The sequence below is a fragment of the Triturus cristatus genome, chromosome 2_1 (genome assembly GCF_964204655.1).
Source record: "Triturus cristatus chromosome 2_1, aTriCri1.1, whole genome shotgun sequence".
Taxonomy (NCBI): domain Eukaryota; kingdom Metazoa; phylum Chordata; class Amphibia; order Caudata; family Salamandridae; genus Triturus; species Triturus cristatus.
Window position 1 is genome coordinate 662,730,238 of NC_140581.1, and position 72,089 is coordinate 662,802,326.

The window sequence follows — 72,089 nt, forward strand, 5'->3', positions numbered from 1 at the left end:
TCCTCCTCCTCCTCCTCCTCACTTGCCTCATGACCAAGGCCTTCATCTTCCACGGGTGGATGTTCCTGCTCATCGGGATCCAGGATGAGTGGCACAGCTTTCTCCACTGCCATTTTGTGCAGCATGCAGCACAAGAGGAAAATTTTGCAGACCTTCACCGGTGCATATGGGAGGGACCTGCCTGTCTTGTGGAGGCACCGGAATCGGCTCTTCAGGAGGCCAAATGTCCTCTCAATCACTCGCCTGGTCTGCCCCTGGGCGTTGTTGTAACGGTGATCTGCAGCTGTTCTGGGGTTGCGGAGAGGCGTCATCAGTCATGGCATGTTGGGATAGCCAGAGTCCCCTACATGGAAACATCATGTAAAGAAGTGGGTCAGGAGATGCCGTAACATACAAAGATACCGCTAAATACAGGACAGACAGAGTATACCCACCAACAAGACATGCTCGTTCGTTGTGCAGCAGCAGCATAATTTCTGGCATCCTGCTACGCCTCATGATGTAGGCATCGTGTGCTGACCCTGGAAAACGTGCACAGACATGGGAAATCAGCATGTTAGGTAGACACACCACAAGGGCATTAATGGAGTGATGATGTTTTCGGTTTCGATAGGCTACCTCCTGTGCCTGTGGTGGTACCAAAGCCACATGTGTCCCATCAATGGACCCAATTACATGGGGCATCCCTCCCAGGGCATAGAACTCACCCTTGATACCTGTCAACTGCTCACGAGTTGGAAAATGGATGAATTCATCCAGGTGCTCCAACATGGCTTCTAAAACATCATGCAGGACACGGCTGAACATGGTCTGGGACATGCCACCCACATCAGCTATGGTGAATTGAAACGTACCGTGGCAAAAAAATGTAGGGCTGCCATCACCTTCATCTTGGGGGTCAGCGCAGTAGGATAACTGTGTCACGGTTGGAGGTGTGGTGCCAGCCTGTTTGTCAGGTCCTCAATTAACTGTTGGGTAAATCTGTAACGGCGTATGCAGTCACGTTCCCTCATGGCACCCAAGTCTGGCATTGGTCGGGGGAGAGGCGGTGCCCTGCAGAAATTTGGAAGGAATAACGAAGATTGAGTACATTACAACACCAATGTCAATGAACTGAGCACATGTTCAACAGCTAATACAAATCTGCTAAATACAGAGTCTGGTCTGTGCAATACATCCAGGACATGTATGCCAGCCAGGTGATACTCCTACGAAGAGCCAGCTACAAACGTTGATTGTCAAGGTCTACATGACATGCCATGAAACTAGCTGTGGCCCAGTGTAAGTGAACAGCCAGACACATTACAGGAGTGACATACATCCACATATCTGCATTAGAAGGATGTTATATCATTCAGACAGCTTGCGGCAAGCTAGACGCACAGGTCACATGTCATTTAAAAAGTACAGATCACACACATTGCCATGAAGGGGTACATGTCAAAACTGATAACACAGACATTGAGACAACGCAGATATGTCCTCAGGTCGAAATACCATGTTCGATGCATACAGACACATGTTACGTGGGATTCCACATGTGGCATGGTGTGCGTAATTGTGTGCCATGCCCGTCTACACACACACACATGTTGGACATAGTCACATCGTGGCACGAGGGTAGTTAGATGTCAGGTGTAATTATCCGTGTACCTGGCATCAGGGGACAGTTGCGGGTTTTGGGGACTGTGCCATAGCAGTGATGCAGTGTTTGACACGTTTGTACTACATGCAGACATGTGCAAAGTGTGAAGAGGAAGTGTGCAACATAGTGCCCCATCACACATGACATGTGTACACAGGTCACCACACATCTATTGTGCTAAAACATGAGGAGACATGTGCCACATCACTGCCTGACACACCTAGGCCCTGCACATGAAGGACTGCACTGACAATGACTTGATGTACAGCCTTGTGCAAGTCTGACACCTCCATTCCTTTCGTGTGCGCCTCCTATCACCAGTGTATCACTATATTGGGTTTGGGTAGGAGTACGCGTGTGTGTACGGACCGTATACTTGTACGTGTACGACCAGTGTGTACACATACGTGTACTACAGTAATACACGTACGTGTACGACCAGTGTGTACACCTAGGTGTACACACTGGTCGTACACGTACGTGTACACAATGGTCCTTATCCCATAGTAGTGTTTCCGTAGGTGTACGCCATAGTGATACAGCCCGTACACGCGTGTGTACGGGTCGCATCACTATGGCGTACACCTACGGCAACACTACTATAGGGATACGACCCGTACACGCGCGTGTACGGGTCGTATCACTATGGCGTACACCTACGCCAACACTACTATAGGGATACGACCCGTACACGCGCGTGTACGGGCCGTATCACTATGGCGTACATCTACGCCAACACTACTATAGGAATACGACCCGTACACGAGCGTGTACGGGCCGTATCACTATGGCGTACACCTACGCCAACACTACTATAGGGATACGACCCGTACACGCGCGTGTACGGGTCGTATCACTATGGCGTACACCTACGGCAACACTACTATAGGGATACGACCCCTACACACGCGTGTACGGGCCGTATCACTATAGTAGTGGTGCCCTAGGGGTACGTGTGAAACGCACCGTATCTGTGTGGGGATTTGAAAATTACAATGGGGACACATAAGGGACAAGTATTAGGGTCTAAATGCATGCTGGTTGTCATGGATACCGAGTTTCAAGATCAACATTTTCCATCATGTGGGCTGGAAAAAGCAGTTGGCCACATTATACATTGTTGCAAAGTGGTTGTTGACTTGACATCATGCTGCAAATTTGAAAGATGCTAATGCTGTCACTGGTGTATGTTTAAAGGGATTGGAGGAAACATAGGATGCAAATGAGTCTGACCAATCACTCTGTACTTCTGTAAATGAAATAGGCCAGCAAGGCAGATATAAGTCAGGCAGAACCCATGAGAGGGCACTTGCCTGCACAACATGTCAGTCGACGCCACTGCTGCTGTCTTGTCTTCCTCTGGCACCATGTCAAGGTCTGTGGAGAGGGCCCAGCCATTCACACAGGAAGAGAATGAGGCGTTGCTGGACGTCATCCTCCCACAGTACCCAAGCCTGTATGGTAGACCAGGGGAGCAGGTGAGTGCTGACTCCACTACCTTTGACTGTGCCCCTTTTTTGTGACTGTCACTTCTGGCATTGTGTCCAGGTGTGACAGACATGCAATGTTGTTTAGAGTGGGTCCCAGCGAGGGGGAATGGCTTATGTCTCTCATGCAGAGCATGATGTGGTTCATGTGTGCACTCCTCACTTGCATTGTGCTTACTGTGACATTCACTGCATGGTGCATGGCACATTCAGCATGGCTAATCCTCTTGGGCATTCTTGTTCTATAGTCCTGAGGTGAATCAGTGGTCCCCCCGGTGTGACAGGTGACTGTACCCACAGATGTGTGTGAGTTGAGTGGAGCTGTGGTGAGAGTGTCCAAATGATGTGTACGCCCCCTGGACTTTGATGTGTGTGAATGTTCCTTGTCATGTGGGTGAGTGTCTATGTGGAGTGTTGCACCACAGCTGCATGGAGGAGGCAACTGCTCTACCCATCTGATGTGAGAAGTAAGCCGTGCTGTGTGTCTGACTTGCTGGGCTAGCCCCACGCCTGTGACACCCCACAGGAAAGTGGCACATGTGAAGAGTGAGGTTTGTATCCGCCGTTGCCAATGGCAGGTGAAAGATCTGTGCCTGTGTGTGTCTATGTACTCTGCTGAGGCTGCGTCAGTGGCCTGGGGCATGTGACTGCTTGGAGGTGCTGTCCATCAGTCTTGTGGTGCTTGTGATGCACAGTGTGTGCCATGATCAGGGAGTGTGTCGAACCCCTCATGCCACCTGTGTACTTTCAATGCCATGTAGTGCATTGGCGCTTACACATAGGCGAATGGCCCTATGACAAAGGTGCTATTAGTTGGCAGCATACTATGCCCTGTTCAACAAATCAAATGTGTTAAAATGTGTGTCTCTGTGACATGGAGCAGGTGTAGTGATGTAGTCTCACTTTGTCATCCTCACAGGTAACCGCCTACCAGAAGGGGAGAATTTGGAAGAGGGCCGTCAGGGCCGTGAATACGGTGGAGGGTCGCAGTCGGTGCCTGCCCCAAGTGAGGAAACGCTGGCAGGACATCCGGTGCTGGACCAGGAGGATCGCCCGGGTCCTGCTGGGGGACTCACCACCATGCCCCCACGGCGGGCGCCGGCGCCTGACCCACCAAATGAAGCGTGTCCTGGCGGTGGTCTTCCCTGAGATGGATAGGTGGTTACAGGAGAGACAGCAGCAAGAAGGGGGTAGGTACATGTGTGTTTGTTGTGTGTCACCAGCTTTTGGAAGTGCTCAGTCGCCTGGATACACTGCCAGGGTTTATATGTGCAGTGCATATCCTGTTCCCCCAAGTCAACCGGTGCTGTTCTTCCTCCCTTCCCCTCCTTGACATGTGTTCCCTGGTCTGTGTGTAATCACTATTGCACATGGTCATCTAGGCTGCAAGTTAATCAAGGTGCACACTGTTTTCAGCATCATGGGTGGGGGTGGTCTGTGACATGTGTTGGTACCTTGCCTGTGCCCTGTCCTGTTCACTCATTTGGGGTCCATAATTGTTGGTACTGTCCTGAGTCTCAACATAGGAGTGTGAGGTTTCAAATAAACAGACTTGCAGCATGCATGACCAATGTAGTGGCCTCAGACAGGATGTGCATGAGTGGGAGATATGCATAGTGCCGTGACGGTTGCTCCTGTTACAGTCAGATCATTCCAGGACCATGGAGCAGTGTGCCCACTACAGTCCCCTGAGACACCTTTTCCTAGGAATCATGTGTGGCATCAAACACTGTGCCCATTCACTGTATGTTCAGCATAGGTTGGCCTCTGTGGCATTGTTCCATGGCCTCATTTGTATTTACGTAAAGTGTGCTACATGTCTCCACTGTCCATGGTGACCCCATTAGGCTTGTGCATCCTCACACTGGGCAGTGCCTGTGTGTCTATGTACAACTATCTGTTGATGGTTGTTTGTCACAAATATGTGTGGCCAGCCTCACGAGGTGATGTTGAGTACATTTAGGAGTTCTTGATGCACATTTTAGTAATCCCTGATTAAGAGGTGTAGCTACTTGCTCTGTCTCAATCACATTGTCTCAGGTAGGGGGGCGTTTGTGCAGACAAGGCCTACATGTCCAAACCTTATGTCTCCTTGCCAGGTCTGACCTGTGTGTGATAATTGTCTGGACATACACTCAACGTGCAGTGACCCAGACATGTTGTGCAGGGGGTAATGTTTGTGCTTTGCAGCATGTGGCAAAAGTTAAAAGACATGTTTCCTGCTCATCCATTTTTGGCACCGGTGCGTGCTCCAGATGCTACGTAGTTTGGTCTGTGTGTCCTGACATCTGTGTGGACATTCTTGGTTCCCATGAGGGTGTCTCCTCAGTGCAGGTGCTCCTTATTCCGACACAATTGCAGGGTTATTAGCTAATGCATTGTCCTGTGTCTGGACATGTGTGCCACTCCACATGACAGGTAGTGGGTCAGATGTGTTGCCAACTGTGTCATCATGGTACGGATGGCCATGTGACAGGTGGCATGATTCAAGTTGTTAGTCAAGATGTCTTGTACCTTCGCACTGACTACACTTGTCAACATGTCCCAATAGTTTATATGCTTGACTTTGATTTTTTGTTGTGAAGGACAATAATGTGCCTGCATGACAGATGTCTCCCAAGGAAGTGCACAAGAAACCACCTTTACACTTTTAGGGGACACGCTGGCACATTTAAAACAAAGGCACAGTTCTGTAATGAAATTGATTAGAGATTATACATATACATGTTCCCACAGTGTGGTTGCATTTGGGTTAGTCCTCGGTTATTGCTGATACCAACTTACGGGTGTCAAGTCATCCAGACCACCGTGGTGCCATGTATATGTACTTCCTGATACCACATTTCTTCTTAACAGTGGCTTATTTGCATTAGGCTGGCAGCTCATACAATGACTGTGTAAAAGTAGCTTTGTGTGCACCTCCTTGTGTGACTTCTGTTATCCAGGCACATGTGTGTTCTGTTCCAAAAGTGGCACATTCACACATTCTAAACATGTCGATTGTGTAAAGTGTTGTGATTCCCAAGGGATCACAATGTATTTCTTTAGGGTTTACAAAGTACTCACAGGTCTCAGAGTGTGGGGACACCTTCAGCATTGGCGTCTGTTATTTGGCCTTGGGTGCACCAATACTGTTTCTTTCACAGTGAACAAGAGGTGGCATGCCTTCATAGTCTGGCTGTGCTCCACTGTTCACAGACACTAGCTTCTCAGTATAATTGGATATCGAGTTATTTGCTGTTGTGTCCTGATGTTCATTTTTTCAGGTGGCATGGTGGGTGAACCAACTGGGGAGTGCATGGCTTACATATGTGCGGAGTATTCTAGATGTTACTCATGATGCATTTCCTGATATGCACTGTGACCTATTTTGTTTGGACTCATGTGTCAGATGTATACAGGTGACTGATTATTTCATGTCTCTTCACCTTGCACACAGCATCATCGGGGGACACCGAGGGAGACACCTGCACGGACCAGGAGGAGGGATCGAGCACCGGTGCCACCACTGCTGGGGAGTCAGCAGAATCAAGTGGCACGGAGGGCGAGGGGAGTCAGGCGGAGGACCTGTCTAGTGCCAACACCGACTACGGCGCTGACGGGTCCGAGGCTGAGCTCCCTGAGGGGGCGGAGGCTGCTCCAACAGCTGCCAGCCGCCAGGGGCGGCTGGTGACATTTGAAAATGGCAGGGCGTAAAAGTGCCCCGTAACAAAGTCGCGTCAAAACGCACTCTCAAACTAGGACCAAAACACGGGAACAATGCCTGGGAGCGCTCCCTTCCAGCCCCGCGTGGCTGGGTGCAGCTTCCTGACAAGCAGGTACAAAGGGCACGGGATTGACTCTGTCACTCACGGCGCCCGATGAAGATGGCATCATTACTTAACAAAACTGATTAGCAAAAAATTCATTTCACCCCAAGATGCTTTCCGGCATTCTCGCTGATTAGTAAGACCCGTAGGCAGCTGGGGAAACCGTCTTATCCGCCATGTACAAACAAGAAAATATAACCTGAAAAAGAAATATTCCAACTCTGTATGGTTTTGTTGTTTAATGTGTTTATCTCGCAGCTTAGGGGTTCTCGATGCCTCCTCCCCGTCAGACCTATTTTATCATTTCCAACATTAACGCATAAACCTTACGACGCTTTTATGCCACTCTTGTCCATTGTGGAAAACTCAAATTAAGTATTATTCCCAGGCACAGGCAGAATTAAACAGCAAGGGCCGAAAGCAATGATTTACTGCAAGCACAGAGAACAATCTATGCAGGGTGCAGAGCTTGGCAGAGGGAGATAGATATATTGTATTTTGAGGTAACTCTGAGGCCAGCCGATTGATTAAACACACTGAACAAACATTTTCAAGAAAATAAACTATACCCAGAGGCCACCCGGCATCTCATGGTCAGAGAAAAATATTCACTAATATTGAAAAAGGATTCGAGCAGAAAAAAGAGTAAAAGCTGCACTTCATGTATTATTAAAAATTAAAAAACACTTACCTGACCGCCTCTTCTCCTGGTCCGCGTTGGCGCCTCTCTGCCCCTTCAAACGGTCCGGAACACCACATCCACGTGACGCAAGTGACTGCAACCCGGCCCTCAGCCAATCCTGGCGCTGCAGCAGCGCCAGGATTGGCTGACGGCACCGCCTACTCCTCGCCCGCCGCCTGCCCATTAGGAGACCGAGGGGCTCCTAATGGGCATGCGCAAGGCAGCAAAAACACAAGTACGCATGACTGGGCACAGAGTAAAAATTAAGCTCCATGCCCACTCATGCCCACTCATCCGCCCACGGTCCGACGTCATGCTGACTGCCATTCACAGAGGAGGTAGCTAGGAGGGAGCCGCGGGCGCGGGCGGGGGGGCTACGCCCCCACGCCCCAATGGACGCACCGCACCTGCCAGCCGCACTACAACTGTCACCGCCCCCTCCATTCCCATCACCGCCCTCCCACTTGCTCGGGTCCCTTCTGTCCGTGTAGGGCAACAACGTGTCTCCTCCGTGCCAGGCACCGCACCCCCTGCCCCTGTCTCCCCTGCTGCCCTCACTGCCGAGTCTGTGGACATTCAGCGGCAGTTGCAGGTTGGGCAGACATCGATCCTGACTGTCCTCCATGGCCACACCAGACTGCTGACACAGATGGTGTCGTACATGGAGGACATGTCATCAGCGATGTCTGACCAACGGATGTTGCTGAGGTCCATGGACTCGTCACTGACGGCAGCAGTGAGTCTCCTGCAGCGCTTCGTCCCCCCTACCCCTGCACCATCCACACTTCCCACTCCCATGCCTGTCCCACGCACACACAGACATTCCCAGCCACGCACCCCACCAGACACAGGCAGCACACCAACAGGGAAGGGCAAGCGCACACCTCCTGTCACCCACACTCAGGGGGAAGAAGGCACACCCACTGGGTCTAGAGCACACAGGCAGACACACAGCCACAGTCCAAGTCCGCATGCCTCACTCCCCAGTCCCTCCAATGTCACTCCCCTCGGCTTCCCTGCCCCACAGTCTGAGAAGGAGACATACTTGGCTGTGCTGGGCCTCAGCCCCACTGGTTCACCATCACGCAAACGGGCAAGGCACTCCACGGGTAGGGGAGTTGAGTCCCCCCCCTGTCCACCACCTGCCCCAGTAGCGCTGCAACCCATCCCTCCGCCCCCCCCTCCTTGGGGCCTGTGGTTCCTTCGGGTGCAGGGGAGATGCTGGACGAGCTTGCGGACGTGTGCAGCGTCATGGAAACCGCCACCTTTGGCGCTGCCCCACCCCCTGTGGTGGAGTTGTCCGTCCCTGCACCCACAACACCTACCCTTCCCCCTCCTGTCCCTGCGGTGCCTGGTCCTTCCCCACATGATGCCCCCCCAGTCGCTGAACAAGCTCGGGGAGACACGTGGACATGTGTCCCCCCCCCCAGGACTTCGCATCTGCACTGGCCTATGGCCTTTGTAAATATTGTCCTTTTATACCTTTTAATTTAATGCTGAATAAAGCATTTTGTTTTTCCTTTCACCACGATTGGTTTTCAGGTATTGATGTTGGTGCTGATGCTCCATGAGTTGGGGTGGTGATCATGTGTTAGGTGTCTGGGAAATGTTGTAGTCTGCTGCTCATGGGGTGGACCCTGATATCTGCGTGCCATCACAAGGTATCTGAAAAGAATCTTTGGTCGCGTATGCTCTTTGTGTTTGAAGACATTGTCCCACGGAGTGTTCCTTCCTCTGTGGCACCTGACATCTTCCCTGCAGGGAGTTGCACAATTGTTGAGCTGAACCTGTGTCTACATTTCCTTTGTGGGTGACGGATCCCTTCAACTATGGCCATGCCTGCTCATCAATGTCTCCGGCTGCATCGTCTGTGCCATCCTTTGTAGTTACTGTACTTGTGTATAGAGTATGTTGCCATGCCTTCATGTAGAAATTGTCCCTTTTCCGCACTATGCATGTGTGTACTCCCAGCCTGGCACACATATGGTACTTGTTCTGCAGGGTATTTGTTCACCTGACTCACAATTGTGGGCATAGTATCTGTGGGAAGTCCTCCCTATTCCTTACATGGGAGACAACAACTTGGTTGCTGTCCCAGCACCTGTACATTCCTATCAGTCCTGGAATGTGTGTGACAGTGTGTGTTCCCTTTGGCTCTCTTAGTTTAGTAGGCTTTAACATAACTATACAGTCTTGTGACATGATCTCTGTGTGTGTATTGTGCTGCATCCGCCAGGGGTGGGTATGCATGTGTCATTTGTCCTCACACCCACATGTGGTGTGTCATGCAGTGGGGGAAAGACATACATCCTCATGGGAGTGGGACACTGCTGTCAGTGATGTGTTGTTATGGCACTCTCAACATAGTCGCACATTGGGGATGCGTTCATACACCCATGGAGTTGTGGTCATCTGAGGATGATGTACACACCCCCATGTCCCTGTCCACTGCTGGTAGTGCTATGCACCCACTCCTCATATGTATGTCCACTGCTGGGAATACTCTGCACCCACCCCTCCCACGTCTCTGTCCACTGCTGGTAGTGATATGCACCCACTCCTCATATGTCTGGACACTGCTGGGAGTCCTCTGCACCCACCCCTCATATGTCTGTCCACTGCTGGGAGTCCTCCGCAGCCACCCCTCATATGTCTGTCCACTGCTGGGAATACTCTGCACCCACCCCTCCTACGTCTCTGTCCACTGCTGGTAGTGATATGCACCCACTCCTCATATGTCTGGACACTGCTGGGAGTCCTCTGCACCCACCCCTCATATGTCTGGACATTGCTGGGAGTCCTCTGCAGCCACCCATCATATGTCTGTACACTGCTGGGAGTCATATGCACCCACCCCTCATACGTCTCTGTCCACTGCTGGTAGTGATATGCACCCACTCCTCATATGTCTGGACACTGCTGGGAGTCCTCTGCAGCCACCCCTCATATGTCTGTCCACTGCTGGGAATACTCTGCACCCACCCCTCCTACGTCTCTGTCCACTGCTGGTAGTGATATGCACCCACTCCTCATATGTCTGGACACTGCTGGGAGTCCTCTGCACCCACCCCTCATATGTCTGTCCACTGCTGGGAGTCCTCTGCAGCCACCCCTCATATGTCTGTCCACTGCTGGGAATACTCTGCACCCACCCCTCCTACGTCTCTGTCCACTGCTGGTAGTGATATGCACCCACCCCTCATATGTCTGTCCACTGCTGGGAGTCCTCTGCAGCCACCCCTCATATGTCTGTACAGTGCTGGGAGTCCTCTGCAGCCACCCACCCACCCACCCCCTTGGTGCAGTACACTGCTGTCCTGGGCATATACCCCCCCCAAATTTACAGGCCGTAGTCCGACATTTGTGGCGTGTGTACGCCTTGTATCCATAATGTACTGGTGCCGTAGGGGTACGGGTGAGACGGACTGTACCCCTGCATTCATAGGGTGTGTACGGTCGTACCACGGTGCCCCTACATCACCACGACAATGGTGGTACGGACCGTACCCATGCTCTGTGGGGTGTGGGTACGGTCCGTACCACGCGTACCCCTACGTCACCACTACAATGGTGGTACGGACCGTACCCACGCTCTGGGGGGCATGGGTACGGTCCGTACCACGCATACCCCTACGTCACCACTACAATGGTAGTATGGCCCGTACCCACGTCCCCCAGAGCGTGTGTACGGTCCGTACCACCATTGTAGTGGTGACGTAGGGGTACGCGTGGTGCGGCTTGTACCCATGCCCTCAGAGCGTGGGTACGATCCATACCACGCATACCCCTACGTCACCACTACAATGGTGGTACGGCCCGTACCCACGCCCCCAGAGCGTGTGTACGGTCCGTACCACCATTGTAGTGGTGATGTAGGGGTACACGTGGTACGGCCCGTACCCATGCCCTCAGAGCGTGGGTACGGTCTGTACCACGCGTACCCCTACGTCACCACTACAATGGTGGTACGGACCTTACACACGCTCTGGGGGTGTGGGTACGGGCCGTACCACCATTGTAGTGGTGACGGGTACGTGTCCACGTCCACTTCCGTTGTGGCGGTACGTGGGATTGGTGGACACGCCCCCCGAAATGACCAGACCATGGAGGTAATTTATGTGCAGGATATATATGTTTTACATTGGGTGGGGCTTATGTTTCCTGCCCCTCGCCCCCCCCCCTTTGCCCCTGGGTGTTGTTCTGACCTTCTGCGGCATCTGCGTCGGTTTCTGTGCACCAGGTCAAAGGCTAGGAGGTCCAGGATGGGGTCCATGGCTGTCCGTCGCGTACCGGTGCTCCTTCTTCGCGTCGTCCTCAATTTCCCGGGAGTTTTTGGCTGCTGTAAAAAATGAGCGGTGCGGAGTTACATGGGCACAGATCGTACTTGCTGGTCCGTAAAACGCTGCCTGACTCCGTCCGGACGTCACATACGCGATGTCCCGGATCGGAATTGTGGGTATTTTTTAGCCAGTCGGTGTTTTGTACGACTCGTACGGAAATGGTATTTCTGTACGAATCATACTTGCGGGTTTGTAAGGTGGTTTTCCCGGGTACGAGTCGGACGGAGAATACGCTCCGTACGACCATTCGTACCCGGGTTTTACAGGATCGGAATCGGCACCATAGTGTACTTAGTATGCATGGGATGACCTGCTTAAATTCTTGTGAGAGGCAAATTCAAAGATAAAATACATCAATCTGAAGACACCAGGAAAACTCTGCTAATTGGACCCTGCCAATGTTTGCAGATATTTTAACCACCAATTTCAAACCATGATGGCTTTTATCTACAACAAAACGAATCCTCCTTTGGTGAAGTGACTGATTTTTAATAACTCAAAGAGTACCAAGCTAGAGGTGCTCCACATATTCACATGCTGCTATGGGTTAAGGATGCCCCAAAGTTTGGAACAAATACTTATGAGTCTGTTTTGTCTTTCATAGAGCAGTATGTGACTTGCGCAATCCCAGAGGACAGTGGTGACAAGATCTTAAGACAACAAGTTCTACTATTCCAAAATCATAGGTATATAGGAAAATACAGTCGTAGGACATACAGATAGAAAGGGCAATTTTACACGGGATGTCGTTTTGGATTTCCACAACCTGTCATCTCAGAAAAAATAGTGAACAGCTTTTTGTCTGTAGTCAGATATTCCATCACACAGAAATCAATGAAAAATACATACAACCGGAGAAGAACAGAGGCCTCCAAGTACATTAATGACTACAACCCTGTCATTCTGAAGATGTGGAATGCATCTATTGATAAAGAGTTTGATGCAGACAACTCTAGTGCTGTTGCTCGCTACCTCACTTCATATATAACAAAGTCAGAGAAGACAGAGATGAAAGATGTGGGAGGAGATTTCAGCTGATAAAAGTCTTGCAAAGAAAATGAACAGCTTTCGTTTTAAAATGCTTTCCCATAGAGACAAAGGTTCATATGAATGCTCAGACAGGTTAAGCTAAGCTAGTTTAATCTCTAAGGGGCATATGCATCAACATTAGCATTTGCGATTCCTTATTAGCGAAAAATAAGGAATCGCTAATAAGGAATAGCAAAAGGCTATGCATGTAGGAATCGCTATTCAAATAGCGATTCCTTAACATTCCTTATTACCGAATCGGTAATACCGAATCGGTAATAAGGAATACCTACCCATTCATTCCTATGGGCTTGGAGGCCCATAGGAATGAATGTAAAGCCATTCTGTATTAGCGATTCGGTATTACCGAATCGCTAATAGCTGGAGCACTTTCAAGGGTGCCAGGGTGTCAAAAGGACACCCTGTTGCACCCCTGAAAATGATATGTGCACATATGTTGCACACACACATGCTCTAAGGGCATGTGTGTGCGCAACATGACACTTTGAAAAATGCACAAAAGTGCATTTTTCAAAGTTTTTGCAAATTACCATGCAGTTCATCTTCATGGTAATTTGCTCCCCTTATTAGCGAAATCGCTAATTTTTTACCTTTGATGCATTGCATTTAAGGAATCTCACTTTGGGATTCCTTAAATGCAATCGCTATTTAAGGAATCGGTATTTAAGGAATCCCTATTTAAAGAATCGCTATTTAAGGATTCCTTAAATACCGATTTCTGCTTTTGGGTTGATGCATTGGGATTGGGAATTTTTTACTTAATACCGGGAGCTAATAAGGAATCGGTATTTTACCGACTGGATTTTGGGTTGATGCATAAGGCTGTAAGTGAAGAGGAATTGTATGGGTGAGGCTAGGGCTTGCAAACACTTGTAACAGAGTATTTAAAGTCTTTCCCAGAAATACAATATCTTGCTCAATTTGAACCTGAGAGTAGAGACATTCTAAAAACCAACATACAAGATATGCACTACCCAAGAAGAAGTTCACATCTTGAAAATATGGGCCTATATGAAATACTTCAGCACTATACATATAGAAGTAATGCTACTGAAAACATAGACGAAGGAAGATATGCGCTGCTTGGATATGGTGGTTGCTTGATGAGACATAAAAAAGGAAACCTAATCAACCATAGAAAGCTGAGTTTCCAAACACCAGATAAAAAAGAGTTTTTCTACTTGCCACTTTGGTAGTTGTTTAAATCATGGGGTACAGAATCAGAATTACTTGGACAGAATTACTGTTATGAAGATTCTTTCAATGCTGTAAAAGACTATTGAGTGCTCAGTATTTCCAAATGACCTTAAAATGTGGAGAGATGAGGTTCAACAGGAGGAAACAATTGCTGCTGAGATAGCCAGGTAGAGGTCTCAGAGCAGCGAAAGTTCAGCAGCACCAAGTCAAGATCCTCTTGGAGAGCAAATTATTTCAAATGAAGCAGCTATAGCTATGAATGAGGTGTATAATGTAATGCAGCTTGCAAGAGCTGAAACTGAGGACTTTGGACAGTTATTACAGCAATTTAATAATGAACAGAAAGATAGTTGTAACGAAGTAAAAGATAAAATAGAGCATGGATGCCTGCATGAGAAGAAAGAGTGTAATTGTTACTCATTTAAACCAGTTCTACTATATATCAGTGGTCAAGCTGGTACTGGAAAAAGTTTCTTAAATAAAGTACTCACCAGTTATCTACAGCAGACTATAGATTCAATTTTGTCATGCATAGTAACTGCACCAACAGGGTTAGCTGCACATAGCATCAAATAAAGGAATTACTCTTCATCGACTACTATTGCTACCTGTGGAACATGACAACAAACTGGAATATCAAAATTGATCAGGTGACGCCAGTCATGAGGTAGCAAGGGTTTTAAAAAAACTGAAGCTTCTAATTATCGATGACGTGAGCATGGTGTTGAACCTAATGCTTGCCTTCATACATTTAAGAATGCAGGGGAGGAGCCTAGCGCGAGACCAAGATGGCTGCGTGAGCTTTGAGCTCCCGGGACCCTCGCGCCCTCCGTCAACTATCCTGTTCTTCATCCCGTCTTTTCTGCACGGTATCCTGCAGATGAGTCATCGAGGGGGCGATTGACGCTGCCCGGGCCAAAATCGCCCGCCGGGGACCGGAGTTGTGGACGACGGCGGATTGCGGCCTACATCCGAGGGATGCCAGGAGCTCGCGTTGGCAAGATGCCCGGCCTCTAATTGAACAACAGCGGGCCAGTGGGGTGTGAACGGGCGGATGGAGATCGCCGCACTTTCGCTTTCACTTTCTCGCCCTATGTTGGCTCCGGCCTGAGAGCGCTTCCTGAGGCTTCACGGACATCTGGAGGACTTGCGCCCGCCCTGGTCGTTGAGTGACGGTCCGGCCTGTCTCATTTAGCTGGGTGAGGGACGTTTCTCCGTAATTGCCTACATCTAGTCTGCAATGTCGGCCAAAGCAGAGGCTGACAAGCCGAAATTCAAGGCTACCAGGCGGGGAAGCTATACCCAATCCAACAATATGGATCGATATGCCCAGCAGAAGAGGTCCCCTGGTGGATCGGGACAGTCGCTGGAAGTACAGAAAGCTGACTCGTCCCCGGCCCCGGAGCTGTCGTTGCAGGATGTTATGGGGGCTATTGAGGGGATGCAAACATCGATCGGGCGACAGTTTGATGCCCTGGCGCAAAAAGTGGACACTATTTTGGTCGATGTTAACTTGATACGCGCGGATTTGGCCAAAACCAATGAGCGGGTCAAGTCCCTGGACCTCAAGACTACTGGCCTTGCGGATGATGTTTTGGGACTGCAGGCGGAGGTCGAGAAGCTGCGGACTGCTAGTGACCTCTCTGCCCGTCGGCTGGAGGAATTTGAAGGTCGGGCCAGGCGCAACAATGTGCGCATTACTAGAGTCCCGGAATCCTCGGAAGAGCGCTCAGTGGACCTACTCGTTGAAGACTTGGTGGTGAACCATCTTGGGCCTAAGGGCCTTGGAAAGTTTTTTGCCGTAGAACGGGCTCACAGGGTGCCTGGCGGGAGGCCTAAGGCGGGAGCTCCCCCGAGGCCGATCGTCGCCCGGATCTTCCACTTTCGAGATCGGGACGCCATCCTGCAAGCGTCGAGGGAGACGGGCCCGGTTCCTTTTCAGAACGCCTCTGTGAACTTCTATCCTGACTTCACCCAGATGGTGCAGAAGCAAAGGCAGTGTTTCCTGGGGGTTAAGAGACGCCTTAGGGAGATGGATTTGAAGTACGCTATGCTTTTCCCTGCCAGACTACGTGTGGTGTATGAGGATCGGACTTTCTTCTTCGACTCGCCTGAAATGGCCGGAGAGTGGTTGGACGCTCTGCCACGGAGACGGACCAGCGGGGACTGTGGCACGGGAGTGGCCGGTGGCCGGGCTGAGCAGGAGTGATGCCCCGGGTGTTAGGTCATTTTTGTTTTGCCCCGGACAATGACTTGTGGCTAACTGCAGTAATGGGGGGGTGGCGTATGGCTGTTCGGAGCTCGTTCCTCCCTCGGGGTTCTTTTTGTAGATTTGTTTTTGATAGGGCGACAGGCACACTGCAAGTTGGGGGGGCTTTGTAAGCTGACGCAGGGGTGCAGGGAGGGGGGAGGATTTGGGATGTTGGGGTGGGTGTTGGGGGGTTTTTTCTTGCAAGGCGTAGTAATGGTTGTCAGGATGGTTTGGGGGTGGCTTTTCGGGGGGGGTGGAGGTCTCTTGGTGTTTGGGGATGGGGGGTAGGGGCCTAAATATTATTAGCTGGAATGTTAATGGCTTGGGTGATCGTATTAAGCGGGGGATCGTCTTACAATTCCTGAAGCGGGCCTCACCTGATGTTGCCCTATTGCAGGAGACACATCTTATAGGGAATATGTGTTATGCACTTAATAGAAAGGGCTACAAATTCATTGCCCACTCTGGCTTTTCATCGGGCTCCAGGGGGGCGGGCATACTTGTTCGAGCCTCACTGCCACTCGAGGTTGATTCCACCATTGTTGACGATAGGGGGCGGTTCGTAGCTGTGGCGGGGAGATGGGAGGGTAGAAAGTTGGTATTGGTTTCTGTGTACGTTCCTCCGGCCCTGCAGGCCTCCCCATTTGCGGATCTGGGCAGGGCCTTGTTGGAACTCCCTGAGGGACTGCTAGTGGTGGGGGGAGATTTCAATGCTGTTGGTTCTGGGCTGCTCGATAGGCACCCGCCCAGGGATACCGGGGGGGCTAAGAATTGGCTTCCTGATTTCATAAACACTTTTGGCTTGGTGGACTGCTGGACACTCCGGCACCCCACTCAGAGTCAGTATACCTTTCACTCCGGGGCACATGGTAGTCTCTCCCGGATTGATTACGTGCTCACCCTGGCAGCGCATGCCTCGCTAGTTTCTGAGGCTAGGCATATGGCACGTGGCATATCTGACCACTCTCCGGTGTGGGTCCGTTTCGACATTGGCCGGGTGGGAGGGGGTAGGGTGGCTCCCATTAACCTCTGGTACTTCCGTGACCCCAAGACGCGCAGGGCGTTGCTGAAGGCAGTTGATCACTATTTCCAGGACAATCAAGATTCGGTTGATTCAGCGGTGTCTCTGTGGGAGGCGTTTAAGACCGTATTGAGAGGGGAGGCCCTCTCATTGGTGGTGGCCGCCAAGCGACGGAAAGACGCCGAGGTGATGCAGATCGAGGATGAGATCGCGGCTCTAGAGGTGACCCTGGAGGAGGGGGTTACGGCGGACACTCTGCATAATCTGAGTTTGAAGCAATCGGAGTACAGGGATCTGGCGGAGAATGCTGCCAAGACCCTTAGCAGGGAGCAGCAGGGCCGTCTGTATGATGTTGGGGATAAGGCCGGGAAACTGCTAGCTTGGTTGGACAAAAAAGAGCGGGTCAATAGAGTGGTGCCGGAGTTAACGATGGAGGAGGGAGAGGTTGTTACTGACCCCGAAGGTATAGTCCAGTGTTTCTCGGATTATTTCCGCGTAGTGTACACCTCGGTTTCGGACAGGCCGACTGCGGACTCGTGTGACCTTTTGCGTGATATTGCTCTGCCCTGCCTTTCTGACGTAGATAGGGATGATCTAGATGGTGATATAACGGTTGATGAAGTAGCGGGTGCTATTCGGGCGTTGAACTCGGGTAAGGCCTCCGGTCCGAATGGTTTGCCTATCGAATTGTACAAGCTTTGTCCGGATAAGGTCGCTCCTCACCTGCGCGCCATGTTCGTGGAGGCGCGGGTGAATGGGTCTCTGCCGCTTGATCAACGACTGGCAACCATAGTGGTGATACATAAGGACGGTAAGCCTCGGGACAAGTGTAGTTCCTATCGGCCGATATCGCTTCTTAATGCTGAGCCGAAAATCCTCGCTAAGATCCTGGCGAACCGCTTGGTCCGGGTGCTTGAGGATTTGATCCTCCCGGACCAATCGGGCTTCATTCCGCACCGTAACACTGCATTAAACCTTAGGCGTCTCCATGGGGTGATCGCTAGAGCGGGCACGCTGCAGGAGCCGGCTATTGTGGCGTCTCTTGACGCCACAATGGCGTTTGATACGGTGGAGTGGGCATACCTGTGGGCGGTGCTAGCCAAGTTCGGCTTCGGGTCTGGTTTTGTGGACTGGGTGAGGTTGCTTTACAAGGGTCCCCTTGCTAGTGTTGTGGTAAACGGGAGGGCGTCCAAGCCGTTCAAGCTTGGGAGGCGCACCCGGCAGGGTTGCCCCCTGTCGCCTTTGTTGTTCGCCCTTGCTCTTGAACCGCTGGCGGCGTGGATACGATGGCATCCGAGTATACGTGGCCTTCGATGGTCGCCCGACCATGAGGACCGTATCTCACTTTACGCTGACGATATCCTATTATACCTCGCCTCGCCCCAGAAGTCTCTCATAGTGGTTTGCGACATCTTGACTTCTTTTGGTAGGAACTCGGGCCTTGTTATCAATTGGGGAAAGTCATATCTGTATGTTTTGTGTGGCGATGTTCCGCCTGTCCCCCGAAACTGTTCGATCCAGATCGCCCAGCAGGGCTTCCGGTATCTAGGGATTTACATCTCCACTGACCCCATCCTGCGATATGAGAAGAATCTGCTCCCCCCCCTTGCGCGTCTGCGGCGGGATGCAGCGGGCTGGCGGCGGTTGCCGCTCTCCCTCCTCGGGCGCGCCGCGTTGTTTAAAATGATATCTCTTCCCCGTTTCCTCTATGCTTTGCAGAATACCCTTGAATGGGTCCCGACTAGTTACTTTCGAGCGGTCGAAAGCCTCCAGCGTTCGCTATTGTGGGACGGGCGACCGCGCATAGCGATCGCTAAGTTGACGCTCCCGTGGTACGATGGTGGTATTGCGCTTCCGGACATTCGAAGATACTACTGGGCCACCCAGTTGTGCGCGATTAATCATGGCGTCTATGGCTCGGTGTTGAGCCCAGGCTATGCCATGGATCGGTGGTCACTGTGTGGCGGTAATTACCACAGAGCCTTGTACTCGAAGTCGTTGGACTCGTCCCTTACGGGGCCCACTGGGGTGGCGGTGCGGGTGTGGAAGTTGGCGACGGACTCCCTGGGTTGGGGGGGCAGGCTTACCCTCGCTACCCCGCTGTTTGATTCGGATATCCCGGGGAAGCTTTGGCATACAAAAGGGTTCGAGAAATGGGATTTGATCGGTATCTCCAGGGTCGGAGACTTGCTGGCTCAGGGCAGGGTGAAGTCCTTTGAGGAGCTGCAGAAGGAGTATGAGCTGGGGAGCACTGAGTTTTTCCGCTATGCCCAGGTGCGTCACGCCTTGCGGTCGGTCCTTGTAGAAGGTGAGAAGGTGCCTGCGTCCTCTCCGCTGGAGGACCGAATTCTGGATGGCCATATGCCGGAGAGCACGATCTCTCTCATCTATAAGAAGCTGATTAATGTCCGGGCTGACCTTCTTCGTGGGTTGCGGGATCAATGGACTAGGGATGGCCTCGAACTGGATGACGAAAACTGGCAATATGCAGTTTCCTCTCCTAGGGAGGTTGCGATTCCGTCGCGTCTGCGGCTGGTGCAGCTCAAAATACTCCATCGAGTCTACATGACAGGTCCTAGGTTGGTCCGTATGGGTTTCTCTGAGGAGGGTCTATGTAAACGAGGCTGCGGCATGGTGGGTACCTTCTTACATATCATCTGGGAATGCGGCGTGATCGTGGAGTTTTGGAGGTGAGTCCATGCAGTGATGGGGGAGGTGACGGGCATTGTCATGCAACCGGAGGCGCGGTGTTGTCTCTTGAACGTCTGGGGTCCTACCGATCTTGATGACGCACAGACTCAGTGGGTGACCCTGGGGAACATGGTGGCTAAGCGGGATATCGCGCGCCTGTGGGGCTCGGCTGGGCCTCCTACGCTGGCAGCGTGGAAGGAAAATATGGATTGGAGCATGCTCAGGGAAAAGACAGTGTATTGTGCTAGAGGGCGCCCGCGGAAATGGCATGCAGTATGGGGGCGATGGAACCACTACAGGGGGGACATATGTCTTCCCCCTGATCCGGATCCGCCAGAGGAGCAGCTTTCCCCTTGACATTCTTTCCGGCTATGTATTTCTTGTTGATGACTGATTGTCTTTTATGGGTCTCTGCTTTCCCCCTCCCTCCTCTCATTATAGTGTTGTCACTGGTGGACGAAATGGGACTAGCCCCCCCTGATGGGCACCCCTCATGTGCATTCGAAGCTTATCGCCTTGCAAGGGTTTGGTTTGTGTTTGTGTTTATTTAAAACTGAACCTTTTTTGATTCTCCTTTCGGTGCAGTGTGAACGCTTTTCTGTGTTGCTCAACTTAAGCTGCCGAACCTCCGGGTTGTCGGCTGAATAGCTGTGTTCCGGATTTACTGAATAAAGGTTTAAAAAAAAAAAAAAAAAAAAAGAATGCAACAGATATTGAAAACAAACTGTGACGTACTATTTGGTGAAAAACATTTAATTATATTTGGTGACCTACTACAACTAACATATGTAAAAGAACAACATGTTTTCAAGACACTTCTACATGATGAAACAAGAAATTATCTTGGAAGTATTGGGAATGTGAATATTTGGCATTACTTTGGATACAAATAATTAGTCAAAAATATGCACCAAGAAGCAGATGTGGAATATGGAGATATAATAAAGGACATTAGAGTAGGATTTCTAACAAAACAAAGTTATTTCCATCGGATATTACACCAGTGCAACTAATGAATAATTTCATTAAAGAAAACAAGTCTATAGTTTGTTTAATGTCAACCCTACAAGAGTGTGCAAACTTCAATGAACAATTACTCCTTTGGGAGAAAGAAGATATTTTGGAAATTACAGCTATTGATAAAATGGAACACCAGGGAGTAACAATACTACTGACAGATAAAATACAAGCAAAATGCTATTCTTTGGAAAAAGTCTGTATCAAAAACTGCAGGATTAAAGAAGCAGTTGCATTTTACATCGGAATCTAAATGTTGATTGACTTTGATGAGAAAAAAATTAGTGCTGATGCTAACTGTGTAAGAGAGTACAATCGGTTAAGGAGTGTATTTGCTCCTCATTAACCCCTTCAGCGCTGCGCGGATTTCCGCGCGGTGCTGAAGGTTCTGAGCGCGGGCGGGGCCATGACGGAGCGGTTCCGTCATGCGCACAGCGCAACCGACGCTCATGACGGAACCGCTCCGTCATGAGCGTCGAAGGGGTTAAGGCCAGTACCCAGTTTATGAGAAAAAAGTAATCTGTCCAAAGCGAAAGATAACAAACAGAATATAGATGATGAAGAAAAGGCAGTACAGAAGGAAAATTGCCAACAATCAAAGAAAAGGAAACTTCTAAATGATGAAGAAATTGTAGGTTACCTATTCGACAACACTACGGGGTCAACTGCTATGCAAATGTTGTTGTCAATGTAACTGTTTCATTTGCCAGCTGTTGTTACCCATATCGAACAAAAAAGGAGAATTTCGAATGCACTCTATGGTTTGGTGCAACGTTCACACAGTGACAGAACTACAATACATTCTGTTTCAGGAATTAGAGATCTTATATACATGTCTACTGGATCAGTAGTATTTTCTCTCAATATTCAACAAGATGCACAAGAATTTACTATGGTGATGCTAGAAGTATTATAGGAAAAGAAGTAAATATTAATGACTTATTTGGATTAAGTTACAAATGGGAGCATAAGTGTGAAGATTGCCAATTCACCTCCACTACTGTAATCAATTCAGAACTATTCCTATACTTGACATTACCAGATTGTAAAACTGTGCCTTTTCAGCAGCTGACCATAATTGTCAACCAAAATATAGCCTGCTCAAACTGCAGATCAGACCTTATATTTACATTGTTTCTACAGAGAACAGGCCAATACATTATAATAATGTTACAAAGATGCAGACCAGATGGTTCAAAATTAAATGGTGAAATAACAAACGTTTTAGCTGGACAAATATCAATCTCAGGAAGGACTTTTACTACTTTGGCAATCATATTTCATGAAGGAGTACATACAATGTCTTGGCACTATATTGTGTATTTAAGATGCCAATCTGGATGGACAGAATGCATTGACACTAATCTAAATTTTAAACCAAGACTACCTAGGAAATGACCAAACTCTTCTCTGTTATTTCTTCAACTAAAATTCTGAGGATTATTTGTAGATAAAGACTTGTGTACTGTGTTTTTTATTACAGCATTTCTGGTTTATTAGACATTATTCAGACTATTGGGGGTAATGTCTTCAGAATATTGTTGGAAATCCAACAGTCTCTGTGGAGAAATAGGAAAAGTCAACACAATTGAAGGGATAAAGGAAAAAAGCAAATATACATGTAAGAGGGAAAGAAAGCAACAAGGTAACCAAAAGCTAGCGGAGGTAGATAATAGAAAAGGAAGGGAAGAACTAATATCGGGATGGCAATGATAAAGTGCTGAGCTTGGAACGTGGCTGGTCTCAACAGCAAGATTAAGAGGCAGCTAGTGGCGGAGGCTTTAAAAATGTACAACCCTCAGATTGTTATGTTGTCAGAAACACATCTTTCTTATAAAGATAGAGGCTTTTTGAGAAATTTAGGTTTTGAGGTAATAGTTAGCTCAGCACAAGCGGTCTCTATTCGGGGTGTAACTATTTTAAGGAGTAAACGATTTGGAGTGGAAATCTGTAGGACACTGTCCGACAGTGGGGGTAGATGGGCAATCGCTCAAGTGAAAATAGCCGGTAAAAAATATGTTTTTTGTTCACTATACGGCCCCAATGTAGATGATCCTACTATAATAGAAACAGTGACTTTGGAATTATTAAATTGGAAGGGGGAGCGATTGATGATGGGGGATTTTAATTGCATAATGGATTATGGAGTAGATACTACACGGAAGGGCGCTTTTCAAAGGATGCGAAGACACGGGTAGCCATATGGGGGTTGGGACATTTGCAGACTATTAAGGATGTTTGGAGGACTCTCTATCCCAACATAGCAGGTTATACGTACTATTCTGCCCCTCACAAGCTATATTCAAGAATTGATATGGCTTGGGCATCAGATAACATCTTATGGTCATGTAGTATGGAAATATGCCCGAGGGTCACGTCAGACCACAATCCTGTTCTACTTACATTTAAGATCTCCCCTGAATATAAAAAATTCCCGATCTTTCTCCTTTCCCAGATATCTACTTACAGATGAAGTATTTGTGACTCAGACTAGGGCACATCTTAAGGAGTTTTTCTTGAGACAAAATAAAGAGCAGAAGACGAAGATGGAAGCTATTATATTAGCCATACGGAAGATAGAAAATGAGCACATCGAGGCAGTTACTAGAGGTCTTCAAAATGTAGATGAGTTGGGGTACAGCTTAGTGGACCATAGATCAGCGCTGAAAAAAACATTCAGGAAGAGGAGTATAGCGAAATTAAATAAGTATCACCTGGCGCAGTACGAGTCAGGGAAGAAGATAGGTAAGATCGTAGCATTTAGAGTAGCAGATGACAGGGCTAAGACAATTATAAAGAAGATTAAGGGGACTGACAACAAAATATACGAACGTCCAAAGCAGATATTGGAACAATTTGTGGCTTATTATCAAGTACTATATACTCCGGAACACCAACCTAAGCAAGACGAAATATCTAATTACATACAAGATAATTCCTTCTTATGTGTAGAGAATGAAACATCTAATTTTTTAGCTAGTGATATAACAATGGAAGAAATAAAATTAGCAATCACCTCCCTCCCATCGGGTAAAGCAGCGGGAGACAATACCATTCCTTTGGAATTCTATAAGCGGTTTATGGAAGAGCTAGAGTCAGGTTATACGTTTTATTGGTGATGAGGGTAAGGCTCCTGACTCATGGAAAATAACGCAAATTATTTTCTTTCTTAAAAAAGGTAAACCGGCAGAGGAGTGCGGGTCGTATCGGCCGATCTCTCTCATCAATGCCGACGCAAAAATATTTGCAAAGATCCTTGCGAAGCGATTATCTCCTGTGCTACCTAGCTTGGTGTTGCCTTACCAACATGGCTTCATTCAAGGGAGAGACACAACCGCACACGTGAACATGGCTGTCGCTGCTTTTGATGCAGCAAAAACACAATTTACCCCACTCGGGATGATATAGATAGATGTTGAAAAAGCATTTGACCGAGTGGGGTGGGACTTTTTATGGGCCATACTCGTCGCCCTCGGCATTAAAGGTCAATATCTTACGTGGATAAAAGCTCTATATGACAAACCTAGCGCTAAGATAATGTACGCGGGTTTACAATCAACTGCCTTTCCGATCCTTTGGGGCACCAGACAAGGCTGCCCCCTATCACCACTTTTATTTGCTCTTTACATAGAGTCTTTTGTCTCGACCCTTCAAAATCAGCAGCTAATTTGTCCCTGTATGCTTGGGCATAACTCCCTTAAAGTCATAGCATACGCTGATGACATAGCGGTGTTCTCAATGGATCGGGGGGGCCATGCAAGCGATCACAGATGAAGCGCGAGAGTTCGGCTTGATATCTGGGTACAAACTGAATATCAATAAAACTCAGGTTTTGCAGCACTTCCAATACAGGGTGTGTGCTCGACGCCCACATATTTGGGAATCAAGATGGTGGCCCAGATTGAAAGAATAATCCCTTTAAATTGCGAGACCTTACTGAAAAAGACGGCTAAATTACTGAAGAGTTGGCATAGGCTATCTATTGGTATTATAGGGCGTATAAATATTGTAAAAATGAAGGTTCTGCCAAAATGTTTGTATTTGTTTAGATCTATCCCATTGCGATTGACTATGTCTTTTTTTAAACGATTGGATGGGATTTTTGGCAGTTTTATTTGGTGCTATAAAAAAGCGAGAAAAGCCCTGGAACTGTTAAAACTTCCCTTTAAGCACGGAGGCTTAGATTCCCCGGATTTTAGAATTTATTTTTGGACTGCTTTTTTTTGGCGTCTTCGCAGCTTTATTCACACTGAGAAGAGTACTTATTATCATAAATTTATGTTGGCAGTAGAGAGCAATCTGTTCCTGTTCAGAACTAACGACCCAAATTATTACAAAAGGGTCAAATTTAAGAAGATTTGAGATTGCGTAACCATATGGCGTGCTAGTATGGCTTGAGAATGATGAATGACAAACTTCCTCTCTGGGGCAATCCAGGGCTGCCTAGTGGGGAAACGTTGGGCCGATTATGAGGTAATGTGTTTGGGACACCTATACGATCATGGTGGGTTTATGGATTTCAGAAAATTGCAGGTTGTGTATAAGTTGACAGACAACATGCAGTTTATATATGTACAGATTCGTGACTATTTTGTTAATTATCTTAAATTGATGAGCTTATCTCAATCAGATATATGGGACTGTTTATATGATTCTAATGATAAATCTTTGATCAGTATAGCATGCAAAAGCTTGTGTGTTCACAGATCGGAGGATAGCCCCAGAATAGCTGTTCGTTGGACTAGAATTATGGGCGTACCAGTTTCGGCTAAAAGTATATCGCACGCACTTGCTGGGGTAGTTTATTCCTCCAGTCTGCGATTGCAACAGTTTCGCACAATCTGTCTACTATATTATACGCCGGATCGAATCGCAAAATGGTCACTTAATAACCAGGCAAACGATAGGGCAAAATGCCCCAGGTGAGAACTATATGCGGCAGATAGTCAACATATGTATGTTACATGCCCCGAACTTTCGTTATTTTGGCAGAAGGTGGAACATATTCTGTTGCAAAAATTGGGGATTCAAACACCATTAACGGTTATGGAAATATTGCTGGGGGGAAGGGAACTGGGATCTGACAATGAAGATCTTTTAACTATTTTACTTGTCTCCGCAAGACTCACAATCGCACGGGTCTGGATATCGCCAAAAGCTCCCACAGTAATGGATTGGTAGGTATTAGTCAGGCAAATACATGATATGGAGGAAGCATTAGCCAGATTGAGGGGTGTTCAATCCATGCGCAAATTCAATTTGATCTGGGGATCATTGTTTTAAAAAAAACAAGGAAAAGTTATGCAATTATATAATTGACTGCTTTCTGCCTCCTTCCCTCTATTTCTTTTCTTCAATGCAACGTAAAAGATTTGATAATTATGATTATGTTCGTGATTATGATTCAGTTTGTGCAAATTGGCTTTGTACTTAATTTTTGTGTTGACAAAAAATAAAAAAAGGAAATGCAACAGTCTTTTTACGGTCAACAAAGGAGTTTATATGTTATGTTATGTTATCTGCATTTATAACGCGCGCGGCTACTCCGGAGAGTGTCCCGGCGCGGCCCAAGAGGAGACAACATCATAACCAGACCTTAAGAGAAGAGATATGTTTTTAACAGTTTCTTAAAGACTCCAAGGTCATCAGTAAAGCGAAGCGAAAGAGGAAGCGTATTCCAGGCACGCCCAGCGAACACAACCAAGGAGGAGCCACCAAGCCTATGACGCTGAAATCTAGGTATCTTCATCAGCCTTAGCGAAGAGGAGCGTAAGGCTCTCCCCGGCACATAGAACGAAAAGCGTCTCTGCAGGTAACCGGGACCTTGACCATGTAGAGAACGATGGGCCATAGTGAGGGCTTTGAATACCACACGAGCCCCGACCGGTAGCCAATGAAGGGAACGGCGGTAATCATTCACGCTCTGCCTGGGCACCAAGCCCCCCAACAGGCGGACCGCCGCATTCTGGGTCACCTGAAGCTTGTTAAGAGTGTAGGCAGGGATCCCAGCATAAAGAGCGTTGGCATAGTCAAGTCTGGATAGGATCAGAGCCCGAACCACCGCTTCCCTGGCAGCTTGCGGAAGAAGCGGAAGGAATCTTCTCAAGATTCTGAGGAGGCCGAAACAACAGCCAGTCAGACGCTTAACCTGACTAGCAAAGGAGAGGTTACAATCAAAGTAAACCCCTAAGTTCTTTACGGTCTGACTCGTGGAGGCGGGCAGAGGGAAACCAGGAGGCCAGAGCGACTCTCTAAATCCGAGGGGGAAGTCACCAAACAATAGAACGTCGGATTTGTCCTCATTACACTTTAACTGGGCAGCTGCCAGCCACTTGAAAACCGAGGAAAGACACCTCTGCACGAAGTCTACCGAGGCCCCCTGCTTCTCCCACGTAAACAGAAGTTGGGTGTCGTCAGCGTAAGCAATGACCTTAGCCCCCAACCTCTCCGCTAGAGCCACCAGGGGAGTGAGGTAGATATTGAACAAAAGGGGGCTAAGGGAGGAGCCCTGAGGGACCCCTATGCTCACTTGGAAAGATGACGAGGCACAAGGAGGTAACCAGACTTGCTGGAGCCGGCCATCCAAGAAAGATTGAATCCAATCTCAAGCAAGGTTGGACACCCCGATCTCAGACAGTCTTCGCAGCAGCAGTGTGTGGGGGACAGTGTCAAAGGCCGCCGACAGGTCCAGCAGCACAAGGGCTGCCTTCCCACCGGCGTCCAGACACTCCCGAATGGCCTCTGAGACTTCCACCAGAGCACCTTCCGTGCTAAAAGAAGGACGGAAGCCAGATTGGGCTGGGTGAAAAAGACCCGCTCCCTCAACAAAATCCGACAACTGTCTGCTCACAATCTTCTCACATACCTTCGAAAGGCTAGGGAGAAGAGAGATAGGCCTATAGTTCCCGGGAGTTGAGGGGTCAAGACTGGGCTTCTTTAGCAAGGGGAGAACTTTAGCCTGCTTCCAACAAGACGGGACCTTGGCTAGCTGTAGGGAAAGGTTAATGATGTGGTTAACTTCCCCATTCACCGTCTCAGCAACAGAGGCCAAGAGTCTTGCTGCGCACGGGTCGTCCGGCGAGCCGGACTTAAGGCCCTGCAAAATTCTTAGGGTGCAGGACAAGTCCACCGGCGCGAAGTTAGACAAGGAATGCTTAAGAGGCAGGGCGCCGGGAACAATGGGGGGTGAGTCCAGAGGGGCTGTGGGTCCATCTAACACAGCCGGGATAGAGAAGCTACTCTGTATCTTTGAAATCTTATCCCGGAAAAATGTGGAGAGCGATTCGCACCAGTCAACTGTCACCGGAAGAACACTGCTCTGCGCCACAGGGGACATGAAACTCTGGACGATAGAAAAAATCTCCTTAGAATTATTCTGGGCCTGGACAATCCGGCTGGAGAAAAAGGCCTTTTTTGCCAAGACGATGGCTTTATAGTAAATTTTCTGACCCTGTCTGAGATTAGCCTTAGCTACTGGACAGTAGTTACCGACACGCCAGGACCATTTCAATTTCTTACATCCCTGCTTCAGCAGGTAGAGGTCCTCCGTAAACCAAGGTTTGGAAGGTGAGACCCTAGTTTGTCTAGCCGAGGTCGGCATGGCGATTAACGCCAGGGAGTCTTGGAGCCAGTTGGAGAAGGCAGCTAAAGACTTATCCAGATCATGAGGCAGTGATGGCCTATGGGCCTCCAACGTCTTTGCATAAAGAGTAGGATCAACCTTTTTGAACGCTGGTTTGTGGCCAACGGCAGAACTAGTACTGGGAGAAGAAACGACCCAAGAGAAACCAATTAAATAATGGTCTGACCAGGGGACCGGGAGCGGGGTTTTGATGGAAAGGGGGAAATTAGAGAAGATAGGATCGAGAGTGTGACCTCCCAGGTGAGTCCGCTGATCAACCCATTGTGAGAGGAGAGCCGACTGGCAGGTGTCCATGATCTCACATGTGTCCCTTGCGTTTTTCAGGTCGAAATGAATATTAAAATCGCCTAAAAGCAGATAATGAGAAAACTGCAAGGCTCTCGACGAAATCGCCTCCGCACATGCCTGAAGAAATGTGTCAGCCGCACCCGGAGGACGATAGATCAGAGAGCCGCCCAGAAAGAAGTGGGCGGAACAACGGATAGTAAAATCAAGTGCTTCACAGCCACCCCACGAACTGAGGGAGCACTTGTGCAGCTCCCACTTCTCTTTAGAGATGACAGCCAGCCCCCCACCTCGCCCTGTTATCCGGTCTAGCCTGGAGATTTTATAACCCGACGGGATAGCCAGGGATATAAGCGGGTCGGAGGAATTGTCAAGCCAGGTCTCCGTTACAAAAAGAAAGTCCAGTGACTTGTCGTCCAAAAGCTCAAATACATCCGTGTGATGCTTTTTCAAAGAGCGGACGTTGAGCAACGCCGCCGAGAAGACAAAATCATCATTAGTTGCAGAAGTCGCCACAGTAGTACCCAACTGCAGCTGAAAGCCACAGGCACAACATACAAAGTCACGTACCCCTTGGAGATCAGGAAAGATCCGATGATCACAGCAGAGACCACGCAGCTGAAGAAGCTGCTCACTAGAGTATGGAGTGAGACGCGAATCATAGGCACCAAAACGGGCAGCATAACTGGCCCCGGCCCCAGACGTGCCGCTGATGGGCGCAGACGGGCTTGCCTTAGGCGCGCCTTTGGCGCGCCCGCTGCGCGAACGCGCAGCGTGCATTGAAATAGTGCCGGTGGGCTAGAGACTAGAGCGCGTACAAAACAAAATGGCGCCTATCTCTATGCCACCGGAAGTGAGGGGGGACTCTCACTACGAAAATTGGAGAAGTAAAGAGCCCAATTCAATCTGTCATCTGACAGAATGTGCAAATCAGCGCAAATAAGGGTTTGTGCAATTAAACGTACAACAAGTTTCAGGAATTACAGTAGGAGCAGCAAATAGACACGTAAGAACGATCAGATAAAAAAATTGATTTTAAAATGTGCAAATTACGCAACAGCTGCCAAGGACAATCATAAAATCACAATTGTTCACAAAACGCGGGAGAGCCTGCTAAAACACAGGATAAAATAGTGGGTTACAGTGAGTGTCAGCCCTCAAGTTTATATAACATTTAAACACTACATTCTCTTATTACATTTAAATAATGAATACTTATAGTGCAATAACATCAGGCATAAGTCACCACCTAAACCTGTCTTCAAAAATAAAAATAAATCCTTTTGTTTCTCCCAAAGGAACTTCTACACACTACAATGTGATATTTTGTCAGGATGGATCATCACCATTTTCAATATTATTTTATCTACAAGAAAGGATGTTTTCAAAAGTATCTGAAAACCTGAGGTCTGCTTCACAATTATATGTCATATTGTACCAGATATAACAATATAAGAAACATTTAAAACCTACGTTTGTTGAGATTATTGTAGCAATTTCAGAAAAAGCCATTAATTAGTGAATTGTAGTCAGTGTCATGCATATTTTATTTATTTGTAATAATGTACTATGCAGCATTGTTTTTTGTTTTTTTTACAATCCATTGATTTTTTTTCCCCCACTGTTCACTGATGATGCTTTATACAGACCCCTGTTCATGGTGAAGAAGTATGAAAGCTGAGAACGGTAAAAAGGAGGAAATAATATTTTCACTATATTGTATTAAACTAGTACACTATGAGTAATGTATGTTGCTAAAATTTTCTGGTTGTTCAAGACCAGATCCTAACATATATTTTCTTTGTTGTTCCTTTTCCAGAGTGGCTGGAGTTCGGTGAGATTGTACATGTCAAATTAGTTGTGTTATAGACAGATTCTTTAGTCATAAACAAATTAATGCACCGATTCACTCACACATATGAGCACTTATACACCTATTTAGACACCCATTTACATACATATGCAGCCATTTACACATCTATACTGAAGCACTCATGCAATCATACTTGTCCCACTCATGCATTCATTCAATCATCCATGTCCTACTCATGCACTCAATCAATTATCCATACTCCAGTCATCATGCAACTATTCAATCAACCATGCACTACACATGCACTCATTCTAACATCTATGCACCACTCATACACTCATTCTAAAATCCATGCATCACTCATGCACTCATACTAACATCCATGCACTACTCATGTAGTCATTCAATCATCCATGCTCTACTCATACACTAATTTAATCATCCAAACACCACTCACGCACTCATTCAATCACTCATGTACCATACATGTACTCATTCAATGATCCATGCACCACTAATGAATTCATTCAGTCAACCATGCAGTACCCATTTACTCATTATAACATCCATGTACCACTCATGCACTCATTCTAACATGCATGCACCACTAATGTACTCATTCACCCATACATCACTCACATCCTCATTTGATCAACCACACATTACTTATACATCCATTAAACCATCCATGCCCCACTTAGTTACTCATTTTAGCATCCATGTACCACTCATGCACTCATTTAATCATCCATACACCACTCATGCAATCATTCAATCATCCATGCACCACTCATGCACTCATTCAATCATCCATGCACCACTCATGCACTCATTCAGTCACTCATACACACAGTGATGCTGTCATTCAATTAGCGATGTACCACTCGTACACTATATTCAATAATCTATACACCACTGATGCACTCATTAAATTTTCCATGCACCACTCATGCACTCATTCAATCAACCATGCACCTTTCATGCACTCATTCAATCATCTATGCACCACTCATCCACTCATTCTAACATCCATGCACTACTCATGCACTCATACTAACATCCATGGACTACTCATGCACTCATTCTAACATGCACATCCCTCTCATACACTAATTAACTCAACCAAGCATCTCTCATGCACTCATTCTAACAACAATGCACTACTCATGCACTCATTCAAGCGTTCATACACCACTCATGCACTCATGCAATCATCCATGCACCACTCATTCTACCATCCATGCACTACTCATTCACCCATCCAATCATTCATGAACCACTCATGCACTGATTTGATCATCCATACACCACTCATGCAGATATTCAATCATCCATGCACCACTCATGCACTCAGTCAATCGTCCATACCGGGAGATACATTTGAAAAAGTGGTTTCCTTAAAAAATAAATACAAAACCTGAAGTTAAAAGATGATAGTAGTTAACCCATATTCTCAAACATTGTTCACAGTATATGTTTAAATGTGTTTTACACTTTGTAAAAACCACGTAGGCTTTGCGACTAGCAATGTCATCGTGATGTCTGGTGGCGCTGCGATAACGGGAAATACATTTGAAAAGTGGTTTCTGTCAGAAATAAATATAAAAACTGAAGTTAAAAGCTGATAGTAGTTAACCCCTATTCTCCAACATTGTTTACACTATATGTATATTTGTGTATTACACTTTATAAAAAAACACACGATCGTCAAGACTAGGGACATAATAGAGACTTCTGGTGGTGCAGCGATAATAGGAAATACATTTCACAAGTGGATTTCCGAAGAAATAAATACAAAAACTGAAGTTAAAAGATGATACTAGTAAACCCCTATTCTCGAACATTGTCTACACTATGGGGCCGATTTCGATGCAGTTGTAAACGGCTCCAACTGTCGGTTGGAGACGTTCTTACTGCATCCAAATGGCCCGTTTGGATTCCTTTCCGACCGACCCATTTTGATGGGGTCGGTCAGAAAGGAATCCAAAACAAATTTACGAATGGCCTCTGATGGACTCGGAGAGCCTGGCTGCTATTTGGAAATCCTCCACCAATCCCTTAGGCGGCTCTCTCTCCGGCCGAGGGATTATGATGGAAGATTCTCACAGCCTTTCTGTGCGGCCTTTTTGACACAGAAAGGCTGTGAGAATACTACTTTGGGGGACCACCGCAGGGCCCCCATGGTTGCAAGGCCTCTGGATGGTGGCCTTGGGAGCACCTATGGTGCCCCCCCTGTTGCTACCTGCACCCAGTGGCAGGGATATACTGCACCTCTGCTCTTTGCAATGAGAGCATGCATTCTGTTTGGAATGTATTCTCCCATTGTAAAGAATAGGATTACGACGGACCAGGGTTTGGTCGCATCCACCTTGCTATGCTGGAACCGATGACACAAGGTCGTTTGGTTCCAGTTCCCAAATGACTGGAGTCCATCCGACATCCTAAGCGCCCCTAAGTGTATATTGTTGCTTTAGATTTTTAAATAACCACGCTGTCTTCGCGATGACATCGTGACAACCGGCGACGATGCAAACTGAATAGATAGATCGTGGTTACCGTATGGCCAATAAACTACAATAACTAGAAACATTTAAGTTTGAACATTCTGGTGATAAACACCTATTCTCTATCATACCATAGAATATGTGTCAATATGTGTTTTAAACTTTGTAAAAACCACGGGGCCTTCGCAACTACCAACGTTATTGTGATGCCGGGCATGCTGCTATCACGGGAAATACATTTGGAAAAGTGGTTTCCTTAGGAAACAAATACAAAAACTGAAGTTAAAAGATGATAGCAGTTAAGCCCATTCTCAAACATTTTTTACAGTATATGTATAAATGTGTTTTACACTTTGTAAAACCCACGCGGTCTTCGTGACTAGAATCATCATTGTGACTTCCGGCGGTGCCACGATAATGGGAAAGTCATTTGAAAAGTGGTTTTCTTAAGAAATAAATATAAAAAGTGAAGTTAAAAGATGATAGTAGTTAACCCCTGTTCTCAAACATTCTTTACACTATATGTATATATTTGTTTTACACTTTGTAAAAATCATGCAGTCTTCACGACTAGCAACATCATCGTGACTTCTGGTGGTGCCACGATAACTGGAAATACATTTCACAAGTAGTTTTTCGAAGAAAAAAGTACAAAAACTGAAGTTAAAAGCTTATAGTAGTTAACCCCTATTCTCAACCATTGTCTACACTTTGTGTATATTGTTGCCTTAGGTTTTTAAACAACCACGCAGTCTTCACGACAACATCACGATGACAGGCGACACCGCAAATGGAATAAATAGATATAAAAAATGGTGTTCTTTACAAAGAAATTGAAACACAGACTTTTAAACATGATGTTAGTAAACTGTTTTTCCTAAATATTCTTTAAAACACGTGTATATATCATACATCACAATGACGGCAAAATTAATTTTAAAAAATCAAGTTCTACTCATACTAACAAGTCTTAAAAGCAGCATCATACTAACATAGAAAAAATATTGGTTTGTTATAGACCTGTAGTATATAATATGCAATTACAGAATAAAGTTATAAACATCTCAGGAAAAATTTTGAAAAAAATTGAAGAAACTGGGACGATGTAAGTACAAAACACAATTTTAAAACATTAAAAAAAATCACTGAAAAATTCAAAAGTTGTATGGATGTTATAGTTGGAAAGCAGAATTTTCAATAACCTTTTGGATATATTCACTGAAAAAATCAAAGGTTACAGAGACGTTATAGTTAGGCTCACATTTCACTCATATAAAACCATAGAAATTCAGCAGTTATAGTTACCTGAGCTAACTATATCTCATGCCCCTGCAGTGCACTGCTTATGACCTCTGTTAGACTTGGGGGTCTCAAGTTGGCACAGGTATGCCCTTGTGACAAATAGGGACCCTCGCCTCTAGTCAGGGTAAAGGGGTACACTCCTAAAATAACCCCTGCTCACCCCCTTGGTAGCTTGGCACGAGCAGACAGGCTTATCTCAGAGGCAGTGTGTAAAGCATTTGTGAACACATTCAGTAATCAAGTGACAACACTACAGATGGACACCACACCAGTTTTATATAAAAAAAATAGTATTCTTTATATAGATTTACCACAAGACCATAAACGACAAAAATCCACAATACTGTTACTTAAAAAGAGTAGTAGTTAGCTTAAGTCTCTTTAGTTCTTAAATGCGACACTTTAAGTCAATGTACCTTTAGATGCGACACGCATGGCAACAAAAGTGTTGCAACGATGTTGATGCGATGAAAGTTTGGTGCAAAGAAATAAAGACGTGAAGATCTTCCTGATGTGGCCCGCTTCTCCGATGGTGCGAGAAGACTCGACTCGATGCGTCAGCTGCTGCAGTGGCACCCTTGTTCAGTGATGTGACGACAGCGGCTTTGGCGACGACACTCTTCTCCGACGTTGCGAGACGCTACCGCTCGATGCGATAACTGCAGCAGTTCCGACGGCGGCTCGCTTCTCCGTGGATGCGAGGTGCTTTTCTTGCAATGCGACAGCTACAGCGGCGTCATCCAAGATGCGAAGGCAGCGGCTGCGACGGCAACACGCTTCTTCCTCGATGCGAGACTCTTCTCTTGATGTGGTGCAATGCGTCAGCTACGATGGCTGCGATGGCGACATGCTTCTTCGGTGTTGCGGGGTGCTTCTCATGATGCGGTGCAATGCGACAGCTACAGCGTTGACACCCTTCTTCAGTGATGCGACGGAAGCGGCTGCGATGGCGACACGCTTCTTCTCCGTGAGTCGTGCTTCCAGCTCCTTGCGACACGCAGTCCCTCAGAAGGCCCAAAACAGCAGCAGGCACTTCCAAAGAACTCTGGGGAGCTGGTGGTTGAAGTCTGTTGTCCCTGAGACTTCAGCAGCAGGCAAGCTCTTTTCCAAGCCCTTGGAGATCCTTCACAAGTTGAGCAAAAGTACACACAAAGTTCCTTTCTCTTCTCTTTGGCAGTAGGCAACTACTCCAGGCCAATCCCCCAGTTTCAGGGATAGTCTCTCCTCAGTTTCTTCTTGGTTCCTCTCCTCTGCAAAGGTTTCTTCTTGTTTCCCAAAGTGATCTAAAGTTCTTGGGTTGGGGTTCCAATATTTATACTAAGTTTTCCTTTGTTCTCTGAAGGCAGAGAGGCCTTTGCCTAGTCCAAACCAGTTCTGGTCGGTCTTGGAGCACTTTGTTTGCACGACTCTTTCCTTCCTTACAGAGTGCAGGGCAGAGACATCAGACGCACCACAGGAGGTGGAGCCAACATTGTGAAGGGAAGGCACAGCCCTGTTCAGGTCCCAGGTGCAACTCCTCCCTCCCATCTAGATGCAGATCTCTCTATTCATCACTGGGCTACCTCACCCTGTCTCCTGGAATTCCCCAGCCCTGTCACTCAAACTCCAGACAAGGAATACACCGCCTAGCAGAGGCAGGTTTGAATGGTTAGACAAGAAAATACCTACTTTCTAAAAGTGGTATTTTCAAACACAGAATGTTAAAACCAACTTCACTAAAAGATGTATTTTATCATTCTGAGTTCAGGCATCCTAAATTCGAATTTCTGCCATGTTCCCTGAGTCAGTTAGGATTATAAGATGTAATAATCAAACTGCCCATTCTGGCCTATGGAGAATAGGTAGCCTTGCAATAGTAAAAACGAAAATGGCTGTAATTCACTATTAGAACATGCAACACACACCAGGGCATGTTCTACCTTGTACTTACAATGCACCCTGCCCTTGGGACTACCATAGGGGTGTCTGATACGAAGAAAAGGAAAGGTTTAGGGACTGGCAAGTGGGTGCACTTGCCCAGTCAGCATGACAGTACCAGACTGCATGCAGGCTCTGCAATGGCAGGCCTTAGACACACTTTTACAGGCTGCTTCTGTGGGTGGCACAACCAGTGCTGCAAGCCCACCAGCAGTATTTGGATTACCAGCCCTGGGCACTCCTGGTGCACTGTACTAGGGTCTGACAGGTAAACCAAACTAACCAATCATGGAATCACAAATTCATACATCAATTTACAAGAGGGAGCACTTGCACTGTGGTACTGGACAGCAGGGGCACAGTTCCCTGAGCCTCTAACACCAGCAAAAACACACAAGGCAATAGCAAAAAGTGGAAGGGAGACCCACGGAAAGGTGCCAGGTTTAACACGTGTCTCCTCCACCTGAAATGTGGGGAGAACTACCCTACCTCCTGGGAGTTCTCATCACTAAGGCGGAAACATCTGGACAGACCATCAGCATTGGCGTGGTCTGTACCAGGGCGAAGTTCCACCGTGAAATCCATCCCCTGTAGGGAAATGGGACAACCTCAACAGCTTTGGATTCTCACCCGTCATCTGCATCAACCATCTGAGGGGCCTGTGGTCTATCTGAACCCGGAAGTGAGTCCCAAACAGGTATGGTCTCAGCTTCTTCAGTGCCCAGACCACTGCAAATGCCTCACGCTTAATAGCACTCCACCTCTGTTCTCGTGGAAGTAACCTCCTACTGATGAAGGCTACGGGTTGATCTAGGCCCTCCTCATTCATCTGTGCCAGAACAACCCCCACACCATGCTCTGAAGTGTCTGTTTGTACTATGAACTCTCGGGAGATGCTGGGTGCAAAGAGCACGGACGCCGTGCACATAGCAGTTTTTAGGGCTTCAAAAGCTTTCTGACAGGTGTCAGTCCAAATCACTCTCTTTGGCTGCTTCCTGGAAGTCAGCGCTGTGAAGAGTGCAACAATGTTGCCATACCCCTTGACAAACCTCCTGTAGTAACCCGTGAGTCCTAAAAAGGCTCTCACCTCTGTCTGGGTTTTGGCCGGCTCCCAAGCCAGGTTAGTTTCAATCTTGGGCTGCAGGGGCGCCACCTGGCCGCTCACGACCTGGTGTCCCAAGTACACCACGGAACCCTGCCTGATCTGGCACTTACTCGCCTTGATCGTGAGGCCTGCCCTCCGCAGTGCCATCAACACTTCCCAGAGGTGGCGCAGATGTTCTTCCCAACTGGCGCTAAACACTGCGATGTCATACAGGTAGGAGGCACTGAACTCATCCAGTCCAACCAACACCTCGTTGACCAACCTCTGAAAGGTGGCGGGGCATTCTTCATCCCAAAGGGCATCACCCAGAACTGGTAGTGCCCATCTGGTGTGGAGAATGCTGACCTCTCCTTTTCCCCATCAGTCAAGGCGATCTGCCAGTACCCAGACGTTAGGTCAAACGTGCTGAGGTACCGTGCAGCCCCTAGCCGATCTATGAGCTCATGAGCTCTGGAGATGGGGGGCGCGTCAGTCCTGGTGACTGAATTGAGCCCTCGGTAATCCACACAGAACCGGAGTTCTGGTGTGGCACCCGGTGCGGCAGCCTTTGGGACCAAGACCACTGGGCTGGCCCAAGGACTATTAGAGGACTCAATCACCCCTAGCTCAAACATCTTGGAGACCTCCTCCTTGATGCAAGCTCTCACCCTGTCAGTCACCCTGTAGGTTTTGTGCCTCACAGGTGTACTATCCCCAGTGTCCACATCATGGACGCACCAATCAGTGACACCGGGAACCAGGGAGAACAGATCAGAAAACTGTCCCAGCAACTGGCGGCAGTCATTCTGTTGCTCAGGGGTCAGGGTGGAAGAGAGGTTGACACCATCCACTGACCCATCTTGTTCTGTTGCCGACAAGAGGTCTGGAAGAGGCTCGGTTTCCTCCTCCATTCCACCATCTGTCACTAAGAGCATGCCCACTTGGGACCTCTCCAAGTGGGGCTTGAGGCGGTTGACATGCAGGACCCTCAAGGGGTTCCTGGGAGACCACAAGTCCACCAAGTAGGTAACCGGACTTTTGCGCTCCACAACCTCAAATGGTCCGTTCCACTTATCCTGGAGCGCGTAGGGCTCCACTGGGGCCATGACCCACACTTTCTGACCAGGCTGAAGCTCTACCAGAGTGGCATTCTGGTCGTACCACCGCTTCATCTCCTCCTGGCTTGCTTCCAGACTCGCTTCAGCGAGCTGCCTGAAACGCCGAGTTTGGTTCCTAAAGGCCAGCATGTAGCTATATACATCCTGGGGAGGTTTCCTGCGAGATTGCTTCCGGCCTTCTTTAACCAAACTCAGAGGCCCTCTCACTGGGTGTCCATAGAGAAGCTCAAAGGGGCTGAACCCTAGAGATTTCTGTGGCACCTCACGGTAAACAAAGAGTAGGCATGGTAAGAGGACGTCCCACTTACGCCTCATGGGTTCCTCAAGACCCATAATCATGCCCTTCAGGGTTCGGTTGAACCTTTAAACCAACCCATTTCCTTGGGGGTGGTAAGGAGTGGTAAACCTGTAGGTTACCCCACACACCTGCCACAGGGACTTCATGTACTTGGACATGAAGTTAGTACCTCGGGCAGACACTACCTCGCGAGGGAATCCCACTCTGGAGAAAATTCCCATCAGTGCTCGTCCCACCACGGGAGCCGTCACTCTCCTCAGAGGTATGGCTTCAGGGTACCGGGTGGCATGGTCCACCAAGACCAGGATGAGCCTGTCGCCCATGGCTGTCTTGGGGTCCAGTGGCCCCACAATGTCAATACCCACCCGTTCAAAGGGGGTGCTGACCACAGGGAATGGCTGGAGAGGAGCCTTGCGCTTCCTCCCACTCTTTCCACTTGCCTAGCAAGTCTGAAATGTCCTGCAGTGAGTTTCTGAACTCCTGCGCATTTGGGGCCAATAAAAGTGGGTGACAAGCCTGTCAAGGGTCTTGTCCTGCCCCAAATGTCCTGCCCATGGAACATCATGAGCCAGCCCCAGTAGGAAGGCTCTGAATCGCTGGGGTACCACCAGCACACAGGCTGACCCAGGCTCAGCAACCTTAGGCTCAGTATACAGGAGGTCATTCTCCCAGTAAATCCAATGTGACCCAGACTGATCACCTGCTGCCTGGTCTGCAGCCTGTTGCCACAGACCCACAAGAGAAGGGCATTCTTTCTGCTCCTTGCAGAATTCCTCCCTGGAGGGTCCTCCTGCTTGCTGCCAATGGGTCAGATCATGCAGGTCCCCCAGTTCGGCTACCTGTTCCCCTGTATGCTCCAGGGCATCCCCCTCAAGGTCTGCGCCCTCGTGGTCCGTGGGAACTTCAGGGGCCAGTTTCCCGCACTCCCTGCCTCTTGTCTGGATGGCAGGCACCTGGGCCTCCCTCTCAGGCACCAGGTCCTCTTGAGCACCTTTACTCACTGCCATGGTCACACACGCCCAGTCAGGCAAACCCAACATTTCTAAATGAGCACTCCGCTCCACCTTCGCCCAAGAGGAGCTCTCCAGATCGTTCCCCAACAAACAGTCAACGGGCATGGTGGGCCTCACAGTCACAGCAACCTGAAGAGTACCAGAGACCCCCCCACTCAAAGGGAACCTGAGCCACCTTGCAGTGACTCTCTGTGTTGTCAGCTGCAACAACTGGGTAGAATGCACCAGGGACAACCTGCTGTTGAGACACCAGGTGACACTTGACAGCGGTCACACTGGCTCCTGTATCTCTAAGAGCCTCCACTCTATGGCCATTGATGGTCACCCACTGCCTGTATTTTTTGGTGTTATCAGGCAGCTGGGTCCTGGGGACCACCTCACAGTCTCCTAATGAGACAAGGGACATCTCTGCGGGACCCCACCAACCTTGGGCACCCATCTCCTCGCCCAGGGCTACACTAGCCATCTGCAAAGGGGCTGCACCAGGGGGTTCTGTTTTTCCAATCGGGCGACACTTGGGATCGTTTGCTAAATGACCCAAGTCTCCGCATTTGTAGCATTTTGGGGGTCCTCTTTGAACAGGTGGACCTGTCGGGACCCCTGACGGTTTCTGGGGGGGAGGCTGAGAACCTTTCCCTTGGTTCCCTTTGCTGACTACTTTGGGGCCTCTATAGAACTCCCTCTGTTTACCCTTGTCCCCCCACTCTTCTGCTGGGGACCCTGCCCACTCTTGGCTGAGTCTCCCACGTGACCCTTGTGGACCCTGGTACTGACCCAGCGGTCCGATTTTCTCAGCAAGCTTCCTAGGATTAGTCAGCCTACTATCAATCAGGTGCTGGCGTAGCTCAGTAAAACAGTTGATTGACAAGTGCTCCCATGCAATCAAATCAAGAAGCCCCTGAAAATCATCAACTTTGCTACCCTTCACACAACCATCCAATGCTCTGCAGAAAAAAGTGACATAGTAAACCCAGGTACTGTTCTCTATCTTCTTGCAACCCCTGAACCCCTGTCTGTACAATTCAGGAGTTAAACCATACCTGGACATTAACGCATCTTTCATGTGGAGATAAAAATTATAGACATCAGCAGGCAAATCTAACAGTATGTCCCGCCCCTCACTAAGGAACTGTCCCCACAACCCCGCTCCCCAATCCTTCTCAGGGACTCAGTGGGAAGACATGGCTACTTCATAGACCTTGAACCACTGCCCAATATCATCATTTAAAAAAAATTCTTTCACCACAGCCTTAGGAATATACACTCTAGATTCAACAGGCAATGACGGTGTGCTGCCACCAGAGGGAGTAATCTCTAAGCTCTTGGCCTTCAATTCCAACTCCCTCAAAACCTTTTCATGTTCAAACTGCATTTTCTTCTCTTCTATGGCTAACTTTCTAGTTTGCATTTCAAATTCCAACTGCCCGTTTAACTTGAGCTTGGTCAGCTCCATTTCATGCACCCTGCATCTTTCCCTGTCCTCCAACTCCTCTGGAGAAAGGTCTCTGAAAGAAACACTGCTACTTGCTGGGGAGACTGCTTTCCTTTCCCCTGGGCCCAATGGCCCTTCCAGCTGCTCATTTGCATCATCATCCTCTTCCACATCATCAGGGGCATTTCTAGCTGCTACCCAGGCCCTCAGCGCCTTGTAGAACTCTTACCTCCTGTTGAACCCCACAGCGGAAATATATAATTTTTTGCAGAAGTACTTCCGCTCCCTTGCTTTGTAGCTTCCCAGTTTCTCCTCTTCCCACTCAAATTCATCAGATGCTATGGATGCTCCTTTCTCCACCATGGTTAAACTTGGCAGTACTCAAAAAAAGAAAATCTCAAAAAGAAATCTACCCAAAAAGTTTGTGGTTGCGTTTTTGGTCTGCACTTACTAGTAGTGTTCACCAATCACTGTACATGAGTCACAAATGCAAGTCCAGAATCTTCACCGCTGACCACCAATGTTAGATTTGGGGGTCTCTAGTTGGCACAGGTATGCACATGTGACAAATAGGGACCCTCGCCTCTAGTCAGGGTAAAGGGGTACCCTCCTAAAATAACCCCTGCTCACCCCCTTGGTAGCTTGGCACAAGCAGACAGGCTTATCTCAGAGGCAGTGTGTAAAGCATTTGTGATCACATACAGTAATCAAGTGACAACACTACAGATGGGCACCACACCAGTTTTTTATATAGATTTACCACAAGACCATAAACGACAAAAATCCACAATACTGTTACTTAAAAAGGGTAGTAGTTAGCTTAAGTCTCTTTTGTTCTTAAATGCGACACTTTAAGTCAATGTACCTTTAGATGCGACACGCAGGCCAAACAAAAGTGTTGTAACGATGTTGATGCGATGAAAGTTTGGTGCAAAGAAATAAAGACGTGAAGATCTTCCTGATGTGGCCCGTTTCTCTGATGGTGCGAGAAGACTCGACGCGTCAGCTGCAGCGGCGGCACCCTTGTTCAGTGATGCGACAACAGCGGCTTTGGCGGCGACACTCTTCTCCGACGTTGCGAGATGCTTCCGCTCAAAGCGATAACTGCAGCAGTTCCGATGGCGGCACGCTTCTCCGTGGATGCGAGGTGCTTTTCTTGATGCAGTGCAATGCGACAGCTACAGCGGTGTCATCCAAGATGCGATGGCTGCGATGGCAGCGACGGCGACACACTCCTTCCTCGATGCGAGACTCTTTTCTTGATGCGGTGAAATGCGTCAGCTACGATGGCTGAGACGGCGACACACTTCTTCGGTGTTGCAGGGCGCTTCTCGTGATGCGGTGCAATGTGACAGCTACAGCGGCGACACCCTTGTTCAGTGATGCGACGGCAGCGGCTGCTCCTTGCGACACGCTTCTTCTCCATGAGTCGCGCTTCCAGCTCCTTGCGACACGCAGTCCCTCAGAAGGCCCAAAACAGCAGCAGGCACTTCCAAAGAACTCTGGGGAGCTGGTGGTTGAAGTCTGTTGTCCCTGAGACTTCAGCAGGAGGCAAGCTCTTTTCCAAGCCCTTGGAGATCCTTCACAAGTTGAGCAAAAGTAGACACAAAGTTCCTTTCTCCTCTCTTCGGCAGTAGGCAACCACTGCAGGCCAATCCCCCAGTTTCAGGGATAGTCTCTCCTCAGTTTCTTCTTGGTTCCTCTCCTCTGCAAAGGTGATTTCTTGTTTCCCAAAGTGATCTAAAGTTCTTGGGTTGGGGTCCCAATATTTATATTAAGTTTTCCTTTGTTCTCTGAAGGACAGGTAGCCTTGCAATAGTGAAAAACGAAAATGGCTATAATTCACTATTAGAACATGCCACACACACCAGGGCATGTTCTACCTTGTACTTACAATGCACCCTGCCCTTGGGCCTACCATAGTGGTGTCTGATATGAAGCAAAGAGAAGGTTTAGGGACTGGCAAATGGGTGCACTTGCCCAGTCAGCATGATAGTACCAGACTGCACGCAGGCTCTGCAATGGCAGGCCTTAGACACACTTTTACAGGCTGCTTCTGTGGGTGGCACAACCAGTGCAGCAAGCCCACCAGCATTATTTGGATTACCAGCCCTGGGCACTCCTGGTGCACTGTACTAGGGTCTGACAGGTAAACCAAACCAACCAATCATGGAATCACAAATGTATACATCAATTTACAAGAGGGAGCACATGCACCGTGGCACTGGACAGCAGGGGCACAGTGCTCTGAGTATCTAATACCAGCAAAAACACATGAGGCAACAGCAAAAAGTGGAAGGGAGACCCATGCCAAGGTGCCAGGTCTAACAACCTCACATATTACATCACTCATGATAATGTCAGTGACATCACCGAAGACATTACTGATGACATCTCAAATGACATCATTGATAACATCACTATATTTGTGCGTGTATACATATATGTGTGTTTCGAAAACACTCCCTCCTTGTAAGTAAGGATGCCAGACACTCCAATCAGCTGCACAGAATATAGATTTATTGGCAGATACGACACGTTTCGGCTTTCGCCTTCTTCACGGTCTAACAGCCTTAAACTTTCAGTGTAATTTAAATAAAGTGAAACAGAAAGCGGACTACACCCATAACAACTATCATGTTGAAAGTGAGTAGAAATACAGTGGCCATCTTATGACATTATTGAACGCTCCCAATTCAGTAGAGGGTTTGCTAAGAACCACCGCATATTTACAATAAATAAGTAATATGTACAATGTAATCAAATTATAAGTGTACAATACTTAATAAGCGGTGTCCATAGACAAATTCATAAAAAATGCTAATGAATTTGATGTCACATAAATAAACGATGCCTAAATACCCAATTTCTTTCTCTGCGATTTGCATGCTAGAATTTATTAAAATAATACTTATGAATTCAGAGTCACATATTTAGCAATAAACGTGTAAGGCAAAATACGAAAGGCCCTAAAGGCAGCCATGTTGGAACATTACTCCACACACCCAATTAAATGAATGGATGCTAACCAATGCTACATATTTACAGCAATAATACGCTATATACAATATCTATACATATTTAAATCAATCCATATGATAATAATGCATGATTTTGGTGGGCAGCTATTTTAGGTCCACTCCGGCTGCCAAAAATCTGATTACAGTTCAATAAAGCCCAAGTGGGCACAAAAAATGTTCCAAACATCAAATCTAGCCCAAGTGGGCTTAAATCAGTTGGGTCTTTCAAGATGAAAATTAATGCAACAATACTCACTAACCAACACGAGGTGTACCCCTGCACCTGTAAGAATAAGAGTAATTAAAACAATTATATACAATTTACATGGTGATGTTCAGCGCAAAAAAACTATTTACAAGTCACAAATCATGTATGCAGATGAATGGCCAATTCCTCACTGGGTTTCAAAGTCAATTATATATCTCGATTTGAGTTTCCTCAATGCCAATTCATGATTTTTCTCACCTGACATTCATAGTTACAGAGTCAATTACCATCATACGCAGAAGTCTTTCATTTAGGAAATGGCAATCATAAAAATGGCGAGCCACCGGGTAGTGTTTGTCATGATGTCTAATAGCCCGTACGTGCTCCAAAACTCTTCTCTTTGCACGGTGTATCGTGCTCCCTCTATACATTTTCTCAGAGGGACAGATAAGGACATAAACACAATGAGTGGTGTTACAATTCAAATGTTTTCTGATTTCAAACGTCCTCCTTGAGTTAGGTATCTGAAATGAGGCACAATCAGTACTATTACTGCGTGCCTTACAGCTTCTGCAGCAGTAGAAACAAGTACAACCTGTTCTTTTTGGTTCTACTCCCTCAGTCACCATATTAATACTTAGGTCATCACGTAGAGATCTGTCCTTCCTGAAGGTAATTTGACGATTACTGTCACGATATTTCATTAAGTTATCATCAGTTTTTAGTACATGCCAATGTTTTTTAAATATTTTACGCACATCAGGCGCCTGTGCTGAAAACTACATGATAAATCTTATGTTGGCAGATTCTTCCTTCTGCTTATTCTGTTGTAACAACTCTGTTTTCTTCACTAGATCCACTCTATCTCTAGCCTGTGCAATGATCTTACTGTTGTAGCCTCTTTCAGCAAAATGTATGCACATGTCTGCTTCTACCTGGACGAATGCTTCAATTTCTCTTTGCACACAAAGGTTCCCCATATGGGATACTATAGATCAAACTGGATGGTGTATGGAGTAATGTTCCAACATGGCTGCCTTTAGGACCTTTCGTATTTTTCCCTACACGTTTATTGCTAAATATGTGACTCTGAATTCATAAGTATTATTTTAATGAATTCTAGCATTTTTCGGAATTTAATCGGGTTATCCGGGAACCCCTGCCAGACCACCCGATTGACAGCCTCTGCATACCAGAACTGAGAGCGTACATATATGTGTGTGTATACATATATATGGATATACACATATTACCTATTGGCAGTCACCAGTAGGTAGTTTTTGTTAGGACCTAGTTTCCATAGAAAAAGCGTTTTTTCTTTTGCTATTAGCGTTGGCGCCGTTTGACGAATCTTTAAATTTTTTTTAAATTAGTTTGCCAGTCACTTTAGCTGCTGTCTGGAAAGATTTGGGGTGATCTGACAAGGGGGTGAGAGGGTGGCAAGAAAAAGCAGGGCTCACAAAACGCACTTTCCCCATGCAATTTCCTTGAGGGATTTTAGACACTGCTACAGCCTGAACTGATGAACGGAATTCCACCTAATTTGGCAGAAAGCTAGATCTTGGTCCAGAAAAAGTGCTTTTTGTAATTTAGTGTACATCTGTTAAGCACTTTTGGCATTACTGAAGTAAAAAGATTTCTATATAAATAGAGACGCAGATCCACCGTGGTGGATCCGCGGATTCGGGCACCAACAGCAATGCTGTGATTGTCTGGCTGCAACCTGAGAGGAAAGTTGCGGCTGTCATTTTGTGTATCAGGGCATGGTTTCCAGGGGGTAAAATAAAATGTAAAAGTGATAGAAGCAGTCAGGGTAGAGATACCATGACTCTAAGGGACTGATGGAGGGGCCTATGAGCGACCCTATGGGCAAGCAATTGTCCACAAAATATTTTTTAGCACACATGGATCTGCAGATCCATCCAGATCCACTTGGATCCTCATGTATTCAAGCAGATTTGGGTGTATTCACGGATCCAGACCCTAATTAAAAAAAACCACAGACACCCACTTACTGACCCACTTACTTATATAGCCACTCACTCACACACCCACTCACATACCTACAAAACCACTCACACATCCACTCACAGACCCACACAGCCACTCACACACCCACTCACACACTCACATGACCACTTACATACCCACACAGCTGCTTACAAACCCATACAGCCACTCAGACACCCACTCACAGACCCACAAAACCACTCACACACCCATTCATAAGCCCACAGACACTCACACAACCACCCACACAACCACTTACATACCTACACAATCACTTACACACCCATACATCTACTCACACATCTACTCACACAGCCACTCCACTTACACAACCACAAAGCCACTTACACACCCACAGAGTCACTCAAACAGCCACTCACACACCCACACACAGGCAGTGATACACTTCTAGAACTTGCACAAGCATATGTCTGCATTAAATGTGTTGCTGTTTTAATATTGCGACAGATCCACAAATACATAAAATGAACATAAAGAAGAGAAAGTCTGGGTGCATTGCTTTTATAGAAATACTACATGCTACCTTAGATACATTTTTGTGTTCTGTTTTAAATGATATTATAAGAATTAATATGTGAATAACATGTATTTATAAACTTGTGGAAATGTATATTAATAAATTGAACTTATGGGTCAAATTGTAGTACAATTTATATATAAAAAAATTGGGAAATTCACTGAAAAAAACAATGGTTACAGGAACATTGTAGTTCGGAAATAGCATTAAAAAGTAAGAAATTCACTGAAGATAAACTTAGGTTACAGGGATGTTATAGTTAGGTTCATATTTTACACACATCAAACCACAGATATTCAGCAGTCATAGTTATCTCAAGTAACTATAACTTGTGCCGTAAGGTAACTGTAACTCACTCACTCGCCAAGAGCTGCTAATTACCCCACATATTACATCAGTCCTGACATCTTCTGTGACATCATTGGTAATATTGTTGCAGCATTTGCATTAAAATTATTGATGAGAAAACTGTGCATGGTGGGGGCACGAGTTATAGTTACCTTAGGACACAAGTTATAGTTACTTCAGATACCTATAACTATAACTGGGGAATTTCTATGGTTTTTAGAGTTTAAAATGTTAAGTAGTATATATATATATATATTTTTACTGAAAAAACAAAGGTTACAGTGACGTTATAGTTAGGCTAACATTTCACTTTTAGGCAACCAGAGAAATTCAGCAGTTATAGTTAGCTGAGCTAACTATAATTTGTGCCACCGCAATGCATTGCTTATGACCTCACATATTACATCATTCATGACATGGTCAGTGACATCACTCATGACATAACTGATAACATCTGAAATAACATCACTTATGACATTATCCAGAGAAACACTAGCACACCCACTTACACTCCCATAAAACATCATACACCACCTGCCACACAATCATTAGCAAACTAATTCACAGAACACATGCAAACACTCACAAATCTCGTCACTGATTCATACAGCCAGGAACACATCAATTGACCCATAGAGACACTAACAGAACCAGTAACTCACATATACCAACATTCATGCACCTCACCACTTACCAGTATAGCCAGTCATAGCTCCAGTTATAGAGACATAGACACACTTACAAATCCAGTCATACACCCATACAGCTACAGACATACTAAATGAGATAATCATATACCTACTCTCACACCTTACTTACCCATACAGTCAGTATATGGCCACTAACTCACACATCCAATTACTCACACAGCCACTCACTTACTTATACATATACTAATACATATACTCACTCATCTATACAGTGACTGAGAGTTCCACATACTTTAGCAGAAAACCTCTCTCATATTCAGGTACTCACCCATACAAGCACTCAAACTCCTATTCGCTCACACATGCAGTCACTCATACACCATTCACTCACCCATACACCCACTTAAACATTAATTGATGCACCGAAACAGCCACTCATGTACCCTGTCACTCGCCCATACACACTTACGTATCAACTCAAACACCCATTCAGCCACTTATGCACCCTTTCATATACCATTTACAATCACTAATACAACAACTGAGACAACCATACAGATACTCACACAGCCACTCACTTACTCATACATGCTGACACAGGCACTCGCTCACTTTTACAAAAACCCACACACCCACTATCTCATGTATACAGTCTCTTATATAGACAGTAACTCTTCTATACACCACTTACACACCGACTCACTAACCCATATAGGCCCTTCAACAACGTGCTACCTTAGTATATATGCTCAACACTCAGTAACCTTTAGAAAACACTCACAATCACTGGATGATGTCATCAGTGACGTTATTTCAAATGTCAGCAGTGATGTTATTAGTGTTACCTAACTATAACGTCCCTGTAACCTTTGTTTTTTTCTGTGCATTTCTGAGTTTTTTGTACTTCAATTCCCTAACTATATTGTCCCTATAACCTTTGTTTTATTCTGTGAATTTCTAAATTATTTAAATGTGAATTCCTAACTATAACATCCCTGTAACCTTTGTTTTTTAAGTGAATTTCTAAAGTTTTTTAAAATTCTATTTCATAACTATAATGTTCCTCTATATTTTTTTTCTAAAATGTTATATTAAACATTACATCTGCATGGTGCAACACTTATTGTTGTATTTGTCATCTATTTATTTAAAAAGTAAATTAATCATCTTATTTCAAGATATTTTTGATTTTCACAATGATGTCTCAATTGTCAAGGACACACCGCAAATACCACATGTTTTTAACAAAGTGTGAAACATACACAGACATATTTTACATAACGTTTCAGTGTAGCTATTTAGTGAGATACTAATTTGACTTTTCCCTTTGTATTCATTTGTCGAAATAACTACATCAAAAATGCAGTTTCCTTCTTTACAGCAACACCGGAGGTCGCAATGACGTCACTAGTCATGAAGACAAATGACAAAGTGTAAAACATATATATAGACATATTTTACAGAAAGTTTGAGTCTAGCTGTTTAGTAACATAATGGTTCAACTTTATTTTAACAACACATTTGACAAAAACAACAGTTTCAAAAAATAACTTTCAATATCGGAACTCAGGAATACAACATAACTACCAAACAAACACAGTTTATTAACCCATCAAATACAACAATTATGTGGAATTAGAAGAGCCAAATGAAAACCTATAACTGGTTGAAGGTATTAAACAGCAGCAGGACTCAACTTGACATGGACAGTCTTGTCATGAAGAACCACCAATGAAAAAACAAAACATAGCTTGAGATTTTTTCACTATTGCATTAGGTAAATCAAAGACCACACCTAAATTGGTGAGGTGCTGCATTAGTGAGAAGACATTATCTTGAGGAACAACCAAAAAATATTCATGTGGTACAACAAGCATATTGTACCACCTGAAAACATACCAGAAGAAGCAACTTAAAATTACACTGAGAAAAAATAGGAGGGGGGTCATCAGTCTCCAGACCTTCAGCCCTTCAGCCCTTGGTCCTGAAAGCAAATTTCCAGCTGAAGTGCAGAGAAGATACACTGAAATGTTACCGGAACTAAAGTGTTTTGATACCTTCTGCATGAAGTATAACACCATCGTAACAGCTGGGAAGCAGTCTGTGGATCTTATTTTCCAGAATGTGAAAAACCATAGTTGTTCATTTTTATTCTTCTTTTATTGAGCAGTTCAAGCACTCTGAAAAAATGTAAACAAAGAATTTAATTTCGAACATTAGGCAACCAAATCAAGATACAATGGTGAAATGGAAAAGAGACTTCTTAGATGCAACTTAAAGCTGTTGTTATTATAGTACCTCTATTTAGTTTTATCTGTAGTAACAGAATATAGTCCTGCAATGTATAATAAATTAATTTCCTTCAGTTAAAAACAATCTTTCATTTCTAACAACACGCTGTAGAAATACCCTTAATAGGCCAAATAATATCTAAAAAACTCATAATTTATATTAATTTCAACACAATACATTTTGTTAAGCTAAACTGTCCTTAGAGCTCGGGTTCTAGAAATAGTAGATATAAGTTTGTTGGCTCTTTACATAGTCTTGATTTGAATGGCATCTCTATGTCCATCCCCTTTAACATCTTTAATACATTGTGTAGTTTGTAGAGGTTATATTAACTCCTTCATGAAATATGTTTGCTATAGTTGTGAAACTTCTTTTTGAAATGGAATTTTGTCCAGCTACAAAGTTTGTAATTTTAGTTTCTAATTTACCACCATCCACTCTGCATCATTTTAGCATGACTATGACATATTTTCCATACATTTGTAATAACAACGTACACCTAAATTCTAATCTGCAGTTTGGACAAATCGAGAAATCATTCCAAATTAATTTCAGTGCTACAGGTGAATTCACAATGTTCAAAATTGTTGTTCCATTTATAACTTAAACCAAATAATAAATTGATATTCACATCCTCTTCCTCTAATAGACCAAACATTGCCATTAAACATTCTTGAGCATCCTGCTGAATATTTTGAGAATATACTACTAATCCAGTACAGTACTCTACCTTTTAAACCTTTCTGATTGTCAGTGCTAAATAGACAAAAGGCACCATTCACCCTTTACATGCGTCATGTGACAAGTATTCACATTATACCTCTGACGGAAGTGCGGGCAGACGGAGCTGATGGAGCAGTTTGGCGGTGTGGTGAGTGCAGTGAGTGGTGGGCTGAGGAAGACGCTGCCTGCTGTTGTCCATTCTTCCGGTGCGCACCGCGTTCACAGCCCTGTATCGGGACACTATGATCTGCCGACCCGTTTTGTGGCGCCCAGCCCCCAGTCCAGTTTGGATAGGCTTGAGGTGTGCCACGGCGGCAGACAGAGATAGAGCCGTGGTACCACCTGTCAACGCGGAACGAGCTGGCGTTAGGCCGGTGCGGCTTACGAGACTTGTGGTTACCAGACCGCCAACCCACCCCGTTGTGTTGGCCATCTTGCCCCCACCAGGGGGTGATTGTCTGCCCGGCATCAGCTGCCTTAGCTCCCCAACCCCGTGCTTCTCCATGGCATAGCACACAGCGCAGGGTGGGCCCCAAGGCTGGGAGAGGTTGAGCCGGGTGAAAGGAGCAGCACGAGGCAGGGTGAAAGCCCCGAAGTCCCGGAGTACTGAAGCTGCAGTCCTTCTGCCCGTTCACCCCCCCTTAGCACTCCTCCAACACTGACCGACCTCCCTCATACTTAATCCCACAGGAGGAGCAATGTCTGACCTCAGATATGCCTAATTATGTTTGTTGTTTTCTTTAAAGAAACTAACAGAACCTGGGAACACTCTGCAGGCAAGCTGTAACTCGGTCCACTGTGCCCACGCAGAAAATAGCATTGATACTGGCAGCATACAATTAAGATACATTATCACTCTATCAGGATACCCTTTCAATTGTTATTTTATATTGTGGTGTTAGCAAAACTTGTCACAGTGGGAAAGTGGAACCCTGACCCCACCAGGAAGGTAAAAGGCGTAAGAGGCAGGAATCTACAGTGCCACCTGACCTCCCTTCACCACCAGTGGAGGCAATTGATGAACAAGAGGCAGAGCAGCCTTATCAAGTTACAGCTATACTAAGCCACAGTCAAAGCACGATGAGGTCCGGAAAACAAAGGAAGGAAATAGCAAAAAATTGCAAAAGGCAGAACAAAGAAATCACCTTAGAGCCAATGGACATGGGGGAAGTATCATTATCACCCCCACCATGGTGCAACCTTCCTCAACCCTGGGTTATCCAGCCCCCCCCTTACCTCATGGTCAAGAACAGGGCCTCCAATCCCCAGGTATTACTTTAGCAGCGGAGCTAGAACATTTAAAGTCCAACCAACAAGCAACACAGCATCGGAGATAAAACAACAGCCTATGAAAAAATAGGACCCTCAGGGACTACTTCAAGAAATGTAGAGTCAGTCCCACAGCTTCAAACTTCCTCAATGAAACGTTGTTCTCACCTGCACAGTCTTTACAAACATGCTTGAGAGCCGAGCCTGTGTCAATCAAAGTCCAAGCCATGATTCATGAGCAGCCTCATAACCAGGACATCTGTACACACTTGGATGACCACCGTAAAGAGGATGAGCATTCTATCCCAGTAAAACTTGACTCAAGATCAATCTCTCAGATAGGAGGTACATTTAATTACTTGCTTCCGGCCATACAATCAAACAAGGAACAAAGCACCTCGCCAATCACTATCTCTAGCGATGGCTCCTCTATCGACCCAAGGTCTCCCCAGAAACAGGAAATTAATTCATATATTAGTTACATAGAACCAGCTGGAAACAAGAACACCTTTAGTCCTCAAGCTGTGCAATGGACCAGGACTTCTCCAGGCAAAATTAAATTACATACTTCAAAGACGTCCCCTACTTTGGCTCATAACGAGAATCCCGAAGCAAAGCAGGGAGAGCCCAACGATCGTTCCCTTTTGGACCTATCCTTCTTTAAGAAAGATCTCAATAAGATAGCTGACATGCAAGTAGATCACAACTTGGCTGCAACAGAGCAGACTGCCCCTTAGCCTAAACTCTTGCAAACTCTACAATCCACAGTCACTGCATTAAACTACCACTCTGATAAGCTTGACTTGCAAGTCAATCTTTTAAATACACTTGAAGTATACACGGCAGGGATAGATAACAAACTGGAAGGTCTTAAAAACCTGATTATATAAGCGCAATCTAATACCAACATGGTACAATCAGTATGTTGCTGCTCTCCAATATTTAATAGTTTGTCATCCCTTCTTCAGTTTCTCACCCTGTTCCTGACAGAAATCCGGAAATTACCAACAGGACCGAGGATCACCTCCATTTCCTGTGTCCACATTTTGCTTACCTAACTACTAAGACACCCTACAAAAAGCATAGCGTAAATGGATTTAAAAAAAAAAATCAATAATAAGGTCTCAACAGGTAAATACATACACTCCATTGACAGATGCTCTAGCAGCAGCCACGCCTCCTAATAACCAAGAGGCAACTATGAAGCATGGAAACCTCGAACAAGTCAATCAAGATAACAAGGATCAAACTCTGTCAAAAAAAGAACAACAGACCTCGTCAAAGACCAACACCGGACAGCCAGGGATGTCGGCCCAGGGAAGGGAATAACAACCAAATCTTCCCAAAAACGACATCTGATTAAAAGGGAAAAAAAGATTAAGAAAAAAGCACAAGTGCAGCGCTGCGATATAAAACATCATCAGCGAACCTCCTCCAATTTATAAAAGTAATATACGATTTGGTCCAACCGGCACCATAAGCACAAAAAGCAGCTCCTTTCTGTCAGAACAATTATCCTGAATATTTTTAGCATGTTGGACAAGCAAAACAACTTCGGCATCACATCAACATAAAGAGTCCAGGCAATCACCTGGGCACGGGAGGGAGGTTCCAGTGAAGAAATGACAATCTTTGACCCCAGTCGAATCAGAAAAGGTCCCGGAGTTAAAATTATTACAGCACAAAGCAGTAACCAGACATGATTCCTCAATAACCTCTTTAAGTATGGCAAACACCTATAAGTTGGAAGAAAAGAAGGAAGTCACAGAACAGAAAATTAACGACCTTAAGTATAGCGGTAAAGAGAATCTCCGGATAACTGTCAGAGCCTTACTTGAAGTGTTCCAAAGATCCTCACAGGAGCAGAATTATGTCTTTTCCCAACGCCTCTCCAAGGACCGCTCCAAACCCTCTAAAGGTATTACGAGAGTCTGAAGGAACCCCCAGGGGAAAAAAGGGGAATGGGGCAGAGAAGAGACAGCTTAGCCTGCTAGGTGTTCGTGTGCAACTGCTCCTTGAGGACTTCCCTCGTGGTAGTGACTATGTGCACTGAAAGACAAGAACAACAATTATAAGACCCTACCTCCTCTGACTATTTAATCTTTCAATATCCACCCCACTGGTGTTCCCACATACCCTTGCAGACTAGATTCTTGCCTCTCTTCTTTTATATTTGAAATTTGGGTATCAGTTGTCTTAGTAGCTGTTCCCAATTGTAGATACTGCTTCTATGAGCTGTAGGATATTGTATACAGTAGCTATAATACTTTTGACTCTATTCCTATAATTATTTCCGATGACTTTCTTATAACTCACAATATTTTTCTTTTCTTTTTGGGTGTGACAAGACTCTTTCGTGGAAAAAACTTTGAACTTAAGCGGTAAGTATTTCCTAGGTAACTTTCTCTTATATTGTATTTACATTTTGCAACTAAATATTAAATTCCTCATAGAGGTACTTGCACGAACAGCCACACTATCCTTGAAGTTGTGTGGCCTCTTCTTGCTGCTGCTTTTTCTCTCAGGTGTTGTTTTTGAATCGGTTTTCTGTGAACTTAGAACTCCTCACTGCCACCAGGTTCCGACGCGTAGCAAGGAAACCCCCTAACTACCGTCGGGAAAAGATACAAACTAAATCACGCACTACGCTCAGGGCAACGCATGACTAGTATCGGTGAAGACTTTAGTGAAGTGAGCAGAGCGGAGGGCGCGCTTGAGCTTCAAAGTGCTCCTCGCGCCCTCTGCCGGTAAACTAGACTGCTAACTGAACTCCTGCCGCCATCTTGGAATTCCACGCTCTTACTAACGCAGTCCAAGATGGAATCGGTGTCTTGTAGCGGCAAGTGGCAGAACTCCTCACTTCATTGGCAGTTAAGACTGCTCCTGCCACTTGGCTAGGAACGCCAACCTCTTGAACTTGCTTCCTTATACAATAACACTCATAAAAAGCTTGGCTTTGGCAAAAACAGGTAAAAACATCCCTAATAAAGCACTTTATCAACTTCAGGGTGAACAAGCTGGACACATGCAACGAGTAACTACCATTCAAAGGAAGATCGACTTACCCCAGATAAAGGATAAGAGCATCCATACCGCCGCTGGTCAGGACCTGATTACAATAAATTCAACATTGAAATTGCTATTCATCCCGGAATATACCACCCAAGGACCGCACAACATTTTGAACTGAGGGAACATTCTCAAATTGTTCAAATTTATTCCTGCACTACGTCATGTTGAATCCAGCGACATTATATGAATTCATATCTACTACAGGTAAACAAACCAGTATACCAACGCTAATCACCCTGGCATCTCTAGCACTTAAAGAGCTGGTAATATCAAGGATAGATCAATTGGGGCATTAACATAGTTACCCCAGCAGAGCCACGGTACCCGTCAGTACTTGCCAAAACCATGGCTGCACTAGATAATACCGGAAATCAACCATTCTCAATATTCAAATTTGCCTAAAGTCGAGCCTCTGTAGGAACCAATCAATTGGCAACAAAGGAGTTTAAAACTATGAAGGCTGTCTGGGTTTGGCTGCCAGCGGCCCTCTCTGGGGAAAATCATGATTCAACCAGCGCTCAACCCGGTTTCCTAGTGTGTGCATTGAATATCAATGGCCTCACTGCGAAATTTTAGTCACCAGATGTGATAAAGTTCTTAAAAAATCATGAGGTCATATTTTTACAGGATATATGGCCAGAGGTCAGTCTCCCAATAGAAGGATGCCTGGAATACAGATCTCCAGTCAAACAAATCGCACATGTTTGGCAGACCCAGCGGAGGACTGTCAATTTATGTACCCGGCAAGCTAAATGTTAATATTGACCAACTAACATTTGAGGAAGACTGAATTACCTGCATAAAAATCATAAACTCTAAACCCTTTGAACAACTACTTCTGATCAATGTATATATTTCACCAAGTGCCAGGGAGAAAAGGTCTAAAATCGATCATCTGATCCGGATCATGTGTAATTTATTAAGGGATCATGGAAACATAGCCTGTTTAATACCTGGTGATTTTAACACAAACCTTTTCCAAGAACTCCCTGAGGAGTACAATGCTATATATCAACACTCGCCGGAACAAACAAGATATACAAGATACAAGATATAGTAAATGTGGCAACCACATGGTGTTACAGCTGAGTATCCTGGGCCATACATCTTGAATGGACATTTTCCCATAAACAACCCTCCAAACTGGACAAGAACAAATGGCCGTACCCACTCTTTCTTGGACTACACCACATGCAATAAGGAAATGTTCCCCTTGATTGAAAATTACACCATTGTTGCACAAGGAGACAGCGACCATCAACCTCAAGAAATCACCATGAACTTCTAAGTAGCACTGCATGCTGTGACAAACCGGACAACAAGAGAAATTTACACAGAGAACCTTAAAAGGCTAAAATGGTCAGACTATGATATCGAAAATAATGAGAAAAATGTATAGCGCAGCTAGATGCAAGGAGCCTTGATGATACCCCGCTTACTACATCTTGGGAGAATTGTTCTAGTGGGTTGCTCAGATTTTTTTTCATATACTCCACAAAAAATCAAAGCAGATAACCAAGCAATCACAACCGTTGAAATTAGGAAATTTGCGAGAAATGCGCTGGTAATCATACTGTCTACAGCAACTGAAACCAAATCGCCGCTCGAAAAAGATGTCACCCACCACTGTGTGGTAAATAAAATTCCTTTACCTGGACTTAATTTGATACAGAAACATAATAAAATAGCTCAGTAAAATGAGAGGCAGAATCCGTGGTATTAGAGGTTCGGAATGGGCTTTATTCCAATAATCGATTATAATCGGTTGCTCCAAGTTCCATCACCATGGGGGTTCAGGAAGTGAAGTACATACATTATTGACATGAAATGACTTTTATAGATCATACATTACAATGAAGCGAATACAGTAGGCGTAACAATTGATAAGGAAAAATGACGATTTGTCTGCGTAACCAAAAATGGGTGGAACAAGGAGTAAAAAGGAACGTAATTGGTTATGATGTCACATATAGGTGGATCTATAAGATAATACTTGGCATAGATGCGCGCGCAGCAGCATGACGTGTAATTGACGTGTAACTAGGGGGTGAAGGGGACTTGACATTTAGCTCTACATGTGGAGACAAGAAGTCTGGGGGGTCAAGTCAACCTAATCCCAAATCATATCTAACATCCTATGTTTAAAGAACTATGTTATCCATAAAAGAAGGACTCTCGGACAGAATCTGTTCTATACTGACTGTGTGTGCGTGTACAAGCGTCTAAGTGTCTACACTAAATGCGAGGGGGTAGAAATATTCCATGGTAACAGGACTATGAATTACTTGCATGAGGACAGAGAAGCCGGGCCTTTTGCTTGGTAACTGGAAGAATGTTTACTTAAACTACTAGGCAGGAATGCATCGGCTGAGGGGGAAGCAGATAATTCGAAGGTGAAATACAGTTCTTGGCAGAGAACAGGCTGATGTCAGGCTTCGTGAGCCGCGCAGAGAATGAGACAAAGTTCATGGTCACAGATGCAGGCTCAAACTGGAGCTTTCAGAGGCAGAAAGCAAGAAGAGTTTGATGACAGAATCAGGGCCTACTTGCCTGGACTGTAAAATGGCATAAGTGAACCATATAAAGGCGGTGGCCTTTCGTACTTAGGAATGGAATATCCGGCCCATTCATGGCGGATCAACAGAGGACATGTTAACGGTGGACGCACATGTATTTGCGTCTTCATAACTGGAACTGGAGGGAACATACATGTACTTGTGACATGTACATAGAACCGTTGGGGTCCAAGATAGGGGACATAACTGACCAGAAAAATCCATATTTCCACATTCCCTCCTTGTCCCCTACTTGCCCGTTAAGAGATATCAATCTTCATTAATCCATTGATCTGTTCATATAACATCATTTGTTCTTCTTTCTTCTTCCGGGATGAATGAAAATCTTGATGTGGAATGCACGATGTGGCACACAGACCACAAATCGCTGGTCCACATTGCAGGCATAAGCAGCAACTGAATAGTATGAGAAGGCCAATACCTAGGAAGGATAGGACCCTCCATCCAAAGGTAGATAATACACTCCAAAACCAACTGGACCAAGTCCAAGTGCCTGGGTTCTGGTGTATCTGGTTTACAATCTTATGAAGGCGAGTTATGGCTTTATATACTGATGGCGAATTTTCTGGTATGAATACGCAGCAGCTTGATCCGATGACCCTACAAGCTCCGCCCCTATCAGCCAGGATGACGTCAAGGACAAGACGATTTTGAAGCACAACAATCCGCATAGCAGACTGCTCTTCTGTTAAATTGCCTAGGGCGGAAATAGTTTCATTCACTACTGCTTCAAGGGTTCTAGTTAATCTACGTATCAGTTTACTATTAGTAACAGTACCTATATAGGGAAAGATGCCTTTATTGAAATCTGTGTATTTTTCCTATGCTGTTTCAGTGTAATCGACAATTGGGAGATCTCTCCGCTCTCTGTTGTGTACTAAATGAATATTTCTGTAATAATCAGGAGGAGCTAGGAAAACAGGTGGCAAAAGGAATGCAATGTAGCAGGTACCATCCCAATCTAGAGGTAGACGCATATATGCAGTCTGACCACATATAAAGTAGGAGTGGTGATAAGCTCTAAATGAAGATTTGCCTTGATCACTGAATTCTACTATAGCAGTGCATTTACTATGGCCCATATGTATGGAACCAACCTTTCTTACACATAATTCCCCTTTTGCTGGGAATACTGACATGGTGGGTAAGACTAGTTCAACTTCGGATATGACATTTAGAATCATGAGATTAGGTGTAAAATTACCTAATCCATATACTTCATTTTCTAGATCAGTTCCTGTTCTTTTGGGGCGACCCTCCTTGTCAGGGTAGCAGACCTTGAGTAAAACTAGGTTCAGATTTCCCCATACCCACTGATCTTGGTAAACAGCTGTGTCTGAGTCTATGGAATTGATTAAACTAAACCATGCTCCACAGGAGCCATTATGTGTAAATGGGTGTGGAAAGAATGGCAGGACTCCTTCATAATTCTGATAGGGAGGGAGCCGACCACACACCCAACAATTGGTGGCATTACTAGTCTGATGGGAATGATGTAACATACTAATGAAAGTGTTATTACGCAGCGCAAGTCTATAAGATAATTCATGCGGAGGTAAGTCACTAAAAGAATGTTCTGCGGTAACATTGTAAATATGTCTAGAAATAGGGTAATATATGTGCAACAATATACTTGCAGTAATTATTAAAAGACTCAAGAAAAACAAAATTAATAATGTCACTATACAGTGGCTACGCAGTGATTTACAATACGCCTGTCGTTTCATCATTTTTCGCGACTGTCCATGATTCAGGTCTAGAGGATACATGTCAGAGACAAATTCAACCGCTTCACCTCGGAGAGGACTTAAACAATCAAATTGTCTGACGTTCTAGGCCTCAATTTTACTTTATAGAGTCCGGTTTTAGTCCTTTCAACCAAAGGAAGTTTTGAATCAGTCTGTGAGGGAGTGCAGGGCACAATGTCTATATCCGAGGATAGTCCATGAAATTTCTTGATATGACTTGAATGAATCCAGCCCTTGCGGCCCTCGATCTTCACGGCTGTCCTTGTGGTCAGCAGAACCAACTTGGGTGTCTTCCACCTGGGCTCCAGCTGAGTCTTTCGGTCGAAATTTCTCACAAATACGATATCACCCGGAACTACGTCATGGGGTTTCACCTCAGTGTTGTCGGGAAAGGCTGCAGCTACCTGTGAACGACAAGATTGTAGTGCAGACATCAAGGAAGCCAAGTAATCTGTCAGCATATTACAGTCAACATCAGTTATTTTGCGTGGTATAGGCGTCCCCCACATATTTGGTGGTCTGCCGAAGATCACCTCATACGGGGATAGCCCTGTTCGAGAGTGTGCTACCATTCTCATGTAAAAGAGTGCAACTGGTAACGCTACTACCCAGTCGACACCTTTCTCTCTGCATATTTTGGACAATCTGATTTTCAGTATCTGGTTATGTCTTTCTACGAGACCTGCTGCCTCGGGGTGTCGGACACAGTGGAATTTCCACTGATATCCTAACAGAAGTGAAACATGTTTCATTAATTCGGATGAGAACGGCTGGCCGTTATCTGAGTAGACAACACGTGGTAAACCGTATCGTGGGAAGAATTCTCGAACCAACTGTTTGGCAGTAGTCGGGGCAGTGTAATCTGAAACCGGGTATGCCTCCGTCCAACGGGACAGAGCGCAGACGACTACGAGAACGTATTTGAATCCTCGACATCGTTCCATCTGGATATAATCCATCTGGAGCACTTCAAAAGGGTGATCAGGAGGATGAAATCCACCCTGTTCTACGGGAACGCTTTTTCCTGGGTTAAACTGACAACAGATCATACAGGTACGGACTTTTTGTTTTGCTGCTGCTCGGAAATGTTTATTGAACCAAATGTGTTGAATGCTGTCTAGCATAGCTTTTTCTCCGAGATGTGCTGGACTATGTGTAGTGTTAATTATAACTTGGACCATTGAATCAGGAAGGAACCATACAGACTTTTCCTTCATCATCCATCCTTGGTCCGTTTGGATCCCTCCTAATTCAGTCCATTTCTTTATTTCGTCTTGTGTAGCATGTGTCTGTATGTCAATTACGTCAAGAGTAGGATCTTTAACTGTCATACAATGTGTCGGCATCGGGACTATTGTCTTTGTCATGTCGGGGGTTTGAGTTTGAGCAGTCTGTTTAGCTGTTCTGTCGGCTAGATCATTGCCTTGGGAAATGATATCAGTAACCTTCGTATGAGCCTTACATTTCATAATTGATATTGCAGTGGGTCGATGTATTGCATCTAATAAAGCATGAATGAGGGGTCCGTGCTGAATGTGGGCACCGTGGGAAGTTAAATAACCTCTCTCTCGCCACAGCACGCCGAAGTCATGTACAACTCCGAATGCATAACGTGAATCAGTGTATATGTTGACTTTTTTATTCGTGGCTTGAATACAGGCTTGTGTCAGAGCGATGAGCTCTGCGGCTTGAGCTGACAAAGTATTTATACGATTAGTTTCAATGACTTCAGTATCTGTTGTGACTGCGTAAGCGGCCACTAACTCTCCTGTACTTGTTCTTATACATGAACCATCTACATACAATGTCAGGTCTGGGTCTGACAATGGGACATCGGTTAAGTCTTGTCTAGGTTTCGTCGTTATTGTAATAACTTCAATACAGTCATGAGCTAGTGGGTCTGTTCCGGTTACTGGCAAAAGTGTGGCAGGATTCAATGTGTTACAGCGTCTGATTTCTATGTGTGGCTGAAACAATGTAAGTTCGTACCCTGTAAGTCGCGCTATAGTCAAGTGTTGTGTTTGCGTTCTATTTACAAGAACCTCTACTGCGTGTGGTACTTGAACTGTCAATGGATGTCCTAACACTATGGCATCGCTTTGTCTGATTGCTAAAGCTGTCGCTGCCACTGATTTTAGGCATGCAGGCAAAGCCTGAGCTACGGGATCTAATGTACTAGAAAAATAAGCACATGGTTTGTGTGCTCCTGCTTGTTCCTGTGTGAGTACTGACAAGGCAGTACCTTCGCGTTCTGTAACAAAAAGTGTAAACTGTTTTCTGTAACATGGTGTTGCTAAAACAGGTGCTTGACATAAAGCTTTCTTTAAGCTTTCAAAAGCTTGTGTATGTTCCTGAGTCCAAGGGAGAACAGTCGATGTGGCTGCCTCCTGTGTTGTCAACTGAATGAGTGGTTTTGCTAGAAATGCATACTGAGGGATCCACTGCCTACAATATTAAGTGAGGCCTATGAAAGCCCGCACCTCCTTTTGTGTCTTGGGTATTGGCATGTTAGCTATTAACTGAATGCGGTCCGGTGTAAGCTGCCTTCCCTCCTTGGACAGCGAGTGTCCAAGATAAACAACTCGCTGGACACAGAATTGCAGCTTAGAAGGGGACACCTTGTGCCCCTTTTCGGCTAGAAATTTTAAAACTGTCAGTGATGCTTTTTCACATTCTGGTTCGCTTCTTGCGGTGATCAGCAAATCATCGACGTATTGGAGCAGAGCAGTGTTAACTGGCATGTGCATACTATCTAGTTCTCGTTTCAGTGCTTGGCTATAGATGCTGGGACTTTCTGTAAATCCTTGAGGTGCGCGTGAGAATTTAAAGCTACGTCCATTTAAACTAAATCCGAACAAATATTGGCTCTCCGGATCTATTGGGACGCTGAAAAAAGCATTCTTGAGATCAATTACAGTAAAGAATGTTGCTTCGGAATCAATGGCTGTCAGTAATGACGAGATATCTGGGACCACAGGGAATTGTGGCACAATGCATTTGTTTAACTCGCGCAGATCAATAACCAATCGATAGACTGGCGGGGCCTTTGGATCTGTTCGTTTAAGAATCGGAATTATCGGTGAATTACATACATTGGAGTCTGTTTCCACAACTACTCCTTGGGCAATGAGCTCGTCAATGATTTGTAGTAAAGCCACTACAGCATCTGGTGGTAACTTGTATTGTCGCATTCGTGGTAGCACCACTCCTGCCTTTAATGTGACTCGATATGGTGTAATATTCATGCGTCCAACATCAGTAGGGCCTTGTGCCCATAGATGTGTAGGTAATGTCTGTAGTCGGGATCCATGTCTCTAGACACATAATGGCCTTTAAAATCACGTAAAAACAACCTTACTCCTTCCGGAGAACAACATATTATGGCTCCTAGAGCTTTCAACGTTTTTATTCCTAGCAAGTTTTCTGGACATGATTTAGTAAGCAATAAATCTGTAGTTCGGGTCAGAGGTCCTATCGTAAGTGGAAGTGGCTGTGATACTTCATTAACAATAGGTTTTCCTGAAAAACCAAGGGAAATATTCTGTGAGCCTGAGAGGGGTGCCCCTGGAACTTCACTACGTTTTATGGTCGTTCGACTTGCCCCTGTATCGAGTAGAAATTTTCTATCTTGGCCTAATAATTTACTATGTACATAAGGTCCTTCTTGATCTACAGGTATTTCAATAAGGGGTAAGTCAACTTCCCTCTCTAGGCTAGTTCATGCGTAACGCTGATACTCAGGATATTCATACTGTGCGGTCTGATACATTTGTCGTGTTGTTGTCTGTGTGGCAGCAACAGGCAACGGTGGTGCAGCTGGCACAAACTGTACTGGCTGTTGTGCGGCTGGCATGGCCTGGGCATGCTGCAGAGCTCCTTGTTCATTCTGATCTTGTCTAAGTGGCCGTGATCTTTCTTGTGTTTTACCTATGCTGATATTATGTTTCAAAACTGGACAATCGTGTACGTAATGACCTGGCTTTTTACAATAATTGCATGTCCCTTTTACAGGTCCTGCTGAATCGGAATGTGTCATACCCTTTTTATGTCCTTCAGCTGGAACTGTCTGGGAAACTAGCATTTTCATTTTCGTGTCTTTCATGCGTCTGTGTTCATGTTCTTGTTCCTCTCTAATTCTATTGTGATGGTACTGTAACATTTGTAACATTTGTGATGGAGTGTTACCTTGCCAGGTACTCTCGAATTTTAATACTCTATTCTTTACTGGGGGCAGGGCATTTTCTACTAATTTTGTTACAAACAGATGTGGGTATGATTCGCTACTTGCTTTTATGCCACTATTTATACCAAAACATTTTTCAAATCGGGCATAGTAATCACTAGTGTCTTCATCTTGCTTCTGTTTACAGGCTGAAATTGTACCCCAATCTTCCTTTTTCGTAGTTAATAAACGTGGCAGTACCTGTACTAATAAACCTGGTAATGCCTTAGTTTTATCCCCAAGTCCCGCTCCTGCAGTTCGGGCCTTTTCTTCTGCTTCTAACACTGACCATTCTATCTTTTGGTCTCCTACCTCCCACTCTTTTTCCTTGAGTTTCTCATAAATACCAGCAGGCATCAATACCTTTAATATTGTCATAATGTCGGGATAGGTATACTCTCCCATGAGTAACATGTCCTTAATTTCTCGGTGAAAACCCGCTGGATCTTTGTCATGACTGGGTACCACTTTTTTCATTTGTAACAATTCTATTTTTGATATGGGCGTATATACAAATACGCGCTTAAACTCGTTGTCCTCGCCTTTTATTGGGTGCACTTCTCGTAAGGGATTCTGTCTATCCATGTGATACGTGGTTCTTTTCTTGACGGATAATGAGACACGGTCTGAACATACAAAAAGAATATACTGCTTTCTTGATTCTAGAATTTCTTTAATTAATTTAGTACCTGAACCTCTCCATTTATTCATAAGCAATTCGGTCAATATGTCAGGTAAGGGACCAGGGTCCGAATGCTGACTCCGATATAGTATAATGAGTTGTTGAATCATATAAATCCCAGCTAACCTCTGTTCGTCTGGGGTGAGATTCAAAAATGTGCGTGCTACTGTATCATCACTATATTTTCCGGGACTGTCCACCCAATGGACAGCTGCCCTGGCTAAATCTTGTTCATCCATAGAATCGAGAAAATGATAACCCCTTCGTTCTTGGAGTAGTTTGTCGGCGGTTTGGAACGAATGCTCGTTAGACCTTATATTAATTATAGGTATTTGGAAATTCCTGTTATTATCTGGACATATCGGACGTATCGAGTCAGTAAGACATCTATTACTATTACAAGATCTTCCTCTACCTACATAGGCTATGGTGTCCGACTGTCCTGTGGGCAGTCCTGACCCTTCTTCCTCGCTTTGTTCGAACTCGTCTACCTCTAATCTCTCTTCGTGTAGGCGTTCTATTTCTTTACGGATCTTTCGGCACATGGCTATTATACAATTTTGCTTATCATGTCTACCTTCTGATATATTCTGGCTCCATCTGGTAAGAATTTGCATTGCTTCCGGGTCTACCCCCGGTCGGTCTTGATTTCTGATCACACAATTTATGAGGAAACGTAACAGTTCCCCCTGTATCTCTACTTTCTGGTATTCCATAGCTCTGTTAATACATTCTGGATCTCGCCCTGTTTGGACAAAATGATATATTTTATCTAGATGCGCAGTCATTCCTGGTAACTTCCCTAAATACACTGCGGCTCGTCTGATACGCAATGATGCCAGGGTCATTTCGTCCTCTTTACCGGGCACAGGGTCATATCTGCAATCTATAAGAAGTTCCTTCAGCGTACGGGCACTTATGAGTTTGGGTGTACGTGAATGTGCTGACTCTTGAAAAGTAAGTTTATTTATTCTGGGTGGCGTAGAAAAAATGTTGCTAGCACCTCCCGTAGCCCCATCTGGGGTGTCGGGCGTGAAAGGATTCATCGAACGTGACACAGCAACTACAGGTGTGGACACAGCTATAGAAGTAGCTGTAGGAGCGGATGCAGAAACAGATGTGCTTGCCGGAACTTGTGACTCGATTTGTTGCTGTAGGGATACGGGCACTGGATCTTGGCGTTGAACCTCCCTGATATGCGGTCTATGTGGGGCGGAATTAGCATACTCGGGAGCTGCGTCATCTAAATATGAGGAAAGAAAAACATCTTCTGCGGTTCTAGGATGCCCCTTAGGATGTACCTTTATTGGGAACAATGGGGGTGGCAAGTCTTTCGGTATTTCTGGAGTAGCCTTAGGTAATCCTTCGGCCAGAAGGGGATACATACCATTCATAAGGGCATTTCTTTGCCTATCTACTTGTTCTGATTTCACTCGGATACCTTCCTCAATTAATAGATTTTCTCGACCTTTATTTGAACTCTCTTTATTCTTTTCTTCCTGTCTACGTGCTTTTTCTGTGCGTCTATGAGATTCTTTACGCCATAACTCAACGGCGTCTTTCTGTGACTGTCTGACCTTCCTTTTCCATAACTCTTCCTCAACTTTCATGATGCACTCTGCATCCCAGGTTCCCGCTGTGGGCCACCTCTGACTTTCTGGTAATCCCTTGGTGTAGTCTACCCATAAATCAAGAAATAATATAGCGTCTAAGCCATGTTTGTGATACATAAAGTGCCCTGGAGTGTCCCTAGGAGGAATAGGAACGGCTTCTTCGAGTACCCCTTTTCTTGTAGTGATCTGTCTTAGTTTCGAAAAGAGCGGATCAACAGAGGACATGTTAACGGTGGACGCACATGTATTTGCGTCTTCATAACTGGAACTGGAGGGAACATACATGTACTTGTGACATGTACATAGAACCGTTGGGGTCCAAGATAGGGGACATAACTGACCAGAAAAATCCATATTTCCACAACTGATATCAAAAACATTAGAAGCTTTAACGACTCGAACAGCAAGAATTATTACCGTCTATCTCAGGCTCTGTATAAACAGGATACTGATCTCTGGGCTAAACCCCTCGCACCCTTATTTAGTTACTGCAGGTCTAATTTTTCATCCCGGATTCCTGGCTCGGAGCAATCATACATCCAATATACAAAGGTGGCAAGAGATCAGACCCCAAAAACTACAGGATGATTGCCCTTCTGGCTGTTGAATCCAAATATTATGCCAGTTTTCTGCTTCAAGCCCTGTCATCGTGGGCCATAAAAAAGCATCTCATACCTTTTAATCAGACCGGATTTGTGGCAAAATCAGGAACCATAATAAACCTACTTGTAATATCCGTTACGTTGGACAAAGTGGCGGCCTCAGGAATGATAACTCATTGCTACTTTGTTGATTTCAGGGCTGCCTTCAACCGTGTGCCCAGGGGACAACTATGTTCTAAGCTGCAGAAATGGGAGATTTAATCTGCACTCTTAAAAGCTATAATGCAGTTACACACAAACACATGGCTCTACATAAAACTGGGAGATGGATCTCACATCTCTAAAAAAATACAAGTATCACGCGGAGTAAAGCAAGGATGTGTGCTGGCACCCCTCCTTTTTAAACTTTTTATTTCTGATCTATCGCAGCTACTTGAAGATGTCAACTCCCATCCCCAAAAACTCGGTGGAACAAGGATCAGCAACTTATTGTACACAGACGATCTTGTCCTGCTAAGCGATACCACGATCGGCTCACAGAGATTACTTGACCAGTTGTCCTTTTATACCAATAAACATGAGTTGGAATTAAATCTCTAAAAGACACATGTCATCACCTATGGGTCAAGGAAATTTCAAAGTGGTGGTTGGCATTATAACGCTAAAGCATTGAAAGGATCGACTCATATAAATACTTAGGGGTCCATATGGACAGAAAGGGCACGTTTACAAAACACAGAGATGAGGTTGAAGCCAAAGCTTTGACCATTCAGGTAGCACTTACAAAACTCGCAAGGCAGCTGTCCGGCCCAAGCCTGATTCCTTTATTAACTGTTATGAAGGCAACAATCTCTAACGACCTTTCGTATGGTCAGGAGATAATGCGGGGGAAAAATAACAGCCAGGTGAATAAAATGACAACAAGATTTTTTAAGTAAGTGCTGATTCTACCAAAAACCTCATCCTCTGCCCAGATACGACAAGAGTTTGGTCTCCATGAGCATTGGGCGGTATGGACCGGAGCATTTATCAAGCAATGCAGTAAGCTACCCATGTCTAGAGAAGCAAGCCTGGAGGCTATATTGTGGCAGGAAATATCAACTAGTCAACTGGGATAACCACACTTACGCTATTTACAAGATTCTCTACAACTCCTGGAAGCAGAGGAAATCTGGAGCTTCAATCCATCCCAGCAGACTCTAAAAACATATATTAAAAGGATTGTCCGTTCCTGGTCCTTCCATCGGACAGAGCACAATTGGCATAACTCAAGCATGCCTGGACAGTTATATCAGGCTTTAAGCCAGGGACTGCAGCACCATATCTGTCTTATACTTACGTTGTGTTTTGGAAAAAAAGATTTCTGACCTTCAGAATGGGAAAATGGCCTATTTTGCACCATTTACCAGGCTGGTGCCGCACAAATGACAACACAATGTGCAGGGGTTGTGGGAGCAGCAAGGAATCAATGAGCACGTGGTATGTCTTTGCCCTGCATTTCTTTATGACCAGAAGAATTTGTTACGGGCAAGTAGAACAAACTTGGCATCCGTACCTGTCAAAAAGCCATTCTTACATCTATGAACAAGGATAATTCAATGCTTAACATCTGGTTCACTAAGTTTGTTATAGGAGCGGCAAAAGGCTCACCCACTGTGAGACCCAGTGAGTTAACAACGACCCACTAGTATAGGGCTGCTCTAATTCAATTGAGACACCAATCTGCTCATTTTACTATACTCTCCATTAGCGGCAGAGCCAGGTATTGTGATACCTCCAGACCTTTATGGCTCTGTGCCCCGTGTGATTTTAGAGTTTCTTATCACTCTGCACTGGGATTTAGACGTTCACACACTGACATGTATCAGTAAGGGACCTGTCAGTAGGTTTTCAGGAAATGATTACTGTTTTATACATTTTTTTTTAGCTAGATATTAAAACTAAATGAATTATAATGGCGTGTTTAACCATGATTAAATCAAAGGGGCTTTGCCCAAATGCAGTCTAAACTCACGTAGCATGAAATTAGAGAGATTACGAAACTGATTAGGCCTCAAACTATTTTGATTGTTATAATCCCTAACTTCTTGCTATTCAAATATGATGCTAAAAATGGATCAAGGGCTGTATTTATTTTTGATACATGTTTTATTGTTGCATGTTCACTATTGTCATGATTATATTAATCAAACAATACATTTATATATATTTATATATACTATAACACCTTTCTGCAGGACTGTTGGTGTTAACTTGCCTGCCTTTGGCTCCATGCAGGCTATAGCCTGAAATGGATGTTTACTTTGGATAAGAATTAACACATAAACATTTAAAACCGTGCAGTAGTTCTGGAATAGGAACCAGTATTGACTTGTTATGCACAGCTCTAGCTGACATTTTTTTATCCTCTAATTTATTGTAACAGTACTTACACATAACTTACTGTGTGAACAAGACAACACGTTTCTCTACAAATAAATTCACAGCAAACTTTTGCCAGTTATCATTATTTTCTTTTTCACTTTTTTAATACAAGTCAACAGTCCATGTTTCAATCTTGTAGTGAGTGTGTCGACAACATATACAACCATACTCTGATTTTTCAGAGCACACTGTGTTAAATTTTGTAATCTGTCCTTCAAAGCTATCACCTATAATATCTGTGTCCTATTCTGCAACTCCCCCTCTTATCAACTCTTCATTTTCTGTAGAGTCCTGTTCTGGGCAAAATAAATTAAATGAAACTGCACATCATCACAAACCTTTTCTACCTCTGCCACAATACCATACCACACTATATTTGAGAACCAAGGTATTGAGTGTCTCTCCAAATGTTTTATGCTTTCTAACCTTGCAAGGATCCAATCCTTGTAAAGTACTTACTTAGGGTTTTAAACTTCCCCTTGGAAAGATATGTACACATTTTCTTAGTATATCAATGGAGTGCTGTTGAATACTACAAACACTACTACGATACCATTTGTATACAGGGCCTGACTACACCTTCCCTGTACCTCTTCTGCAATAACTTGTTCTACATTTCTAGACAACATCACCTTTTTTCGCTAAAGGAGTGCCATTCTTCATTTCATAACATTGTCCTCTTTCATCAATAGCATAAACTAACGTGTTATCCTTCAGATGGCTTTTTTCATTAAAGAAAGGCTCTGTACTAGATGTAGTTATCCATTGTCCACTAAAAACTGTACAAACATTAATTCTATTGCCTGATCTTTTCTTCTGGTTTTGTCTACTGAGGTACAACACTATTTGGTCATTTTTATTATCAAAATGAAAATCTTCCTCTTCAAAGCGAAGTCCTTATCAACTACTCCCTCAACCTGTTTCTTCTGTTTCAATGACTCCCTCCTTCTATAGTTTTTCATATTTCTCAATATATTTACAACTAATATACTTCGAAATATCTTGGCTCTGATTTCCTGAAACTGCTTCTGTCTCCTAGTTAAAGTGTGTCCAGCTTTGTTACATTCTTTCCTGTTCTTCTCATATAGATTTTGTCCACTCTTATTGTTTCTCATAGTTTGGTTTTCATTTACATTATTTTAAAATCTTTGCAATTGCTTCTGTTGCTTTTTCCTCCAAACTTTTGTAGGCATTCTAATTGTCTGTAGTTTTACTCTAGCCAATGTACCAACTACTTTACTACTGACTTACACATAACATAAAAACAGTTTTCATATTATGTTTCAGTTTTAAACCGACAGATGAACCTAGCTATATAACTACATGCACTTACTTCAATATATCAAACCCAACGCAAAACACAAAACGTTATTTATTAGTTACCTTTTAACATTATACCACCATCTCGTACAACACAGCTGCACCATATATCATTTCTCATTTATACATGGTGAAAGGCCAGTTTATCCCTCCTGTAGTAAATTTTAAAATGAACATTAACCAAAGTGCAGAAGTCATACAGTGTCTCAACACTGTAAATCCGAAAACACAACATAGGAGCTATGTTTGTGCCTCTCCACTGGTGTATTTAGTATCGTTGGGCCCGATTCACAGAACTAACTTAAGACAAAATCCTAAACTTACTGCTTTTGGTATTCACAGAAGTTAGGATTTTGTCTTAAGTTTGTCTTAAGACAAACTTAAGACAGACTTAAGACAAACTTAAGACAGACTTAAGACAGACTTAAGACAGGCGTAAGACAGACTTAAGTTAGGATTTTGACTTAAGTCTGTCTTAAGTCTGTCTTAAGTCTGTCTTAAGTTTGTCTTAAGTTTGTCTTAAGTTTGTCTTAAGTCTGTCTTAAGTCTGTCTTAAGTTTTTCTTAAGACAATCTTAAAACAAATTCCTAACTTCTGTGAATACCAAAAGTAGTAAGTTTAGGATTATGTCTTAAGTTAGTTCTGTGAATCGGCCCCTCAGTACTTTTCTACATAAATGTATCACATTTAAATTTTGGGAAACTGTGCATATAACAATCTGCACATTAAATCTCTATCAGTGCATATAGCTCACTTTTTCTTCCGAGTGCATGACAGGTGACAGGTTGCATATATAATTCACCAGATGGTTCTAAAAGACTACATATTCCTCACTAAAACTTGTTAATATATGTGTTTGTGGTTGAATACATCAAGACTCCCTGGATGATTGAATGAGTGTATAGGCAGTGCTTAGCTGATTTCCTAAGGATTCAGGTAGTGCCTGAATGATTCCCTGAGTATATGAGAATTACATGGATCGTTCCATATCTGCATAGTTATTGCCTGTGTGTTTGCATGAGTATATCACTACTAACTGGGTGTTTGGATGAGTGCATGAGTAGTGCCTGAATGATTAGATAAGTACATAACAAATGCCTAAATAATTCAGTGCATGCATAGATAGTGGTTGGATGATTTAAAGAGTGCAACTCATTGCAGAAGTGCATGCATA